The sequence below is a fragment of the Physeter macrocephalus genome, chromosome 15 (genome assembly GCF_002837175.3).
Source record: "Physeter macrocephalus isolate SW-GA chromosome 15, ASM283717v5, whole genome shotgun sequence".
NCBI lineage: Eukaryota > Metazoa > Chordata > Mammalia > Artiodactyla > Physeteridae > Physeter > Physeter macrocephalus.
The window spans coordinates 76381498-76453139 of NC_041228.1; the positions used below are offsets into that span (position 1 = coordinate 76381498).

General features: G+C 45.2%; 2 protein-coding genes and 1 long non-coding RNA gene across 10 annotated transcripts in view; 1 reads left to right on the forward strand and 2 right to left on the reverse strand.

The window, feature by feature from the left end:
* Positions 1-12968: 12968 nt before the first annotated feature.
* Positions 12969-29080, forward strand: LOC102974623 (short chain dehydrogenase/reductase family 16C member 5). 5 transcript variants are annotated; one of them, XM_028500418.2, is made up of 8 exons: positions 13027-13052; positions 15291-15338; positions 15760-16106; positions 19073-19204; positions 20271-20370; positions 22426-22570; positions 23425-23550; positions 24290-25158. In XM_028500418.2, the coding sequence occupies exons 3-8, from the start codon at positions 15774-15776 to the stop codon at positions 24474-24476; spliced, it is 1023 nt and encodes a 340-aa protein (XP_028356219.1). In that variant the 5' UTR covers positions 13027-13052; positions 15291-15338; positions 15760-15773; the 3' UTR covers positions 24477-25158. The 5 variants fall into 5 exon arrangements, with proteins under 5 accessions (XP_023982781.1, XP_023982780.1, XP_023982783.1 ...); XM_024127013.3 differs by lacking the exons at positions 15291-15338; positions 24290-25158 and adding an exon at positions 28533-29080 and having other exon boundaries at positions 12969-13052; XM_024127012.3 differs by lacking the exon at positions 15291-15338 and having other exon boundaries at positions 12969-13052.
* On the reverse strand, positions 25884-48958 carry LOC102975481 (uncharacterized). Its single transcript, XR_448421.2, has 4 exons — positions 48917-48958; positions 45731-45857; positions 38980-39117; positions 25884-26066 (listed from the first exon to the last, which is right to left on the reverse strand). It is a non-coding gene; the product is annotated as an uncharacterized lncRNA (long non-coding RNA).
* Positions 48959-66406: 17448 nt separating this feature from the next.
* Positions 66407-71642, reverse strand: part of CHCHD7 (coiled-coil-helix-coiled-coil-helix domain containing 7) — a 9213-nt gene continuing 3977 nt past the window's right edge. For 2 of the 4 annotated variants that reach the window (XM_024127053.3, XM_028500511.2), the window contains 2 exons: positions 70875-70973; positions 66407-70130 (listed from right to left, as the gene is read on the reverse strand). In XM_024127053.3, coding sequence (XP_023982821.1) covers positions 70026-70130; positions 70875-70973 — 204 coding nt within the window. In that variant the 3' untranslated portion in view covers positions 66407-70025. The remainder of the gene's footprint in view (positions 70131-70874; positions 70974-71642) is intronic. The other 2 variants (XR_008619493.1, XR_008619492.1) reach the window with 2 other exon arrangements.

Here is a 71642-nt window from a genome sequence, read left to right on the forward strand (position 1 = left end):
TTTGTGATGGCTCTGAAATTGATGACTAGAATCTTCCAAGGATTTGGAAATTGAGAGCACTTTCTTCTACGTAAGTTCATTTCTTAAAGTAACCTTTTCTTCTCCTTGATACTGGAAAGGAGGCAGATTTTTGGCTTAACATAAGAAAAGACTTTCTAATAATAACAGCTGCTTGAGATAAAAATGACTTTAGTCTGACTCTTGAAAAATGAAGTTTCCCATTTTTGAAAACCAAAGGAGGTTAACGATTAAATTATCTGGATCCCTTCCAATCCGGAAAATCTTTATTTAGGGCTCATTCTTGTAATAAATCTTTATTGAGAACCTCAGTGCAAAGCATAAATATCTGTGAGATTATTGAACGTACTTTTGACTCACTAGTCGGACTCAGTAAGAGAAAAGGAAAATAGGAGAATCCGAGGGTAACTTTGCAGAATTTGGAAGAAAAACGATGAAAGGTAAGTGGAGCAAACAAGAAAATGGAGAATATCTTTTCTTAGAAGGGAAGATCATCTTAAGATGAACCTTAAGAGTCAGCTGGGAAGAATTTCAGAAACGTCTTGGAATGATGAATATGCCCTCCCTGAAGCAAGAGGCAAGACAGGAGAGCAGGTTCTATTCTGGTGCTCAGGTGGGAGAGTTCAGATTTGTGTGGGTGCCTCAGGGACAGGCTCTGGGGACAAAGGACAAGCCAGCCTTCCACCCTGGGTCTTGGCACCGCCCCCCCCCGTGGAGCCCTCTATCCCCTGCGGCCACCACCAGGCCAGGTCCAGGCCCAGCCACCTGCTTGGGCCCTGTGCACCCCAAACTGCCCCACAGCAAAAGCACATGCCCTCAGAGTCACCTCTCTGTGCACCACCCACTGTGCACGAGGGCGGAGCTGGACCACAGCCCTGCGTGCGCACAGCTACTTACGGTATGGGCCCAAGCACACGCTCTGCTGGCCTATCAGACTCGACTCACAACGCACAAGCTCGAGGATAAATGATGAGGAAGTTGAAGAGAGCAAAGGCAGAGCATTACGCTAAGTCCATACAAAGCCCTCCGAGCACAGGACCCTGTGTATCCTCACACTCGAGGGTCCTTGAAGCTGGTCCTGCCGCTCTGTGTCACACGCTGTGCCGGATCTCCTGCAAGAGAGGCCACGTGATGGCTGGTTCAGGGTCAACTCCCAACTTACCAACTAGCTGACCTTCACCAAGGTCACTCGCTAAGCTGCGGTTTTCTTGCCTGTAAGATGAGAGTAGTAACACACCACAACTCCAAACACTGCTGGAGGAGGTGCCTGGCAATCCTCCATGGAAAGCTCTTAGCACAGTGCCTGGTACACAGTCCAGGCTCAATACATTACAGTTCTCCATAGTTTACGACCCATGGCGAGAGGCAGGAGAACGCTGTCGTCAAGACGGTAGCCCTGTTCGGAACCCGGTCCCGGTGTCGCCAATTGCAACTCTAACTCTGGACAAGTCATCCTCTCTGCGCTGCAGGTGTCCTGTCTACAACAGAACTCAGCGAGTGATTCACGGAAAGAACTTAGAAAAGCCCCTGGCACGTTGCAAGTATTCGGTAAGTGTTATAGCTTTGACTATTTTTCATCATCATCATTTACTTCTTACAACGACCAGAATAAACACGTGTCGTGACGCTAACTTTATAGAGAAGAAACTGGAGCCCCAGTAGGTCCGGCAGCAGGTCACCCAGCGTCACAGAGCCAAGGAGGGGTAGACTCGGGTCTCATCCGGGCCGCTGCACCCCCGTCCTGCCCCCGCTGACTTCAGGGCCCAAACTCAGAGCCACTTGCTGTTCCCGAATATAGAAGAGGCTCAAAGCGTACCTGATCGAGTTGACTGGGTGGGGAGGGTCCCACAGCACCTAAGTCACGACTGCAAAACCACAGGTAGAAAACTTCTGGATTTAACTGATTTCCAGAATCCTCCCCAGCTCTAAGATCCTGTAAACCCAAGCCAAAGCCGGACGACATCGCCTGTGGACTTCTCTGCACCCGAATTTCACCGCGGTTTCCACCGTATATGCTGACATTCCCAAACTGGCCCTGACGGATGGAACGGATCCACAGACACATGGGGATCTGTGCCGCCGTCACCTGATGGGACTGCCTGCCGTCAGCCTCCATCCACAAGCCAGCCAGTCGGTTTCCGCCTCCGTTTCTGCGGAGCCAGGGTCCAGGGTCACTTGTGCCCCACTGCCCTCTCTCCCTCTCCCTCCCAGGCACCCTGGAACCCCCCTCCTCAGGGACAGCCACATTTCAGCAGACGCCAGGCCGGGCTCCCGACCCACCAGGAGCGGCCAGTGGCTGGGGTCACAGAGAGGATGAAGGATGGCCCCCTAAGGGTGGGAGAGAGGTCAGGAAGGCCAGCTGCTGGCCCTCCCAGAGGCCGGCATTGCCCCCACTCTGGGAGAGAGGTGCTCCGCACCTAGTAAACCTAGAGGGGTGCTTCTCCAGGTTTTACTACTGTCATTTTTCAAACTGTAGAGATTAGACTGTGGCAGCGGATATGCAAAACCCATGATTACGAATTGGATAATATGGAAGCTGTCTGTGAATGAATCTCTTGAAGAATACGTGAGTCTACTGCTAAACTTTCCAGGGATCAGTTAAGCCTACAGGCAAAGAGATTGCCTGTCTTGGCCCCCGAGGCTCTGGTTGCACGTGAGCTGGCCCCCTGGTAGGTGGTGGGAGTGGCTGGAAGGACGTGGGTAGGGGTGGTGGAAGCCTGGGCATGCGGTGGGCATGTGTCCCAGCTGTGGGCACAGGAAGAGGCACCACGTGCTCGGCCCGGGCTCCCCAGCACCACCGCCTCGGGGTGCTGTTCGCTGCACCCAGCTGCACCCCTGGAAGCCAGCGGGTGGTCCCACAGGGTCCCCCCCAAGCACCGGCTTTTGCAATTCGACGAGAAAATCTTCCTGGGCACTTGGCGTTTCAGACCCCACCTCAGTCCTGCTGCAAATGAGAGGTGCTTCAGGAAACCAAGCTCAAGTGAAAGCTTGTTAAATATGATCAGACTCAAAATTATACCTGCTTCTCAGCGATTTCTTCAGCCAAAAAGGCTGCAGAAGGATACAAATCCTTAACAAGGTGGAACCTGGCATGCAAACATCACTAAGCTGTGTTTTCTCCACGGGCTAAGGCTAAAAGATACTCTAAGTGACAAAATATTCACCTGAAAATCATCATCATTATCAGCAACAGTAAAAAGATAGGTAAAACAAAGAGTATTTAATGTAAAAGAGTTGCCATGGTTTTAATTGGGTAAAAGAAGCACGATGTCTTTTTTTAAAGTAAACTTTTTATTGAAATAGAACATACATTCCGAGAAGTACACCCAGTGTATATAGCTTGATAGATTTTCTTTATAGTGAACTCATCTCTGTGACCTCCACCCGGATCATGATGTAGACGATAAAGGACACCCCAGGACACCCCCGCCTTTGACCCCCTCTCTCAGTCATTACTCCATCTAGGTAACCACTGTTCTGACTTTTAGCACCGGAGAGAAATCTTGCTGGTTTTGAACTTTATATAAGTGGTATCACACAGTATCTACTTGTGTGTATTATTCTTTTTGTTTGTTTGTTCTGTTTTGTTTTTGTTTTTTGGTTTTTGCGGTACGCGGGCCTCTCACTGTCGCGGCCTCTCCCGTTGCGGAGCGCAGGCTCCGGACGCGCAGGCTCAGCGGCCGTGGCTCACGGGCCCAGCCGCTCCGCGGCACGCGGGACCCTCCCGGACCGGGGCACGACCCCGCGTCCCCTGCATCGGCAGGTGGACTCGCAACCACTGCGCCCCCAGGGAAACCCGAGAGTATCATTCTTTTGCTCAACATTTTGTTTGTGAGATGTATCCACAGACTGTGTCCAGAGTAGTTCATTGCTTGTCATTACTGTATAGTATTCCCTTGTATGAATATGCCACAAGCTATCTGGATACCTGGTCCAGTTTGAAGCCATTAAGATAATGCTAAATGAGCACTCTGTCTATATCATTAAAGTGAGGTTGATCTAAATCAGTAGGAGCTCTTTCAACTCAAAACTAATTTCTAACCGTGGCTTTACTGTATTTGATAATTGAATAGTTCCTCTGTTTATTTTTTTCCATTGTTTCTTGCTAGATGAAGCGGATTTTTAAAGTTTTACAAATTAATCAATATTAATTACAAAATCTATTACTAAAGTGACTACAATGATAAAACTCTAAAATGGTAATAGCAAAAGCAATAAAAAAAAGATAATATAAAAACGCTAAAGAAAAATTGGTATCTGTCAATAGTCTTCAAACTTGTTAAAACTTTTAAAATTGTATATCCTGAGGAGTGGCCAAGATTGCAGAGTAGTGAGACCCTGGGCTCACGCCCTCCCATGGGCACACCAAAGTTACAACTATTTACAGAGCAACCATTATGAGAACAACCTGAAGGCTAGCAGAAAAGATCTACAGCAAAGATATAAAGAAGGAACCTCAAGGAGATGGGTAGGAGGGGCAGAGACGCAGTATAGTCAAGACAGACAAGCAGGAGGATAATTACAATTGCGCAGGTTCTCTCCAAGGAGCGAGGGGTCCGAGCCCTGCATCAAGCTCCCCAGTCCCGGGATCCCGCACCAAGAAGATGAGCCCCCAGAACACTTGGCTTTTAAGGCCAGCCGGGTTACTTCTGGAAGAGCCAAAGGGCTTGGGAAGTAGAGACTCCAGTCTTAAAGGGTGCACACAAAAACCTCACATGCTCTGGGACCCAGAACAGAAGCAGTAATTTGAAAGGAGCCTGGGTCAGACCGACCTGCTGATCTTGGAGAACCTCCTGGAGAGGCAGGGGCAACCGGGACTCACCCTGGGGACACGGACGCTGGCAGCAGCCATTCTGGGAGCTCGCTCTACCACGAGGGCACTGGTGCTGGGAAGCACAATGTTGGAATCCTCCCTCTAGTTTATCAGTGCCAGGACCGGTCCCACGTGCCAGCAGGTTGACACCAGCTCAGAGACCCCAGGACCCGGCCTCACCCATCAGTGGGTGGGCATCAGGCCAGGACCACAGTGGCCCTGCAGCCAGCCATGTCAGGACCCAGCCCACCCAGCAGGCCAACACTAGCTCCAGGACCCCCCACCCCACAGCCAGTCACTCCGGGACCTGGCTTCGCCCACCAATGGGCCAGCATTAGCCCCAGGACCCTCCCAGGGCTCCAAAGCCAGCCACCTTGTGACCCAGCCCCACGCACCAGGGGGCCAGCAGCCTCTGCACTAGTCAGGGCCTGGCAACTAACTAGTTGCCCACAGCAGTCAGCCTGCCACAACAGAAGGGCCCACGCAGCCCACGTAAAGGGCACCCCTAGAGCACGTAACTTTGGTGACCAGAGGGAAATGCACTGCTGGGCCCACGGGACGTCCCCTACATAAAGCCACTTCTCCAAGATCAGGAAATGCAAATCAAAACTACAATGAGCTATCACCTCACACCAGTCAGAATGGCCATCATCAAAACAATCTATAAACAGTAAATGCTGGAGAGGGTGTGGAGAAAAGGGAACCCTCCTACACTGTTGGTGGAAATGTAAATTGGTACAGCCTCTATGGAAAACAGTATGGAGGTTCCTTAAAAAACTAAAAATAGAGTTACCATATGATCCAGCAATCCCACTCCTGGGCAGATATCTGGAGAAAAACATGGTTCAAAAGGATACATGCACCCCAATGTTCATTGCAGCACTGTTTACAATAGCCAAGACACGGAAGCAACCTAAATGTCCATCGACAGAGGAATGGATACAGAATATGTGGTACATAGATACAATGGAATATTACTCGGCCAAATCAAAGAATGAAATGATGCCATTTGCAGCAACACGGATGGACCTGGAGATGATCATCCTAAGTGAAGTAAGTCAGCCAGAGAAAGATAAATATCATAAGATGTTGCTAATATGCAGAATCCAAAAAAATTTGGGATTGACATGTACCCACGGCTATATTTAAAATAGATAACCAACAAGGATCTACTGTAGAGCACAGGGACCTCTGCTCAATATTCTCTAATAACCTAAATGGGAAAAGAATTTGAAAAAGAATAGATACGTGTATATGTATAACGGAATCACTTTGCTGTACACCTGAAACTAACACAACATTGTTAATCAACTACACTCCAATATAAAATTAAAATTAAAAAAAAAATCCTCACTTCTAAATTCTAGCACTAAGGTAGAGAAAGCAGGAAGCATTGTCCTGAGTTGGCCACCTGAATGAAAGGGCACTGCCCCCTTCAGCTCTGTGCTAGCTTTCCTTTGCCCTCGTGCATCTCTTCCTCAGGAGCTATCCACTCTAGAATTATCTAATTGTCATCCAGGAGGGGTTTGCATCCAGGGCAAAACATGAGTAAAATTCAAAAAGGGTGAGAAGTACCCCCAGACTTTGTACAACAGGACCAGCTTGATTATGAGGGAAGGTGGAAAAGGAGAAGCAGCAGAGCATGGTCTAGTTTCGGGCAGATCACTTTAGGAAAGAGCACATGCAGGCTTTAAGACCTGGAAATTAATTCCCTTAAAATCAGCCCACTCTGCTTCGTACCTCCTTGAAGTTTTCACATAACACCCATTTTGAAGACTCCTGGAATATTCTAAATATTATTTCAAAACTCAGAAAAGTTTTTAAGGATGAGTACGGTGACTTCCATTTCTGGTTATATGAGGGACTAGATGTCCAGAGAAAGCCTTCCGATATGGATCTAAACATTCTGGATAAAAATTTTTTTAATATTTTAAAACAATTGGTAGAATTGTTTTGAAAAGGATAGATAAGGATAAGAAAGTGAAAATCGTCTGAGTTAAGCCTCTCTTGTGCTGGCATTGGTCAGGAGGTGGGGCAGGCGTGTGTACCTGGGTCTCCTAGAGTGGGGAGAAAAGACAAAAAACACAAGGCCTGTAAAAGTCAAGAGGATGGATTGGGAAACATCCACATGAACCCAGAATCCCAGAAAGGATACACTGTCAGAGGGTTGAGCTGGGGAGGGAGTTCTCACTAGAGAACTGCCCTAGAGAGATACAGTGCAGCTGGGGCCAGAATTTATATCATCCGTGTTATCCCCTACAATAAATCTCAGCCAGATGGTTGGTTTAAAACGCTTCCAACAACTTATTGGGGTGATGGAAGGCAGCCCAATAATGCACAACTATGTAAATATACTAAATTAACGAAACTCGCATATGTAAATTTGCTATGTAAATTACTAAAACCCGAAGTGTACACTTAAAATGGGTGATTCTATAGCATGTAAATTATACTTCAATAACGCTTTGGGGGTAGAGGTAGGAGGCAGATTGCCTGTCTTGTTCCCGATCGGATCGTATATCAATAGCCAATACAGGCAGCTAATGCCCTTCACCAGCAGTGTTTCCTGACCAAAGACAGAATCAAAAGGGAAAAGAAATCCAAGAACAGAAAGGCAGAATGAAGAGGAGAAAACTTATCCGTGTCGTGAGACACTGGCTGTGTCTGAATTGTCTTCCAACATGACTCAAGCAACCTTGGCAGAGCAAACCAGGTCAAATCTGCATTAATTCACCACCATGACACTCACGCTATGATTACTCAGGAAAAAAAGTGATCTTGGGATAAATAGAGGCGCAGGAACAAACTCATAACAACCCCACCTTTCGTCTTTTTCTGTGAGAGGTGGAATGAAGAGTGTTTGGCTGTGTGACCAGCCCTCCTGAGAGATGCAGCACACAGGAAATGCCAGTCATGTGCCCTGTCCTAGCACTGTCTTCCCGGAGTCTTAGGGGTACTTGTGAGTTTCTGTGGTATATGGTTACTCTCCCCAGCCATGAGTCAGCACAACTGTCCCTCGCCTCCTTCAACTCTTGGGTTACTTGTTTATATGTACTGTTCTTCCTACCCACTCACACGAGTCTCATGTACTTGTTTCCTACTTCTGTCCCAGCTAACGCTGCTTGCCTCTTGCCATGGAACAAACAAATCTATTTTCAAGCTAATTTTGTTTTTCTCTGAGAATTTTATAATTTCCTTCTAACCAAATCCAGACAGTGTCCCCATATAATACATTTTGGTAAAACTAATACAGTTTGAATGTGTCACCTGTTGACTAGACTTCTTCCACTATTTTACAAAGTAATCCCCAAAGGCAATCTGATCTTCTTCTTCTTTTTTTTTTTCTCTTTTTCCTGGAGATTTGGAATTAAAACTTTTATTTTTTTAGTTAAAGTATAGTTGATTTACAAGCTGTGTTGACAATCTGTTCTTAAAATGAGTCTTTTCTAAACAGACAGAATCTCCATTTTAAACGGTATTTTGGTTTTTAAGACTACAAAATAATGCACAACATTTGTAAAATGTCTAATAATAAGAAACATACAGATATAGAAAACAAACTTATGGTTCCCAAGGGGGAAAAGGGGGAGGGATAAACTGGGAGATTGGTATTGACACACACACACTACTCTATGTAAAATAGATAACTAATAAGAACCTACTGTATAGCACAGGGAACTCTACTCAGTACTCTGTAGTGACCTATATGGGAAAAGACTCTAAAAAAGAGTGGATATATGTATATGTATAACTGAGTCACTTTGCTGTACAGCAGAAACTAACACAATATTGTAAATCAACTATACTCTAGTAAAAATTAATTTAAAAAAAAAAGAAACCTGTATCCTAAAGTGGGAAGCCTCCCTTAATGGCCCTCACTGAATTTGGTCCCCTCCTAGGGGTAACCACTTGAACAGTTTGGTGTGTGTCCTCAAACCCACTGCTCTAAGTGTTTCTATCTGTATTCACACACGCGCGCACTCACACACACACAGTGCAATCTTAAATTTAACTTTCATGGAATAAGTCTGCACTTTTTTTTTTCACTTATACCCTGGAGATCTTTCCCTGTCAGTATATAGAGTTCTAACGTCATTCTCTTTGTTGCTTCATAGAATTCTATTATATGACTATACCATGATTAACGGAGTTTCTAATTTTTTGCTATTGTAAACAAGCTTCAGTGAGAATTCTTTATGCACAAGTGTCAATATTCCTACGTGATCAATCCCTAGATGTGAAAGAGCAGAGTCAAAGGCATGATAGCTACTGGCCGAATCACCTTCCATAAAGGATACATCAGAATCTGCTCTCACACTCAGTGCATGAGAATACCTGTGTTCCCACACCCGCATCATTCCTGGATTTTTATCTAACTTCTTAATATCTCGATATCAATGGATTAAAAAAGGATATGCTTTTTCAGTTTGCATTTTCCTGAATACTAGTGAAATCTAGCATCTTTTCAGATGTTTTCAGTCATTTGTATTTATTTGCCTGTTAATTCCTGTGCATTTCTTTACCCATTTTTCCTACTGCCCTACTCAGAGTGGTTTAGAGATATGCTCTAAATTATGCCTAATTATCAATTGTCGATTCTTTATGTGAAAATATTGCCTCCTTAGTCTGTTGCTTGTCATTTTATTTTGCTTATGATTTTTTTTTACTGTATGGTAGTTTACACTTTTTATGGAGTCAGATCAATAATTGATGGTTTCGGGGTGGGCGCTTGCCTAGCCCCAAATTACAAAATAATTTTTCTATATTTTATTTCAGTACTTTCAGTGTTTTGTTTTTTTATATCAAGACTCTTATTCCATCCGGATGCCCTGTGTCCTATTTCCACTCTTTCGTGTTTATTTACTGAATTGAAGTTACTCAGGGTTTTGCTGGGAAGAATGACTCTTTTCTGTAGTTCCTGCCCGGGTGTGTTTTAGGTTAAAGTACCTTTTGCTCTGGTTTCTGGAAATGGGATCCATCCACTTACCGACCTCTAGTCAGTCCTCACTGATAGATCCTTTCCTTCTTTCCAGCACTACTTTGTTTGTATTCACATTTTTACATCTTCCCTTTCATTTCAATGGAATTTTGGAAGAAAGTAGGATATAAATGCACATGCTTGTCTGCCATCTTGAATGGAAATGTCTGTGAATATATGTTCTGAGAAACACTTTTTATTATGAAATAAAAATATGCACATAATCGAAAATTTGGAAAATACAAAAAGACACAAAGAAAAAATAAAAATCAACCAAAATTCCACTATTCTATAATAAAAAACATCAAGATGTTGGCGAATTCACTACCAGCATTTCTAATGCATATAAATACAGTTTTCATAGAAATGTTGGATCGTATCATATATTTCATCTTATACTATGCTTTTTAAACTCATATTATGTGAAGAGTATTTTTCTATATCCTTGAAAACATGATTTTATTAAAAAATGACTGGAGAGTACTCCATCTGCACATGTTTCTTAGAAATTAATGATCAGTCTCTTTTTAATAATATATGTATTTCCAGAAAGAGTAATACATTTCCATGAATCAATACAATCAGAATTCTCCTTTCCAACCCCGACTCCAGGTAGCCAGTTTCCATTCCTGGAATCAACAAACGATATCTGATTATTTTGTAAAGATAAATCCCATATGTGGAACTGGGTGAGAGGTTACATACCTTTCTAGTTTCTGATACCTACTTGCTCTCCAGATTTATATAACTTACACCACCTCCATATGAAGACGTTCTCTCTCTCTCTCTCTCTCTCTCTCTCTCTTTTTTAAATATTTGTCAATTTGGAAGGCAAGGAATGATTTAATAGGCATTTCTCTAAGAATAAAGTTAGAGCATTTTCTTTCATATGTTCATTAGCCCATTCTGCTGTACGTCTGCCCTCATAAACTATCTGTCCCTAGCCTTTGCCGCAAAGGACCCTTTAAAAGTACTCTCTTAGTTTTCAGGATTATGGTCTTCCACTGAGCGTTCCCACACCAAGCCAGACTGAGGCCTTCTCCAAAGGCGGGGCCTCTAGGTCCCTGAACTGCAACATCAGTGGAGCCCCACTGCTTTACATCCCTGTTTTGTTTCAATGAGCTTTCTAATACTGCTGGAGACTTCTTTCTTGAGGTCTACTGTGAACTTCTGACCAGAGAGAAGAGGGACAGCCTAGGATTTTTTCCCGGAGAAACCGTGAAGATGACATAAGGCTGCCGTTTTCCGACATCCCCCGAGCTGAGCTCTTGCAGGTGGGCTGTGTGACCTGGAGTCCATCACCCAACTTCTCTGTGCCTTAGCCCACTCTCACTCCCTGCTGAGTGCCCCCAGCACCTCGACCCGTTCTGTCCCCGGGTGGGGAAGGCTCTTCCCAGCTACCTCTCCTCATCCAGGTTGCAGGTGCCCCCCTTCCATGCAGCCGGGGCACCTCCCTGCATGTCTATATCATCTGCAGGTGTGCACTTCCTGACTGTGTCTAATCCCCCCGCAAAAAGACTTTGCGGTTCCCCCAGCCACGCAGAGGCCCCCCCACGGCACATGTCCTCAGGTGATGTTCGCTGACTTGAAACCAATGAACACACCTGCCCCATTCTCCAGGCTTATACAGCCTACCTGGCTCTTCTCACAGCCGAATAAGGAACAAATGTGCAGTTCCTCACATACCCAGGTCTGCCCCAGATATAGGTTGGCTAACCAGCTCTCCTCTACGTGTTCAGCACCCCTGGGCCTCCTACTCAACCCTGGCTGAACTCCAAAGGCAATCTTGTCCGGACTCCCCGTTTTTCTTTCAGCACCCTGTAATTTGATGTTTTTTCTCCTCATCCCACCCATCAAACTCTATCCTCGGTCATTTCAGTGGTGACTCCTATTAAATGATTAGCTAAGGTTCTTAACTGATTTTTATCCTTTTTTTTTCTTTTTTTCCCCTGAGAGATGTAGCATTGCTATGTCTTCTGGATCTTTGTACTCAGTCACTTCGGTCATTTCAGTGGTGACTCCTATTAAATGATTAGCTAGGGTTCTTAACTGATTTTTATCTTTTTTTTTCTTTTCTTTTTTTTCGCCTGACAGATGTAGCATTGCCATGTCTTCTGGATCTTTGCACTCAGTCACTTCGGTCATTTCAGTGGTGACTCATATTAAATGATTAGCTAAGGTTCTTAACTGATTTTTTGTTTCTTTTTTTCCCCTGACAGATGTAGCATTGCTATGTCTTCTGGATCTTTGCGCACAGAGAAGACGTTCAATAGACACCGGTTGGATCAGAAGCACTGCTGACTTTCTTTTTCCCAGCCTGATATAGTTAGAACAAACTTCTTCCGCTTCTCCTCGGCCCCCAGCTAGCTCCGCCCCCACCCGCCTCCCCCGGGCTCTCCCAGGCCCACAAGCCAAAGTCCGGGCCAGCGAAGTTGTAGACCTTGATCCCAAGCGGAGGAGTCACACTCTGACCCGAACTGGTATCTGTGCCCCGCACTGCGGGCTGCAGAGGCTGGACCTGGCCCTCCCCTGCAGGGACCCCGCATCTGCCGCCCCCTGGTTCTCTTCTCCGGGGGTCCCAACCTCCGGCTGTGCTTTAAAAACACCTGGGGAGCTTTTTGTTTTCCTTTTAACTTTTTATTTTACGTGGGAGTAGAGCCGATTACCTGTTGTGAGAGTTTCAGTTGCACAGCAAGGCGACTCGGCCATACGTATACATGTATCCACTCTCCCCCAAACTCCCCTCCCATCCAGGCTGCCACATAACATTGAGCAGAGTTCCCTGTGCTCTACAGTAGGTCCTGGTTGGGTATCCATTTTAAATATAGCAGTGAGTACATGCCAACCCCCAACTTGGGGAGCTTTTTAATCGCTCGTACCAGGGCCCCCTGCCAAGCCGGCAATTCTGACTTAATAACCCCGGGTGCAGCTTTGGGCATCGCAATTTTCAAACGTCCCCTGGTGATTCTCCTGCTCGGAATCCAGGTGCGCGATGGGTGCCCGCGACAGAATCTCCAGCTCTTGCATCGCGCCGCCTGGGAAAAAAAAAAGAGCGCGCGCCCACACGGAGGGCGGGGCCCGCGGGCGCCCCACCCCCGCGCGGGCGTGGCCCTCCCGCCCTTGGACTTTGTCTCCGGCGGCGCGGGGATAAACCCGGAACCTCGCGAGGCTGAGGGCCAGTGACGCGGAGCCCGCGGCGGAGCAGGCAGGCTTCTCGGCCGCAGCGAGGGCAGCGCATCCCGGGTGAGTAGCCGAGGCCCGCCGGCGGCGTTAAGGTCAAGGCGGGGCTGGGGCGGGGGGCTCGAGACGGCGCAGCCCGGGAGCCTGGGCGGCGGGGACAAGCGCGGGGGAGCGCCGCGAGCCCCCGAGGAGTGAGCTGGTGGCCTCCCGCCCCATCCCGGAGCAGCGCGGGGTCGACCCCTGGTCCCCTCGTCTCCTTCGGGGCATTCTGACCAGGTGCCCTGCGCCCCGCAGCTCTGTGCCTCTGCCTGTCCCTCCCCCGCCATCCCCCCGCATTCACCCCATTCCGCCCCCCGGTACCAGGGCCGACTTGGCGGCCGCGCCCTGGCCGGGGAAGCGGAAGTCTCCTGTTTAGGCTGCACCAAGTTAGCTCAGCTTTTGGACTAGGGCGGTAAGCTATGGGATGGAGACACCAAAGAAGCCTTCAGCCTGATTCAATTTAATGCACATGCTCCCTGACTTCCTAAACTTTCTACTAAAACCGAACCAGCCATTTACCTGGGTTCGTATGCATGCTATAACCCTCTTTCTTTGGTGTAGCTGAGGATCCGAAGTTCATATGCTAGCAGGAACACCAGTCACGCTATTATTTACTTTGCTGTCATGTGCCTGGCACTGTTTTGGCAAAAGGCTTCCACGTTATGGGGGGCGGGGGGTGGAGGGGTGCGCAACCTGGCGGGGGCTGAGATCCAGCCCAGCGCGACCGCTCTTGCCCGGACCCCACGGCACGCCCTCCTCTACCCCCTGGAGAGGGCTGCCCGCAGCAAGGGGGACTTTTTTGTTTTTCCCCAGCCCGCTCAGAAGCTTCCTACGGGGTAGTAGTGACCATACTACCCTCCTTTCCTTAATACCTGTATTAACCTCATTGAACTTGCACACCTTCCCTGTTTCATAAATGTTGGCCTGTACCCGTAGAATCCCCCTATTTAGATGAGGAAACTGAGGCAGAAGAGATGCAGCGGTTTTTAGCAAGGACGCTGAGAAGTCAGTGGCAGATCCCAAATTCCAACCCAAACTTTAATCTCTAGACCTCACTACCTGTGCAGGTACCCAGCAGACACCCTAAACCCCAAATGAGGGAGACCTCAGGATGCTAGGCTCTGGAGAACCTAGGAAGAATCTGCCAGGACAGGGATTAACAAGGGGCTTGTTTTAGGGCTTACATCATGCGGCACTGAGACAGCGGAACACCGAAGTCTAGAACCCGGTAACTTTCATGTCAGCCAGCACAGTGGTGAGGCTTCTGGCCACCCTTGTGGTGCTGGAGACACTGAGGAGAGAGGTGTCCCACCAGGGCAGAGATTATGGGAGGCTGTCCCCCCGACTCTTCAGCCCCAGGGACCAGCATCGTACCTGCCCGGGGTCGGTGCTCAGTAAACATGATAATGAACTCACCTGGCCTGCATGAACTAGCACAGGGACGCTGGCTAAACCACACACATATTCTTCTGGTCCTCAGTCCCATCCGTAGAATGAGGCAAGAAACAACAATTTAGGTCACAGTTTCCTAAGGGTCTGACCATGCGTCAAGCCGTCCTGTAGATGAATCTGTGAGAATTAGTCTGTCCTCAGCCAAGCTACAAAGTAAGTGAAGAACCGCTTCACCTCACTAACGATGTCCACCTTCTGTCCTCATCCCCGCCTCTCAAATGACCACTCCATTCAGGGAAGCCTTCCACCCTCAGCACAGTTTGCCCCTTCTCTCCTTGTCCTGGAGGAAATAAGACCTTCCCTTCTTTCTCAGCTCGTTGTTAGTGAAGCATCTTACACACTCATTCTCACTAAAGTGTGAGTAACTGATAGGATGGAAGCACTGAGCCTTGTATGCGTTTGTCAAGGGGAGGCCTTTTATTCATTCAGCAAACCTACTGAGTGCCTTCCCGTGGGTCTGAGAAACAAGGTAACGTCATAAGCAACTTACTGCTGGCCAGTACTGTGGTCACACGCACCACAGACATTTTCATCCCATCTGCAAAACCACCCGAGGCCACAGGACCAGTAGAGGTGCGGAGACCGAGGCCCAGAGGGCCTTCGTGGGCCGCCCAAGCTTCCACAGCTAGGCAGGGGCAGGGCCTACCCATCTCCCACCGATATCCTACGATCACAGGGCCGAGTGGCAAGTGATCCGGGATGCGGGCCTCAGAGCGTGGGGAAGGGGTACCGTGTGGTCACAGCAAGTCCGGGGGAAAGGTTTCGAACGTCTGGTTACTCCCCTCCTTACATTTTCCTCTTGAATCTCAGATTTTAAAGAACGACAGTGCGAATAAGAGAACAGAAACCTGAACGGAGGTAAAAATAAAACCAGAAGGGAGCAGTTATGTCATAAACACCACATGGTCAAGACTTTGACCGTGGATAATCAGGACCTGTGCTTATTATGAAGAAAGGCTAACTATGAGAAATAGCGAACTTCTCCTCTGGGTTACATCTGGGCACGTGTACAGTTCCTGGCTACTGAACATTTCTGTCGTGTATAATGCTTAGCAGGCACGCAGATAGCGATGACCTTGCTGCTGTGAAGGCAAGTTGGCCGAGATGGTCCCTGCGGGTTCCCTCCCCTTTCTAAGTTCAGAGTCTGCTGCCAGGAGAGATGTTTACATCACGCTTCTTGGTTTCTTGCACTGTTGCAGAAAGTGTGAGCACCATGGAGTGAGCAAGCTCAGAGGGAACGGGTACCCAGGTCCTTACCTGAGTCTCTCTTGCTTTACAGGTGTCAGCCAGAACATGGCGCGCATCCTGAACTCAGCCAAGAGATTGTTCATTTTCTTAGGAAAATCACTGTTTGCCCTTCTGGAGGTTATGGTTTTTGCCTTAATCCCAAAGCCACAGAAGAATGTTGCTGGTGAAATCGTACTGATAACAGGCTCTGGGAGTGGACTTGGAAGGCTCTTAGCCCTCAAGTTTGCCCGCCTTGGATCGGTGCTCGTTCTCTGGGATGTCAGCCAGGAGGGAAATGAGGAGACCTGCAAGATGGCTTTGGAAGCTGGAGCCACAAGGGTTTACGCGTATACCTGTGATTGCAGCCGGAAGGAGGAAGTGTATAGAGTGGCCGATCAGGTAAACCTTGGGTGCTTGCTGTTTCCTACGGGTAGTGAGAACGCTACGTAAATTCTCTGACGTCCATCAGTTTCTTTGTCTGTTGGCCTTCCTCAGTGCCGATGTGCCTCTCTCCCACATCCCTTTACTTTAAAAAATATTGGAGGGTGGGGATTAGGATATTTGAGTTCTCACTGCATGCCATACGCCATGCTTAGCACCCTGTATGAGTTATATCACAATCCTGTAAAGTCAGGCCTCTTATTATCTCCACATCGCAAATAAGAAAATGGAAACTTAGGGCAGGTGAGTCGCTTACCTGAGAAACACAGCTAATAAGTAGCAGAGCTACATTGGGACTTGAGTCTTTTAACTCTGAAGAACGCCCTCTAACCAGCGCGTGTGCTGGCTGTGCTGGCCCCCATTACCGTGCCAGAGATGGGCCGTAGCACCCTTCTTTGAGGGTAAAGAAACTGAGAAACAGGGCTATTAAATAACCTGCTTGGGGTCACAGAGCTAGCACAGGACCAAGCCAGGATGTGAACCCACACGTAGCCGCATTGTAAGTCCAGCTCTCCCCCCTGCCCCCAACAGTGCTTTCCATTATTGTGTATTTCTCTTAAGTGGTCATGTGAAAATCAGAATATTCATCCTAAAGACTCAGCTGCAGCTGCTGCTTTGGCAGTGACACAGATGCACTTAGAAAGAACGCTTTCAGGAAACCAGAGCTCCAGTGGGCCAGCGGTAAGGGCGATCTTAGCTCGCGGAGGCACGTACCTGTTTGGTGGCTGCCTCTTTTCCCTGAGAAGGATTTCCCCGCCCGCTCACTGGCACGAGCGCTCCACACATCACTCTCTGCGGCTCTCAGAATTCCCCAGTTTAGCGAGAAGGAAGGAAGCAGACCGGCCTGTGGGAGGGGGGTTCCTGCACAGCTTGTCGGCTCTAACCGGTTAGCCCCTTGCGGCTTCTCACCTCACTCCCTAGCGCAGGTCCCTGGCCAGTGAGTTTCTTTGGTTTGAAGGTTGTCTTTTGTCTTTACGTTTTATACGTCCGTGACCGCCACCCGTCACCAATCGCAGGCTGCCCAGCAGAGTCTGGGGTTCCAAACCTAACAGACTGGCTTGGGCTTGTGCAGGGACCGCCCTTCAAAGCGCAGGGTGTTTGCTGGGGTCACCCTCACAGAGGAAGCTCTTCGCACTTGGAGCGCCAATCGCCCGGCACAGTGACTTCCTCTGGCTATGACTGACGTCTCCAGCCACTCTTAAGCAGTGACTGGTTCATATTTAAACACAAAAGACCTTAAGATATTGATACTATAAAGCAACCATTTCCTCTTCTTGTTCTTGATAGACGAGAGGTACCAGAGATTTTTTTTTTCCCATAAAAAGGAGTAAACAAGGGGCAAACTTTCAGAGCCAGGAACTTGCTCGACTGCATCCTAAATTTCCCCCAGGCTATGGATCTCATTGGCTAGTGGATACCCAGCATGTCAGCCTCCTTGCTGGGACCCGGACCTTCTGCAACAGCAGATGAGGAAGGTGGCAGCATCCGCCTGGCTTCAGCAGTACAGCCTGCCTGTGCCCAGCTGCACCATCCTCATAGGCAGGTGCACCCCCATACGTGCACACCCACACGTGTGCATACAACACACAGAGCTAGAGATGTAAGTGGCGCTGCAACCAGTGGTGCCCTCTGATTCGGGGGGGACAGGGCCCCTGCTGTGCGACACAGATTACAGGAATGAAATTCAAAACACAAAGGCAGAGGGACAGCCGCACCCCCTGCCGTCAAGCCTAGAATATCCTGTTGGTCATATCTGACAAAGGGCCCGGGTCACATGCCGAAGGTTTGCTCTAAGGGGAAGCCTCCAGCGGCGCTCCCAGAATTTTTATTCCTGAAGGTTATTGACACCAACTCTGGCCAGTGTGACAGCAGCAGACGGGACCCCCTCTGATCCTCCTTTCACAGATCTTACACCTGAAAGTCTGTGTTGGGGAGAAGAGAACCAGCCAGCTGGTGAAACCGGGACGGACGGGTTCTGAGCTCAACGGTGTGTTTGAAACACGCATGTGAATATCGTACACCCTCCGTTCCCTCCCCGCCCCCATCGCTGCGCGGGCCAGGTCGTGATTTATATGGCATGGCTGTCATGCCTGATGTGCCATCGCACTAATTAAAATGGTGTGCTGCTTATACATCATTTTAGCATAGGACCAAGTTACTAGTCACTGAGTATAAGAGTAGCTCTACCTGTAGAAGGAAAGTAGCATTGCAGTGTTGGAACCATCATAGGACGGGAGGAAAATGAGTCGAGAGGCATCAGACTTAGATCTCTGATGCGCCATAAACTCTGTCAAGGAGGTAAACATACTTTGTTTTTAGAGCGCATTAACTCGGTCTGAGTTAACAAGGACAGGAAGAATATAAAACTGTGGGGAAGCGAACCTGGATGATGCAAGGAATTACAGGCATACCTCGTTTCATTGCACTTCAAAGATACTGTGGGGTTTTTTTTTTTACCATTTGAAGGTTTTTAACAAATTGAAGGTTTGTGGCAGCCCTGCCTTGAGCAACAGTGTTGGCACCGTTTTTCCAACATTTGCTCACTTCATGTCTCGGGGTCACATTTTGGTAATTCTCACAGTATTTCACACTTTTTCATCATTATTATGTCTGTTCTGGTAACCTGCGATCAGTGATCTTTGTTACTACAATAATTCACTGAAGGCTCAGATGATGTTTAGTATTTTTAGCAAACAACCATTTTTAATTAAGGCAACTTGTCTCTTAGACATATTCTGTTGCACACTTAATAGACTACAGTGCAGTGTAAACATAACTCTATACGCACTGGGAAACCGAAAAATTCGCGTGACTCCGCTTTGTTGCGGTATTTGCGTTACTGCGGAGGTCTGGAACCGAACCCGAAGTATCTCCGAGGTCTGCCTGTGCTGCACTGGTGGTGCTGTTCTCCTTATTCAATTCAGGTTAAGAAAGAAGTCGGCGACGTTTCAATCCTCATCAACAATGCCGGAATCGTAACAGGCAAAAAGTTCCTCGACTGCCCGGATGAGCTTATGGAAAAGTCTTTCGATGTGAATTTCAAAGCACATTTATGGGTAATTATTTTTTCTTCTCATTATAAATATAAAGTTACTCTGTCATTTTAAAGCACCTTCCTCTTGTGCTCTTACAGTAGTATTGGTCTCTAAATAAAGCACAGACTTCTTTTTTTTTTTTTTTTTTGCGGTACGCGGGCCTCTCGCCGCTGTGGCCTCTCCCGTTGCGGGGCGCGGGCTCCGGACGCGCAGGCTCAGCGGGCGCGGCTCACGGGCCGGAGCGCGGGCTCCGGACGCGCAGGCTCAGCGGCCACGGCTCACGGGCCCAGCCGCTCCGCGGCACGTGGGATCCTCCCGGACCGGGGCGCGAACCCGCGTCCCCTGCGTCGGCAGGCGGACTCGCAACCGCTGCGCCACCAGGGAAGCCCGCAACTATCCATATTTGATTCATTATTCCTTTGCTGCAGAATACATGTCCCAAAATTTATTTCTCTTTTACCTTTTTTTCCCAGGTCCCACAGGAAAGGTGAAGGTATTCTATATAATACATACCGAGACACAGTGTGTGTCTCCTCTGTCTAACAGATATTCTCCTTTATGACATGGAATAAAAATAAGAAACCATTATTCAAAGAAGTATAGATGAGTTTAAAAATAAAGTGATATTTTTAAACTGAAGCCAGCAGTCGCATGTCCTGTGAACAATGTTCAGAAAAATTTGAAATTCAAATATAAGCCCAGGGAGGAAAAAAGGCTCCGTGAATCGAAATAATCATATCCTTGAGTGCTCTTATTGATTTGTGGATTGTGGCGGCCACAACTAAGAGTTTCCTATACTGCTTCAATTATTGTCTTAATATTGTGTTTTTAAAAGTCAAATATGAGCAAAATATAAGTCTGAATAAGTTATTTTTAATAATATTGGAATTGCCATCAGGAAAACATCGATACAGGTTAAACAAGTTAAGATGGTTCTTTCCCGGACGTTTAAGTCTGAATATCCCAGTGCCTTCAGGTATTTTTTTGAGCTTAAACATTTTTTTTCAATCACCGTGATCATATAAACATCTGAAAAAAATATAAAATGTGGCATAAAATGCTAAACATTTTACCTTGATCTTCTTAGACTTATAAAGCCTTTCTACCTGCTATGATCGCTAATGACCATGGACATTTGGTTTGCATTTCAAGTTCAGCTGGATTAATTGGAGTAAATGGACTGGCCGGTAAGAGAGATGTGATATTTCACAACTGCAAAGTTTCTTGTAACTGTAACTTGAGTAATAGCTCTAAGTAATCAGCACTGGCCTTATGCACTAATAATAAAGGATAATAGATGAAGAGGGATATTCAGTAAGGTAAGTGGTTGAGAACTTCATGGTCCAGCAAAATCACCCAGCAGTTTATACTTACACGAAGTTGAACTATGCACTTTGGAAGCATTAGGTCTTAGGCAATCCCTTGGGTTTAAAAAAAGAGAAAGAGAGAGACCCTACTGATAAATTTCTTACACAAGCGATCAGCACAGTCACCGTCCCCCAAGGCTCACCCGGCACTGTTAGCAGGATGATAAGGAGGACTCTTATCCCTCCTAAGTTTCCATTAAGTGAGCTCCCCTAGCCGTGAGTTCAGAGAAAACGTCTTCACCCCAGGAAAGCTAAAATTAACCTCTTTGCCTTTCCGTTGGTTGGAGACTTGCAGGAAATTGTTGTGACTTCGATTTCCCTGGCAAGTGACTTGACATTAGCAGTGGGGAGGGGACAGAGACGTACGCCAAGATCTTCGGGCAAGGCGGCCCACTGGGGAGCTGGTTCTAGGAGGAGCGGAAGTCCTGTCGCTCCTGGAGGCTCACCCACCAGAACCCTAACTGCAGCACTCAGTAGCGGACGGCCCAGCTGGCCGACTGGGCCCTGCCTAGTGCTTTTGAGCTGAGTAGTGTGGTTGAAGGTTCACAACACTAGTCTCAGCGAGTACATCTCGGCTACATGGATAGGTTTCCGGAACCACCCATCACCCCAAATATTAGCAGTCTGTACACATCTCCCTGTACCCTGGATTTCCCTTCCTCTGTCCTTAGAATTCATCAGGTGTAAGTATTACCTCTCTCTTGTACATCTGAGAAATCACGGGTCTTCGAAATAATACGAGTGTATTTACAGCTCCTCTTGACCCTTTTCTTGGACACAACGTCCCTGTCTTCAGGCGGACGTCTCTCCCACCCGTGCTCCCCTTAGGAACAAGTGTAAGCCTTCTGAGTTCCCACAGTGTGAGTGGTGGCTCCCCTGTGTCAGAACCTCAGGTATGCTACTTAGAATGCAGATTCCCTGGCCCTGGGCCGTACCCACACCTCTTCACCTTGGGGGTCGAGGAGCTCAGAGAGCTGCATTTCTACCAAACGACTCAGATGATCCCAGAAGCGGCTCAGGACCGCCCCCCTCCCCGCCCTTTCTTCTGTCGGCTTTCCCACCGTCCTGGGCAGCAAGCAGGCCCCGACCAGCCCACACCTGGCCTGTGTAGCCTGGGTCTTGCCAGCTGGAGGAGCTGCTTCCCACCGGAACCAGGACGTGTGCATCATGTGAGGCAAAGGAAGGGATAAGTCCACCTAAACTCCTCTTCTTCTCCCCACGGTTCCATTTAGCAAATTGAATATTCAGGTGTTTACTTGAAGTGAGCGTAACTGAGGACAGAGAGCTCAAAACTGACGCAAATACCAGTTTCCCCTCCCCCTGCATTTGAAGATACTTGAGCAGTTGAGGTGGAAGGGACAGAGTCCTTTGTTTTTCTTCTGGAAGTGGAAGAATTAGAGTCAGCAGAACATTTGATCTGAGTGTCATGGCCCACACCGATCTCCATTGCCTAGACTCCCACTTGACCTGTTATTTTATTTCTCCTTTTGTGTGTCTTCCTGCCCCGATGGGGCTGCAGTTCTTTGGGACGGGGACAGGACGCACGTCTTGTGCCCCGTGTCGCGGCTGGCAGAGTGTGTGACCATCACTAACACGGGAGTAAAGGCCAGCTGTGTGACCCGCCCCTCAGCAGGCGCCCCGCAGCCCTGCTTCTCCGCGAATCCACGTGGTCACTGTAATCTGACCTTGAGGTGACCGTGGTCCCCCCCCCACTCACTCCTCGCCCCTTCCAGGGGAGCAGACCAAGATCATACAGAATAAGAACTCTGAAATTGCTGTCCCATTCTCCGTTGGTATTCGTGTTACGAGGCAACCTTAATGTAATGACATTTTAAAACTTTACGCTATACATTAGCATCGTTTGTCTTTTTTCAGATTATTGTGCAAGTAAATTTGCAGCCTTTGGCTTTGCTGAATCGGTATTTATGGAAACATTTGCCAAGAAACAAAACGGGATCAAAACCACTATCGTGTGCCCATTTTTTATAAAAACGGGAATGTTTGACGGCTGTACCACTGGGTAAGCATGTCCTCTGATTTCAAAGAAACTGTGTTTTGAAAAATGATAGGCCGTCCATTTTATTTTGCTCTGTTTTCTAAAGTTGTTTAAAAAGATTTTTCCAGCATGCAGCCTGAGTTGTAAATAGTTTCAGAATTTCCCTCCTCAAACGCGGTTGTGTTTAAGATACTGGGTGTAATAGCAATGGGTTGTCAAGGCTGTATCCAGGTTGCAGCCGCCCTGTGGCCCAGACCTCCTCCCCCATCTCCTCGGCACTCCCACAGCACCCCCTTCCTGCCACCTGACCCCATCCCGCCTTCATCCCCGATTCCACACAAGGACCAGAAATTACGGAAGGGGCATAAATACCCAGTGTGCGCTCATGAGATGACAGGCAGGTCGTTTTCTTTCTTTTTTTGTTGTTTTTTGTTAAATATTTATTTATTTATGTATTTGGCTGCTCCAGGTCTTAGTTGCGGCGTGCATGTGGGATCTAGTTCCCTGACCAGGGATCAAACCCAGGCCCCCCGCATTGGGAGCACGGAGTCTTAACCACTGGACTCCCAGGGAGGTCCCGGCAGTGATTTCTCACAGACTCGCTTTACAACATGTAGACCATTCATTTAATATGGTTTCACATATGTGCATGTTGTAACATCGCTGTATTAATTAGAATCACTTTCCATTTCGAATCCTAGTTATGCTATTATTTGCCGGGTAGATAATAAGGAAGTAAGTATAGAAAAAGATCAAATCTGGCAGGGAATAAAGCAAATAAATGATAATGTCTTACAACTGTTTTATCCTATTTTTAAGAATTGCTTTTACTAATTTCTTAATATGTGGCGCTTTTTTTTTTTTTTGACCCCCCCTAGCTGTCCTTATCTGTTACCGATTCTGGAACCAGAATATGCAGTCAGGAAGACAGTAGAGGCTATCCTGCAAGAAAAACCGTACTTATATATGCCAAGGTTTATATACTTCATAGTGTTTTTAAAAAGGTAACAGTATCTGCTTCTATTACTTCTGTGATGTGTCAATCGTATCCACAAATCACTCCAGATCCCACAGAGGGGAGCCACTTAAAAAATATCTGTTAAATGAATGAATTTTGATCCCTTGATGGTTCCCGTTTGCTGACACAATCTCAAATTTGCATACTTGCAGTGCTTCCCGTGAGTCAGAAAATGGAGGTTACATTTACTCTTATAAGCTGTTAGTTCTGGGCCCAGTTGGGGAGATATCTGCATAGGTCCCGAGAAGGCTTTGGAAACCTGAAGAAGTTCAGTGACAGGGAACCACATCACACACTCCTTCAGATATCCATTCAGTCATCACTAGAGTGGCGAGTGTGTGCCATGCTCTGTTGGCCGTCCCAGGATCTGGGTTACAGCAAAGAACAAGAGAGACAAGAGTTCCTGCTCTCACTGGAGATTCTCTTCTCGGGGGGCTGGTGGAGGGAACAAACAAACAAAAAAGTAAAGTAAAAGAAAGATATGCTGGGTGGTCATAAGTGCTATGAAGGAAATACAAAGCGGGAGAAGATGATCCCAGAGCAGGAGGTGGAAGAGTGCACGTCCGGACTTAATTGTCAGTGTGGTCCATATACGGGCGTCTCATGGAGAAGGGTAACATTTGACCAGAGGCCTGAAGCCGGGGAGGGCAGGAACCACCTGGATATCTTGGGCTGCCCTCGGAGGGACAAAGAACACAGGGCCCTTTTCTTCACCCCACTCCTAGGACAAGTCTCCGGTTTGTTTACTGTGCCTCCTCACCGTGCAGTGTGAACGTCTGGATGGACGGGGTCAGAGTGTCAGGAGGGGCGAGCAGGGTGGAGAAGATGAACAGTCTTAGTTGGGTCATGTCAAAGCTCGGAGGATCTCTTGCATCTAATCCTCCCAGTGGTCCCAGAGAGAAAGAGCGATGACCTCTTTTGACAGTGGAAGGAACTGAGTCTCCAGAGGCCAGTAACACTGCAAGTGACAGAACTAGGATGCAAGCCAGGCTCACGACTCCACAGGACTTCACGGCTTCCTATCCATCGTTACAGAGTGTAGTGAGGCCTTGGAGACTGAATAATGTAAATAAAGCAAGGAGAGATACAGAGACCCTGGGCCAGTGTCCTCCCACGTGGTGGACAAGCCCCGAGTGACCGTGAGGCAGGGACGTTCAGGTGGGCGTGTGTGAGTGACTTCTTCTGCAACAAGTCAGTGGCCCTGCTTTTCAGCGGAGCCAGTAAAGATGCTTTCATGAATTATAACCAGGAAAGTTCACTCTTGTGTTCTCTTTAGTTTCTTGCCTTCCAAGCTTGGAATGCTTTTGGCTGAGTATATGGGTGTCTTTAATTCAATGGATGGCTTCTCTGGCCATAAGAAGAAAGACTAAAGACCACCTCTGGCTGATGTCACCTGATACGCAAAGCTACATAATGTCTGTTTCAATGACGAAGTGTCTTTGTCCGGAAGAATGTATCTGGAAACCACAAGTTCTTCGTCTGCCGTCCGGACTAGTATTTTCAACCAATGCCTTTGAAAATAATGTTGCGTACTGCTTTTCTGTTGAGTTTTTTAAATAAAAAACAAACAAACAAACAAACAACCAGCCCATTTTTGTCATCTGCTTGCAACAGATGTGAAAGCGAGATAATCCTCTCTCTCGTGAACTGCCTTTCGCTTTGGTCTTTGGGGAGGTGGCTCAAATGGGGCTGGCTGTGGCTGAGCCCGCTCTAGGCGGCGGAGATGAGGGCTGATGGGTGAGTGCTGAACTGGGTGCCCTCTCTCCAGAGGACACAGAGCTCTGGATTCCCCATTGCCCTGCTCTCAGCCCTGGCCTTGTTGAAACTGTGCCACCTGGTGTAGGAAGGCCAGCCTCCCATGTCCCCCTCTGCACAGTAGCCACACAAATGCTTGCTTCTACAGCCCTGGGTATCCTGCTGAGGGTACACCAGGGCCACTGTGTCAGGGAGCCTTCCTGCACATTCCCTGGGTGACCCAGGGGCCGTGATTCTAGACCACACTCTAAATAGGGTCACATTTCTTTCCTAGAAGAGATTCAAGAATGGTTGCTTCTTACCCTGAAGAAATGATATTCTACTGAGTTAGATGACCTGTTTCCTATTAAGCCAGAAATCATATTCATGTGGGTAATTTCAAGGGCTTCATTTAGTATTTCAAGTTGGGGTCCCTGTGAGGTGTTTTTATCACAGAATGAAAAATTTTATCCATTTGCATTCCTCAGGGCTGCCTTCATTTCACATCTATTGTATGCTTACAGTTTAATCAACTGGCCAACTCTTTTCACGCTTTGGAGATTAACTATAAAAGCAAGATTAAGAGAAACACGTTAATTACTGTATCCCTGGAGCTCCTTCCCAGGCTGGTAGGAGCACCTGCCTTGCAAGAGAAAGAGCAGCCTTTGTCTCTTCCCATCCTTTGGTGGAGCGCGGGAAGGGATGAGAAGTATCCTGGAAGACCCTGTGAGGGAGCGAGGGAAGGGATGAGAAGTATCCTGGAAGACCCTGTGAGAGTCAAAAAGAAATGAGAGTTTGAATATCTTGGGGGTAAGATTCTCTTAGAGGAGCAACCATCTCAGGGAATGCGGCGTCTGGGATTCATTGTGGACTGATTTCTCTTGAGCTTCCTGCATGGCTCGGACAGCTCCGCCCCTGTATTTCCTTTCCCTTCAGAAAGCCTTTCAAAAGAACTCCTTTTGTGATCCTAAAAACCATAGCTCATATTTATCGCGCCTGGCACGAAGCTAAGCGCTTTACGCACGTTATTTCATTAAACCAGAGTCATAAAGGTATTTGGCGTATGCCGAAGAAGAAAAGGCGTTTTATTTCACGAGGGTGACATCCTCCTCAACCGGAGACGTGCATTCGGAGGATCAAAGGCCCGCTTACACCAACCAACTCATGTTCCAAATCCTTGGTTAACACGGTTAATTAAGAGGCACAATATTGCTCCTATATTACAGTTCTAAAAGCGTGTATTCTAGGGGCCTATCTATTTAGCTGAAGAATAAAGAAGAGACCCTCAGGGGATTTTGTAGAACTAAGGTCTGGGGCAGAGTGGGCGCCACCACATCATAACAGCGTTAACAGCAATTATTTCTAATTGGAGTGCATCTTGGCTGGACGACTACAAAGGCCTGAAATTTAATTGTGGTCTCACAGTACCCGTACAATTGTCTAAGTGAATTCAGATTTATTTGAAGCGTTCACAGGAGAAGAGACCACATGTAAATTAGAGGATTCTAGAGGGTAACAGATAACAAGCTGATTTAATACCACTGAGCAGCAAGTGTCCTCAGTGTGTGTTTCCGAGCAGCTTCCACCTGCAATTTAATCCTAATGAAGCCACGATCAAGAGCCCAACACCTAGGGAGGCCTTAAGGCTGGAAAGGCTGGAAAACAAGGGCTGCCCCCAGAAGTGGGCACCCTGCCCTCCAGATGGCATCATCCTGTAGTTGGCACACTGCTCAAGAATGAGGAAGAACACTTGGTATTAGAAGGAGTTTGGCTGGGAAAAACGTGTGACCGTGGTTTTGGGGGGTTTGGGGGGCTTGGTTTTTACACTGTGATGTTGTATGAGTTAGCTCAGGCTGCCGTGACAAAATACCACAGACTGGGGGGCTTAAACAACAAAGGTTTTTTTTCTCACAGTTCTGAAGGCTGGGAAAGGCAAGATCAAAGTGCCAGCTGGTTCAGTTTCTGGTGAGGGCTCTTCCTGGCTTGTGGTCAGCCCTTTCCTCACTGTGTTCTCACATGGCCTTTCTTCCATATGTGGCCATGGAGAGGGAGATCATGCTCTTCCTCTTCCTATAAGGGCACTAACCCTATCACGAGGGCTCAACCCTCATGACCTAATTGACCCTAGTCACCTCCCCAAGGCTCCATCTCCAAATATCACACTAGGAGCCAGGGCTTCAAACGCCACATCCTATGAGCCAGAATTAGTCACATGACTAAACCAGCCTGCCATAGAGGCTAAGTGTGGTCCCCGTTTTGCCCTGAATGAACCAGCTAAAGATCAGGGGTTATATCACTGCAGAAAAGGATAAAAACAGGTGTTGGTGTCAACTTACAGTTCTGTCACAGTCTGCTTCCCTAAATATCTATGTATCCTCTTATCAGATGGAACCCACAGACCCACTCCACCTCAAAGCCCTTCCCACTCACTGCATGTCTTGCAAAGTCCAGAACTTTGCTCTGTCCTGGCTCTGCTCTGTTACTGGCACCTATGCCCTGCCTCTCTCTCTGCCCCCGTCCCTCCTCATCTAGTAAAGACTCTCTTGGGGCCATCTGAAGCATAGCTTTAGGGGAAAAACCTATCATTCGATGATTGCTACTGTGCTGGATACCATGTCTGGCAAACAACCTTTAATGGAAGGTGCTGGAAAAAGGCTTAGGACCACAGTCTTAACTCTGCTAAGGCCATTGTCTGGAATCCACACTTCCAAGGGCTTCTCATCAGACACAGAGGGTGTTGGCTCTTTCAACCATCCGAGGCTCTAGATTGTAGGTAGAGAGGGCCTCCTGGAACAGACTTTTATTCCCTCACACCTCCGCTTACACACGGTGCTCTCCAGCCTGGGGTCAGCTCTGGGAGACTCCACTTAAAGCAGCCGAAACATCCAAGTCATAGCAAAATTCTGAATTTGTCTTACCTTTTCCCCTCATGCTACAATCTCCCTCAGCAGGTGACAGAGCTTTCAAGGTAGAGTAAGGTCAATGTGAACTAAATGTTTCCACTTCCAAACACGATCACCAGATTTCTAGTCTGTATGATTCTGAGCCCTTGCCACCTCCCACCTGAGAACTTGAGCTTACACCACATATTTTCATTTCTGCCATATGCAGCGCTGCTCGACAAGGTACTGAGTTCTATGTTAATTTTAAAATGATGTTCAGCTATAATAATGATCGTAAATAACAGTGAGGTAGGAACTTTGAGTGTGTTCTTTCTGTTGTGTGGGAGTCCAGAGGTGAGTGGACGATGCCCTCTCTGCCGGTTCTGCTCTATGAAGTTCCAGGGACCTGGGCTACGGACAGCTCCTCACTCGACCATCCCTGCAGTGTGGCCACTACCATCACCGCCAAGATGGCAGCCATCATAGGACCTTCTAGGCAGCAAATGTAGGAAGGGTAAGGATGAAAATGACATAGGCACCAATTTGCCTTTTAAGGATATTTCTAGAAACAGCCACATAACACTCTCTTCAAACATTATTAGATGCAAGTGAGACTGGGGATTGTAGCTTTTATTACAGCAGCCATGACTCTGTCTAATAACGGTGGAGATTTCTGAACGTGGGAAAATGGGCATTAGTAATCTTGGCCATAGGCGCTCCCAAGTCATAGAAGAGGTTTCGAATCAGTTTAGCTATGCAACTTAGGTCAAGTGATTTGACTTTCTGAAACCCTTTTCCAATTCTGCAAATGACTGTAATTCCTCTTTTGACTGTTACAAGGATTAAATGAGTTGACAGTGCTAAAATGCCTAATGTAGGGTCTGGTACATACCAACACTCAATAAACATCAGTTTCTACTATGTCCCCTATGTAAACTCTGACCTTAAACTTCTAGTTTGTAGCAATGAGTCTGGTACCACTTGAAAATCTCTTTATAACACATTTCCATTGACATTTTTTAATCTGTTTGTTAAGGGTATTTTAGTATTAATTTAGAGCTATGGATTTTTTATATATATAAATTTATTTATTTATTTATTTATTTTGCGGTACGCGGGCCTCTCACTGTTGTGGCCTCTCCCGTTGCCGAGCACAGGCTCCGGACGCACAGGCTCAGCGGCCATGGCTCACGGGCCCAGCCGCTCTGCGGCATGTGGGATCTTCCCGGACCGGGGCACGAACCCGTGTCCCCTGCATCGGCAGGCGGACTCTCAACCACTGCGCCACCAGGGAAGCCCGTGGCGAGAGGGGGCTACTCTTCATTGTGGTGCACGGGCTTCTCATCGCGGTGGCTTCTCTTGTTGCAGAGCTCGGGCTCTAGGCACATGGGCTTCAGTAGTTGCGGCACGCGGGCTCAGTAGTTGTGGCTCGCGGGCTCTAGAGCTCAGGCTCAGTAGTTGTGGTGCACGGGCTTAGTTGCTCCACAGCATGTGGGATCTTCCTGGACCAGGGCTCAAACCTGTGTCCCCTGCATTGGCAGACGGATTCTTAAACACTGTGCCACCAGGGAAGTCCTGGAGCTATGGATTTTTATAGAATAATATTATTTTAATTCTTTGTTATCTAAAAGAATTTGCCTACCTTTGGGAGTATACCAAAAAAAAGAAAATATAATGTTCTGCTTTGATTTTTATTCATGTTACTATTCAGTATACTCTACGTAGGCCACTTATGTTGATATAATTTTGGATAAACTTTGGATCTTAATTCTCTTTCTCCTTATGGTTCCTATCTGTTCTCTCTTTCCTTCTGACTTCCTCCTTTCTAACTTCTCTGTCTCTCTAGCTCTTCCTTTCAAAAAAATTACGTTTCAGTCACTTTGCAAAGTACTATGTACTAGGTGTGCAAATATTTAACATATGTTACAGGCTATTGAATGGAACATTTTCTTGACATCTTGAAATTTTGGCTGAAGCCACAAAGCTGTAAACATGGAGGGTAAGGACCTTTATCTTCTAAAAAAACAGTGCTAAACATAAGCACGCAGGACTAGCTGATAGATGCCAACTTCTGGTTTCAGGTTTCATCTTCCGAACGTTGGGTTTCATCTTCTAAACGTCAGGTTTCATCTCTGACATGAAGTCATCATTCCCATCTTAAACAACAAAATCTGGATAACCTGAAAATAAATTACTTTTCTTTGACCCATTAGAAAACTGAGGGCAAAACCTACTGTACAGCACAGGGAACTATACTCAATATTTTGTAATAACCTATAAGGGAAAATAATCTGGAAAAGAATATATATATATTTAATTTATATATATATATATATTACATATATATGTAAAACTGAACCACTTTGCTGTACACCTGAAACTAATACAACATTGTAAATCAACTATACTTCAATTAAAATTTTTAAGAAAAAAATAATAAAATATATAATGGAATCTTTTATACCAAAGTCTGTGTAGTTTCGGGGTTAAATGCGATTATAGCGGCATGTGGTTTATTATCTTGCTGCAAAATATGGATGAGATCATTAGTTTAATGATTTAAACCTCCCAATAAAAAGAAATTAACATAAAAAAAGAAGAAGAAGAAAACTGAGGGCAAACCACCACTGCAAACTCTGGAGAAGTTGGTTCAGAGAGACGGAGCCAAGAGCTACTTACCTGGAGCAGAAACCACTGGAGCTATAAAGTGGTCGGAACCCTTAAATGTCAATTCTGACAAATTGCTAGAGGCTGAGGATGAACTCATATGACAGTGAGACACTCTTGGGAATCAAAGTCTTAAGGGCCCTCACACTTACGTGGGCTTTACCTCTGGGAATCCTAGCAGGTTCTCACAGTGAAGGTGTGAGAAAGATCCCTTCCTGGCTCTGGGTAAGAGGGATGATTGTGAAAGAAGCCCAGGGCCTTCCCCACACAAAGCACTCTCCAGGGGAAAGAACTTTGCCAAAGCCTTATCTCAGCAGGACGAAGGTCATTCTACCTGCTTCCAGCTCTACTGTCTCACCTGAGAGGAGAAAATAGTCAACTCAGGCCAGGGCTTCCAGGAAGTGGATTGGGAACACTGCAGCCAGGGAAAGAAGACAGACAGGGAAAAAGCTACACTCCTGGAAAACATTTATGAAGATTACAGCTCTGAGAAACAGGTCCCCTAGAAGGTGAGGTTCAGTCAGAAGTTTGTAGACTGCTACCCTTCTCCCCACACCTTACTGCACACCAACAGAGCTCCAGTGTAATAACAGTGGATTATAGCTGAAAACATTGCAACATACAAGCTCTCTCTCTAAAAAGAAATACTTAGGGAAACCCAAAGACCAGAGGGGAGACAGAAACAAAGGCCATAGAGGGATTTGAAGCCCCTGGCACTTAGAGCTACAGTAAACATTAAATATAACCCAGCCCCTAAATAGATTAACATCAACCCTCACACCAAAAGCCTATTTACCCCAGTTCCCATAACCCAATAAAACATGCTTGGCTTTCAACCAAAAATTACAAAGCATGCCAAAAAGCAGGAAAAAACAGTCTAAAGAGACAAAGTATTATCGAAACCAGACTCAGATATGACACAGATGTTCAAATTATTGGGCAAGGAATTTAAAATAACTATGATTAATATATTACGGACTCTAATGGAAAAAGTAGATAACATGCACAAACATGCACATAATTGTGATACTGTGATTTATATTAAGATATATATATTCCTCTTCCCCATTTCTGGCACAGAGCTCCTAAAACCCTCGTGATTCCTAAGTGATAAGAGTGATAAAGATGAAATGGGTGCCCTATTATTCATCTGACAAGTTCCTTTCACCCACACCTGAGTTTATATTTACCAGGAGACTTTTGGAAAGCCCCTAAGGGTGTAAGCTGGTTGCCTGGGAAACCTTTGGGGAGGGAGGAGGGACCAGAGGTTGAATCAGTCACCAATGGCCAGTGATGTAATCAATCATGCCTGTGTAATGAAGCCTCCATAAAACCCAAAGGACAGCCTTCAGAAAGCTTCCATGTTGGTGAATGCATCCCCATGGCTGGAGGATGGGCACCCCCAGTTCCATGGGCACAGAAGCTCCTGCACTCGAGGCCCTTCCCAGCTCTACCCTATGGACCTCTTCTCCTGGCTATTCATCTGTATCCTTTATAATAAACTTATAAATGTAAGTAAATGTTTCTCTGATTTCTGTGAGCCATTCTAGCAAATTAATCAAACTGGAAAAAGGAGTCATGGGAACCTGCAGTGTCAAGCCAGTTGGTCAGAAACACAGGTGACAACCTGTGCTTACAATTGGCATCTGCAGCGGGGGCAGTCTTATGGGACTGAGTCCATAACCTGTAGGATCAGATGCTATCTCCAGGTAGATAGTGTCAGCACTGTGTTAATTTATAAGACACCTGGTCAGTGTCCACTGAGAACTGGAAAATTGCTTTGTGTGGGGAAAAAAACCCCACACATCTGGTGTCAGAAGTGTTGTGAGTGTGGTAGTCTTCCCAACTCAGTTGGTGGTGTTGGAAAACACCCATCAGAGTAATGTAAACAGAGAGATGGAAACTCTTAAGAAAGAATCAAAAAAAAGTTAGAACTCAAAAGCACCATAACAGAAATGAATGCCTTTAATGGGCTCATTAGTAGACTAGACACAGCCAAGGAAAGAATCAATGAAATTAAAGATGAGTCAATGGTAAGTTCCCAAATTGAAATGGAAAGAGGAAAAGATGGGGGAAAAAAACATCCAAGAACTGTGGGGCAATTTCAGATGTGTATCATAGGCATAACTGGAATACCAGAACATAAAGAGAGTAGAAAGCAGAAGAAATATTCCAAGTAATAATGGCTGAGAACTTTCCAAAATTAATGACAAACACCAAACCACAGATTCAGAAAGCTCAGAGAACAACAGCAGGATAAATACCAAACACACACGTACACACACACATATATCATATTCTAACTACAGAAAAATCAAAGACAAAAAAAAAGAGAAAAATTTTAAAGAAAAATCTTTAAAGAAGCCAAAGAATAAAAACACCTTACAGCTAAAGGAACAAGGATAAGAATTTCAGGGTGCTTTCTCACATTAGAAACTATGTGAGAAAGAAGAATGTGGAATTTAAATATGTAAAGTGTTCAAGGAAAAAAACTACCAACCTAGAACTCTATATCCAGCAAAATTATCCCTCAAAAGTAAAGGAGAAAGAAAGACTTTCTCACACAAACAAAAACTGAAGGAATTCATCACCAGTAAACCTATCTTATAAGCAAGAAATGTTAAAAGGAGTTCTTCAGAGAGAAGAAAAATGCTATATAGGTCTGAATTTGGATCTGTATAAAGAAAGGAATAATGTTAGGAATAAATGAAGGTACAACAAAACTTTTTATTTTTATTATTTAATTGACCTAAAAGATAATTATGTGTTTAAAGGAATAATAGCATCAATGTATTATATGGTTATAGCATGTAGATAAGTGGAATGAATAACAGCAATGTCACAAAGAATAGGAGGAAAGAATTGGTAATACTCTGTTATAAGGTACCTGCAGGCCACACAACACTATACGGTTTACTTCAGAGTGGACTTAGATTAGTTAAAACTACATATTGTAAACTCGAGAGCAACCGTTAAAAAAATTTTTGATGTATAATCAATTTGATAAGTGGGGAGACAAAATAGAATCATATAAAATGTTCAGTTAAAACCAGAGAAGGCAGAAAAGGGGAAAAAAAAGAAACAAAGAACAAATGCAACAGTAGAAATCCTTAATTCATCTACATAAATAATCACTTTAAATGTAATGATTAAATACACCAATTAAAAGACAGAGATTGTCATAGTGGATTAAAAAAACAGGACTCAACTATATATTACATATATAATTTATATATTAAACATAAAGACTCAGGTTAAAAGTAAAGGGATGAAGAAAGATATACCATAACAATACTAATCAAAAGAAAGCTGGAGTAGTTATATTAACTTCAGACAAAGCAGACTTCAGAACAAGGGAGTTTATCAGGGATAGAGAGAAGCATTACTTAATGATAAAGGGGTCAGTTCTCTCTGAACATATAACAATTTTAAATATGTATGCATCTAACAACAGAGAGTCAAAATATATAAGGCAAAAACTGATAGAACTGAAAGGAGAATTTTAAATCTACTATTATAGTTAGAGGCTTCAATATCCCTCAATCAGTAATGCATAGATAAAGCAAGTAGAAAATCAATAAGGATACAGATAATCTGGACAGCACTATCAGTGGACCTAATTGACATGTATAAGATATGCCATCCAACAACAGCAGGATATACATTCTTCTCAAGGTCATCTGGAACATCCACCAAGAGAGACCACATACCAAGCCATAAAAGATTCCACAGCAAATTTACAAAAATGGAAATCATATAAAATACGTACTCTGACCGAAGTGGAATTAAACTCGAAACCAGTAACAGAAAAATATCTGGAAAGCCCACAAATATGTGGAAACTAAACAACATATTTCTAAATAACCTGTCTCAAGAGAAACTTAAACATAAAACATATTTTGAACTAAGTGAAAATGAAAATACAACTTACCAAAATGTATGGAGGGAAATTTATATCATTAAAAGTATCAATTAGAAAAGAAGAAAGCTCTCAAGACAACAACCTAAGCTTCCCCCATAAGAAACCAGAAACAAGAAGAGCAATTTAAGCCTAAAGTAAGCACAAGTAAAGAAACAGTAAAAATTAGAATCGAAATCAATAAAACTGAAAAGAGGAAAACAGTAGAAAAAGTCAATATAATGCTAACAGAGGAGATAAAATGGAATCATAAAACATGCTCAAAACCAGAGGAAGCAGCAAAGGAGATGAACAAAATTGATAAGCCTCTAGTTTTCTCAATGTCTGGTGGAAAAGTCATCAATGCATTCTTTCTAAGGTTGACTTAAATTATCATGGACCTTAGATCTTAACTCCTGCATAAAATTTTTAGAGCAAGTGTATGAAAGTTCATTTATAAATCTAACTGGGTTTTATTTCAGTATTAATCAACCAACCTATTTGTAGAGTGGGTGGAAGGCTGGGAGTTTTCAGTGGCCCAGAGTAAGAAAGGGCTCTGCAGCAAAGTGGTAGAAAGATGGGATTTTTAATTAATGGAATTGGGACAATAGGAAAACAAACTAGATACCTTACACAACAGTAAAACAAACTTCAAATAAATAGAAGATTTAAATGGACCAGAAGATAAACATGAGACTATTCAATTTTTAAATTCAATTCATAAAGAAAAACATGAGAAATTTTAATTCAAAATACATGAAAGTATTGGAAGAAAAACATAAGAAAATTCAAATAGAGCCTTGGAGTAGGGGAAGCCTGTCTAGTTAAACCTCAAAGGAAGGGCTAACAAGTCCAAATACATAAATATAAAAGCCTTCCTTACAGCTAAGAAAAAAAGCTTTATATTGCTTTTAAGAGGAATGTGTATAAAGCTTCTTCATTAAGTATAAAGTTTATACAGTTAAACACTTATAGTTCAACAAGTATAAAATCTTTTAGTATATAACTTTATCAAGTGAAGAAAATTCTCTATTATCCCTAATTTTCCAAGAGTTTCTTTTACTAAGATCACACACACACACACACACACACACACACACACACACACACACACACACTCCCCCCCTCTTCCTCTCTCCCTTTCTCTCTCTCTCTCTCTCTCTCTCTCTCTTTTGGATTCCAGCTAAAGCAATCAGAAGATGTTCCATGACAGTGTGCTTTGGTAATTCCCCCTTTGGGCATGCACCCTTTCCCTTCACCTGATATTCATCTGTTCATGTTACCTGCCTTCCCACGTAGACATTCAGATTTTGGATGCTGGTGTCATATTGCCTGTGAATATAGTCCCTTTGCTGTCTTGATGTGGATGCATTACCAGGAAATGTAAGCCTCTCTGCACAAACCCTCCATGTCCTGCAGGTCTGGGCCTACCAACCCAGCACCCTTGCTATCTGCTCATACCTGCCCAGTGACAGTTGTCAACCTGGATGCTCATACAAGCCCTGTCCAGATCTTTATTTTTTTAAATAGCACATGAAATCAGAGATTTGCTACTCACTCTTAAACTTGTCATTGAGAAGTGTTATATGTTTGCATTACATTAAAAATTGTGTTTCTAAAAACTCCTATGATGATTCAGAAGTGCTTCTGACAATTGATACAGGGCTTTTAAAAATAGGAAAACAAATTGTGCATAATCATAACTATATAAAATAAAATTTAAAACAACTTAACATCATTTGGAGAAAAGCTTATGGACATGCACCCCAAATCGCTCTGGTGTTGCCTCCACGGGGAATGTGACTAAGGGTGCTTTTTTTCACTTCTCCTTCCTGTATCTCTCAAATTGTAATGAGGATCTCTGCCAGGGGGGCCCTCCCCAGATCCCTTTTACCCCGTGATACACCCACCCCAGCTGATGCAAGGGATTCCTAGCAGCTGATGCTTGTGACCTTCTCCCCAGACTCCTTCCTGCCTGACTGAGCCAATGCCCCTTCAGGGCCTGTGTTTGTTTGACTCGGGGTACAAGGAGTGGACTCAGTGATACAGTTTAAGCTCCAGAGTGCCCCCTCCACCCCAACGGAGCCGGGCTCAAGGTAAGACTTTACCTGCCCACGCCTGGCTTTGCTCTTTCCCTTTCCTTATAAAGCTTCCCTCACTGCCGTCCAGGGTTTTAGCAACCAACCCATACTAAGTGCTGGGGCAGGCTAGGGGTTTTCAGTGGCCTAGAATAAGAAAGGGCTCTGCAGCAGAGCTGTATAAGCTGTGGGATAAGCATCCCCGCTACCTGAGCCATACGACCCAGAAGATCCCATCATACTGGAAATCCAATAGGAGAGATGCAGGCACACTTCCCGGTTTCTGGAGCAAGATCGCCCCATCCATAGTAGGAAATTGGCTCCTGGGTCCAGCTGGGCCCTGGTAGAGATGAAGCATCTGGCTGTAGAGCATCAAGTAACTATGCAGCAAGAACTCCCCACGTTAAATGAGGACCGTCCCACTCACCAGGACATAGGATCAGGCAAAGCCAGCTTCGGTCTATCACAGGATGGAAGTGGTATATCCAGGACCGAGCTTGACAGGCCCAGAAGGCACAAGTAAGGGGCACAGACAGGCCACTCAGGCTCCCTGTCACCTTCCACTGCTGCACGAGTTCCATTCTGTCAGCTCACACATACGGGAAGTCCCCTGTGGCCAGATGACAGAGGAAAACCCCAAGCTTTGTTCACACGGGGATGTTCAGTGTTGGTACAAGTCAACAAAGGAGCGATGCGTCACCTCAACCCCCCGGGGGGGAAGGGGAGGGTGTCAGGAGATCGGGTGGGATGGAAACCATCCCAATTGCGCAGGGGTCCAGGCGGTGTACCCAGCCATCTCCTCTGTAAGAGAGAGGGGTTCATGGCCAGGATACACACAGACTCGTGCAGTGGAAATGGCTTGGTGGGTGATCAGGACCTAGAAGGAGCAAATCTGGGATATCAGAGACAAGAAGGTCTGGGGAAGGGGCATGGAGATAAACATATGGGAGTGGCCGTAGCATGTGAGGGTCTTTTATCACATGTTAATGTCCACCACAGAGCATCCCTTTAGCAGAGACGTTAAACTGAATAGACAGGATGGCTTGGCTAGGAGACATCAGCCAGCCTCTGTCCTCAGCTACCCCAGTCTTTGTACAATGGCCATAGACTGGAACAGCCATGGTAGCAGAGAAGGAAGCCAGGCATGTCCCAGCACGGCTGCCTTTCACCACAGGCTCCCTTCCACTGAGGCTGATCTAGCAGCTGCTATGGAGACGGATGCTGAGCCCTCCATTACAACACTGTCCCTCAAGCAGACTAACCAGGCCCTTCATGGCAAGTGATTACATTGGATCCCTTCCATCCTGGCAGGGTCAGCGGTGCCTCCTGACCGGTCTAGAAGGTTAGATAACAATACCATATATCATAAAATATGCAAATTGAAAAAATGATTTTTTTGTATTGTTACAGATTCACAATACCTGTATCACTGCAGTTATGTGTCAGTAGAATTTTGATGAATTAGATTGTTTGTAATCGTTTTTTCCCCCTTCTCCGTTTACTCATTTTATTAAGAATATGTGAAAAGCAAGGAATACTGTATTTATTTTTTTTAAGGTAATGATTTGAGATTTCTCAGGGGATTTCATTAGAGTTGGAACAAGGTTTTTAACGTCTTTTAAAAGTCTTTAAAAGACGACTTTTCTGGGGCTTCCCTGGTGGCGCAGTGGTTGAGAATCCACCTGCCAATGCAGGGGACACGGGTTGGAGCCCCAGTCCGGGAACATCCCACATGCCGCGGAACAACTAAGCCCGTGCACCACAACTACTGAGCCCATGCTCTAGAGCCCGTAAGCCACAACTACTGAGCTTGCATGCTGCAACTACTGAAGACCGCGCACCTAGAGCCCATGCTCTGCAACGAGAGAAGCCACTGCAATGAGAAGCCCACGTACTGCAACGAAGAGTAGCCCCCGCCTCACAGCAACTAGAGAAAAGCCCACGCGCAGCAACAAAGACCCAACACAGAAAAAAAAAAAAAAAAAAAAGACGACTTCTCTGAATTTCATTTGTTGAAAACATTCTCCGATCTGAGCACCAGCACCACGAAGGATTAGATTCCTGTTCAGTCGGAATTTAATTCAGAAGGATGAATTTACTATTCACTCCCCTCCCCTTTCCCCTTGGGGCAGAGCACACTTCCACGCTCCACTGACCTTGGGCTTGGCCATGTGTCTTGATTTGGACAGAAGAGGTGATGTGATCGGTGGAAGTGATCTAATCAGATGTCTTAAGAGGCGTGGCCTTGGGCTGACTCATAGCCTGAAGCAAAGCCTCCCGATGACTTGGCAGACCTATAATCAAACAGTGTGAATACATAAATAAATGCCTACTTTTATGAACCCTGAGCTTTGGGATGACTTGTTCTGCAGCACTGTTGAGCAATACCTGGCAATTACAAACATCACCAACATTGTCTAATCATTATTACAGATAAAAGGCACGCACCTGAGTGTCTGAGCTGTCAAACCAGAGGATGTAGAATCGCACTTTAAAGGGATTTGGACAAGATTGTTCACCTAGAGAACAATCTGTTTTGTAAGCCTAGAATTTTATAGTTACGTGGAGTTTATCATTTGCTTAGCTTGATTTTTTTCCGTATACCACGTACAGCACACCTGTGCCTTGGAGGGAACCTACAGCCACGTTCCAGACCAGCGCTGACAAATCTCATCTTCCAAGTTTCCACCGTCACGCACGGACTCACGTGCATTGGGAAACGGCTCATCGGTGATTGGGGGCCAGCACAACCCAAATAATGAGCACGGTGTCAATCTTCATGTGACACTAGCTGTGAGACAATCAGGAAAGAACATTTTGTCCCAAATTAGGCAAATTCAAAATAAAATCAACCCCAGGCAGATGCAGGAAGTTGCCAATCACTCCCCAAAGGAGAAAGGTGAGCTAAGGCTGTTGCTGCCGACAGCAGGGGTGAGACTTGAAAGAGAAGAAATTGGGCAACATTCTGTGTGTACCTCATGGCTCAGAATCACACTTCCCAACCATCCAGGATACATTAAGACGGGTTCAGTCTCTGGTTGGGAAACTAAGATCCCACAAGCTGCACGGCATGGCCAAAACAACAACAACAACAAACATTATTCATGATACATTAAGAGAGGACACTAGTCAAGGGGTACAGAAATCTGAGGGATGTGGAAATGCAGAGTGATCCTTCCCCCAAACACACACACACACACACACACACAGTAGATTCATGGGTCATGTAGAAATGTAATCAGGAAGCTTAACAGAGTCTAAAACACTTTTTTGAGAGTGTAGTTTGTGTTCTGATTGTTCCCATGTTCCTTCTTTACCCTAAGATTCTCCTCTGCTGGGTGTAGATGCTTCTTCTGCATCCTGCACAAGTACCGAATTCTCGACTGCTGATGCATTTCTTCTTGATATCCCTCTAGCACATCACTCTTTCCTGACTCAAGTCTCATCTTTCTGATAGCCCCTCCTCCATCTTCCATGCCAGTTCACTTGTGCACCCTGTTTCTTAGTTCAGGATGCAATAATAAAAAATACCACTGACTGGGTGGCTTAAAAAATAAACTCATTTATCCCGGTTCTGGGAGCGGAGAAGTCCAAGATGAAGGTGCCAGTAGATTGGCAGATCAGGTGTCTGGTGGGGACCAGCTTCCTGGCTTGCAGACAGCCACCTCTCAAGGGAGAGGGAGAGAAAAAGAGAGGGTGGGGTAGAGGGGCCCTCTTGTGTCTGTTCTTATAAGGGCACTAATCCCATTCATGAGGGCTCCACCCCCATGACCTAAGCACCTCCCAAAGGCCCCACCTCCAAACACCATCACATTGGGGATTAGAATTTCAACATACAAATTGGGGCCAGGGAGAGACACAAATATTCAGTCCATAAAATGCTGTCTGTTGCATGTCGCTGTTCTCAGTGTCCCATCTTTAATTCCTTTCTCATCTCACTATAACATATTCTCCCCAGGTGGTCTCCTGAGGCAAAAGAAACAAAAGAAAAATAAACAAATGGGACCTAATTAACCTAAAAACATTGCACAGCAAAGGAAACCATTGACAAAATGAAAAGACAACCTACTGAATGGGAGAAAATATTTGCAAATGATATGATCAATAGGGGTTAATATCCATAATGTATAAACAGCTCACACAACTCAATATCAAAAAAAAACAAATAACCTGATGAAAAAATGGGCAGAAGACCTGAATAGACACCTTGCCAAAGAAGATACACAGATGGCCAACAGGCACATGAAAAGCTGTTCAACATCACGAATCAGAGAAATGCAAATCAGAACCACAGTGAGATATCACCTTATACCTGTCAGAATGGCTATCATCAAAAAGTCTCTCTGGATTTGGGCAAAATGCAATTTTTCTTTGGTGACAGAATGTCCCTTTAAGGCTAAAAGTGTTAGCAAGTAGATGCTGTCTTCCTGTGAAAAGGCTTGAGAAAGAGAGCAAAGAAGTAAATCATCCATATATTGCAACAAAGTAGAACCTCTAAGGAGCTTTATATTATCCAGATCAACCTCCAGGTTTTGTGAGAAATAAGAAGATTCTCAGTAAAACTCTGAGGCATTACTGTCCAGGTGAATTGTTTTTCTTCCCAAGTGAAGGCAAAAAGGTATTGCGTAACTTTGTCAACTGGAATACTAAAGAAGGCACTGCATAAAGTCAATTACAGTAAAGAATTTACTTCTGCAGGGAATGGATGGTAGTAAAGTCTGAGGGTTAGAACCACAGGGTGTTGAGGGATAAGAAGGTGTTTACTGCTCAGAGGTCCTGGACAAACCTCCACCCTCAGCCCTTCGGTCTCCTCACTGGCAATATGGGAGTGTTACAGGGGCTAGCACTGGGATAATGGGGCCTTGAGAGACTTTCAATCTTCTGTTATGGTTGTATGCCTTGAAAGCCTTCTTTACTTATCGAGTATTCATTAATTCTGGGAAGAGATTTTGATGCCTCTGTTTGAATCTTGATGGAAGTTGCACTGCGAATTTTGCCAAAATCAGTTGCAGTTTTTGCCCATAAGGAGGGTGGTAGCTGATTCAACAGGGCCAAATGATCAGTGTTTCCAGAATCAGTTCTAGTACCATAAGAGATGGAACAAATTAAATCAAAGGGTGATTTAATTCACCTGGTTGGCTGCTTGGATGACTACTGTCAAATTCTAGGATTATTTCTCCTTTTGGGAGAAAGAAATCCCAGCATGATTCTTCTCTAATAAGTCTTGGCCTAACAGATGGCTAGGGGCAGAGTAACTAAGGAGAAAGTGGCGTGTATCTCTCAAAGGACCTAAACAAAAGGGAATAGGTTCAGAGACAGGAACCTCTTGAGGTTTGTTAGAGATACCCACAATTTGAACTGTTTTAGTCCTCCGAGGCAGGGGCTACTTTATATAGTGGGACTGAGCACAGAGAGTGTGGCTCCAGTGCCAGTTAGGACTGGACGAGATTCATCCCTGATCTGGGGAAATGCTTCTCCAAGCCAGTTAAAAGGGAGAATTGGAAAAAGCGCCTGTAGTTCCTCAGAGCCTTACCGCTGTGAATGGGAGGACACTGGAAAGGCTGGTTAGAAGGCTGAAGGTGTCTAAAGCCCTAAAATTTCTAACAATCTCTTTTCCAGTGTCCTGGATCTTTGCAACAATAGCAGAAACTAGGAGGGTTTGGTTTTGTTTAGAAGACTTCATTTGCTGGAGTTGAAGATTAAGAATTTTGGCGGTCTTCCTTTTGGTGATTCATCTAGAGAGCAAGAGAGCTGGTTTACCAAATTAACTAAGTCTGGAGTGGACATAATTTCCCATTCTTTTTACTAGAATTTTTACTAATTTCCCATTAACATAGAGTTCAAGCTACCCAGGGGAAATCAACATCTGAAGGAAGACCAGAATTTTCTTTAAAAGCAATCTGGGGGCTTCCCCGGTGGCGCAGTGGTTGAGAATCCACCTGCCGATGCAGGGGACACGGGTTTGTGCCCCGGTCCAGTAGATCCCACATGCCGCGGAGTGGCTGGGCCCGTGAGCCATGGCCACTGAGCCTGTGCGTCCGGAGCCTGTGCTCCGCAACGGGAGAGGCCCCAGCAGTGAGAGGGCCCTGCACCCCAAAAAAAAAAAAAAAAAAAAAAAAGCAATCTGAAGTCGATTGTAATATGCATAAACAGATTCATCAGATTTTTGTGCGCAAACCTGAATTTTGTTCCAATCAACAGACTTTGGAAAAGCCCTAGGAATTGCCCAATGAAGTCACCTAGCGATTGCCTGAGCCTGATCACATAATAAGCTAGCCGGCTGGTCACCCAGGTGTAATTCTGGAGAGTCCAGGATTTTCCCAATTGACAATTTTCATCCAATATTAGGCCTGACCTTCACTGACAAGCATATGCTGTTAAGTCAGAGAAACCAGGTTGATTCGTTTGAATGGCTAATTAAATTCCTCAGCAAATCTATGAGGCTCTTCGGTTACTTTGGGAGAATCTTTGACTGTGGTTTGCAGTTCAGCTTTAGCCCAGGAATATAAAAAATCAAGGGTTTAGCCTCTGGCTGCTCAGAAGTCTTAATTTCAAAAGGGACAGGTTCTGATTAGTTAAGAGGAAAAGGATGTAGGGAGAGTTTCAGAGAGAAAGGGAAGTTTGGAGAGAGATTAGTACGGAGGAACTGAGGGTCTAGAGGAGGTGTAAGTGGCAAGAAAGGAAAGAGAAAGATAGTACGAGAGGCAGAGTGTGACCACGAGGAGACAAGGGAGAGAGCTGAGATGGAGGAGGAGGTGGGGTCTGAGGAAAAGAAGCCAAGGAAGAAGAGCCTGACACTTCGGGAGCCATTTTATCTTTCTTTAATCATTAGTTTGCCTCAGTTAATCTTAAAATCTCATTTTACAGAGAGGCAAACCCCTGATAACATTTAGAAGCCTCAAAATACCATTCGAAATAGGCATTCCATTCACTTCCAGAAATTCTAGAGTTCTAGATGTCCAATTTGGTTTTAAGAAGATTAGGTTTGGGGATTTCCAAGGTTCCCCATCATAGCCATTGATGTGCTAATCTGCCTTTGGTCAGGTGGGTCCCTTTAGTTAGAAATGGGCATGAGGTAGGACCAGGGTTTTTAAACATAAAATCAGCTAGAATCCCTGTAGGGGGGCACATGCTCAAAATCTTTAGATAACCAGGATCCCCTTTCTCTATCTTTTTTTTTTTCCCCCTAGAGTAAAAGAATAATTTTCAAACAACCTAAATAGCTCATTACAGCTCAAATGACTCAATTCAAGCAGCTTAAAGAGTTCAGACATCTCAAACCACCTGCAGGCCTAATGCCAGCCAGTTCTAAGGCAACAGCTTGGTCCCAGAGGAGCAGGGTCAAGGGCTTTTCACCAGGGCCTATAGATCAGCTCCTCTTCCAAAGGCATGGGCTGACAGTGGAACTGGGACAGTTTCAGTAAAACAAATAGTACAAAAATCAGACCAAAGTACCAAACAAGTACGCTCATACAGAACAAGGCCTTCACCAGAAGAAAACAAAACCGTAAGATAGATCCCCATTAAAGCCCAGAGAGCTTCAAATGCAAAGAGGGTGGAGGTTCAGACTGAGGAGAAAGACTCCAGGGTCTGGGAGAAAAACCATGACCTCAGTGGGGTCCACTGTGGGTCCCACACCTGTTTGCTCACTGGCCCTGGAGCTGGCAGCAGTCTTCTCTGGTGCCCCCATCAGGCCCCCTAAATGTTGATCCGAAATAGGCAGACCGCCAGATACTTCTCCAGCAAAGAGGGGCTTCCCTGGGATAGCAGAGCATTGCAACTTGGGGTTGGCAAACACGGCAGCCACAGCAAGTCCCTGCAGGGCAAGGGAAGCTTTTATGGAGGGGAAAAGAAGTGGAGAGGGATGCATTAAACAGAGCCCATGGCTTGTCATTGGCCGAGTCCTTCCAGGAAAAAAGAGGAGTCTGGCTTCTTGTTCTGCTCCGCTAGAGTCACAGGGCGTGAGAGTTCCCCCTGCTGGTCTCCTGGCGCTATTTAACTGAGGTTTCTGTTTATTAATGTTTTACAACTTCATCAGTAATATGTAGATAATGACAATATTTACCCTATAAAGTTGCTGTGACCACTAAACAAGGTGATATAGGTTAAAAAAAAAAAAAGCTTAAAATAGTGCCGAGCATATAGGAAGCACTCAACAAATATTAGTTTACAAGATTCTAGGATATTACTCCTCCAGCTTTGAGCGGAAACAATGTTTTCCCGTAAGTTACATCTTCAATTTAAACCACCTTCTGTCACTCTGATATCTAACAATTCCCCCAAGTTTTCCCTCATTCATAGAATTTGCACCTGGTTCCCCAGCTCATGGATCCATTCCCCGCCCCCCGCACTTTACCACCCTTTGGGGTAGCTCAGACCATGCTGTCCCCATGACTGATCCAGTACTCAAGCACCAATAGTACTTGAGGAACCCCCTTGTTTGTGGGCTGCCCTAGAGCTCACTGTTACGTGCTGAATGTGTCCCTTCAAAATTCACATGTTGAAATCCTAGGCCCCCAGTGTAATGGTATTCAGAGGTAGGGCTTTGGGTGGTAATTAGGCCTTGAGGGCAGAGCCCACAAGGTAGGATTAGTGTCCCTATAAGAAGAAGAAGAGAGCTAGCTTATTTTTTATAGCAGCCCAAGCTAAGACATTTGCCTGCCAGATTGCCTCGTCCCTGATGTCCTGTTTCAGTTTCCCATTCTGATCACAGGGTCTGTCCCTCTACTTCCCTCAAAAGATTTATGCCTTGTTTCCCCAAATCAACAGGTTCCTTGCATTCTATCAGCATCATCCTATATTCCTTTACAATACTATCACCAATGAACATTTTTTAGTCTTTTACTTAATAAAATTGTCCTCTTTATCACCTGAACTGACACCTGGCCTTCCTTCCACTTCACTGACCTTTTTCTTTGCTCTTCTTCACGTCTCTCTTCACCAGCTCTGAAGTGCACGTGATTCCCAGGGTTTCTTCCTGTGTCAGAGCAGTTGTCACTCTAGACACCTCCCATGGTTAGAAAGACAGTCAAGTCTATTTCACAAAACAAAAAGAATCATCCCTCTTATTTTTTTAGCAACTACAAATAGGTCCATGGCTCCCATATCAGCATCTGAGGCCCAGCTGTTGCCCCTAAACCTGGATTTCTAAAAGCCTGAAGGCCGTCTGCACAAATCCCTTCCTGCAAAAGAAAACCAAAACAACAACAACAACAAAAAACAGGACCCCCCTCCCCTTGTATTCTCTGTGTCAGTGGATAGAACCACCACCCACCCAGGCACCCTGGAATTGATCCTTTATTCTCCCTCTTGGTATTCAATTTCCCAATAGTCAGATCTAGTATGTGTTTAAGGTACCAGTAATGGAGAGACACCAGAAAAAAATATTTGGAAAGCATTCAATATTTGAAATTGAAAAAAAAAAAAAAATGAAATTGTACACACACACACACACACACACACACACACACAAACTTACTTACTACAGGAAAACAAAACTAAAACAGAACTTTGCTGAATTTTCTCATACTCGTTATATAGACCATTATAGCTTGTTTTAAAAATACGTACAATGAGGCAACAGATTGATTTTTAATACTTAGGGTCCCTAAAGATCTTAATCTAGCCCTGCCCTTCTCTTTTAGCTGCTACTAGTCACCAGGTCCTGGCAATTTGGCATCCCAAATACCTCTGGCATCCCCACCATCGCACACCCCGACCTCATCCTTAACGGCCACCATCCTTGGTCAGGCTCTTATCCTCCCACTGGAGTTTTATAAGCGCTTTCTCAACTATCTCCCGGTCTCCCTCCCATCATAGCGTCCTTCCCTCAGGTCCACTGTAGTGGCTCCTCTCAAAAGCAATTCCAAAACCATCTCAGTCAGTCCCTTGCAAAAAAAAAAAAAAAAGAAAAGAAAAAGAAAGAAAGAAAAAAACAAACAGAACAAAATAAAACCTCTTTAACAGTACCACACAACAACAGGGAAAGTCCATGCACCTTAGCCAGACTCTCAAGGTTTCTCTGATGTATTCTGGTGTTTCTCAAATGTTACTTTCTGACCACTTTTAGCACATTCATTTGGAAACTGTTAAACTTCCTGGGAGGGGATCCAGGATCTATGTATTTAACAAGCTTCCCGCATGTAAAATGTGAAGACTCCTGTCTACCTTCCCGGGTCATTTGCCATCACTCTCTCCCCAGCAAAAACAGTGTTTCCCAACCCTGGATACTTGTTAAAATCACCTAGCGAATTTATTTTTTTTAAACACCAGCACCTAGGCATCTCCAGATGAATTAAAGACTACCTGGGAATGAAGTCCAGAAATTGGTATTTTTTAGAAAGTCCCCAAGTGAATCTAATATGCAGCCAAGATTGAGAACCACTGGTAGCGTTTAAGATTGAGCTGCTTGGAAAAGTACCCACACACTTATGACATATTTCACCTCCATTCCTTCGCCCATAACCTTCCCCACCTGGAATGTATCTCTGCCCTGATATCTGCTGAACTAACTCCGCTTTATCCCTTAAGACTAGGCATAGGTACTGTTAATTCCAGGGAGCTCTCCCACACTCCCTCCCACGGACTGGGTTTGATCCATTTTCTCTGGGCTCCCATAACGACAAGTGCATATCTCTACTATTGTAATAAGTATAATTGTGTACATAGTGTGATTATGTTTCTCTCTGTCTCCTCCAAATAAGTTTTGAGCTAAAGGCAAGGAGCAAAACTCATGCATCTTTGCATTCTTTGAGCTTAGCAGTATCTGGCATATAGAAGGTACTGAATGAATGATTGTAGATTGAATAAATAAAAGAGTGAAAAAAATGAATGGCTTGATCTTTTTGATAAAATAGTAGTTGAGTCACCTGTATAGACTAAGAGGCCTAGGGTGATGTTAGAATATTGGAAAGAGGAGGATAATTGGGATTACGGTTGTGAATCACCAAGAGAGGAACGGAAGAATTGAATTTTGCAAATATATTCATATAAAATACAGAAGTAGATTTCTTTACTTGAGTTAAAATATTGGCTTAGCCATGCAATGCATTCTATGTGCAAGTATTGTAAGTGTCATAGGGCCGTATGTATGTATTTAGCTAAGACCCAAAGAGGGTTTTGTAACTGTTCTAATGGATGGTCAGCCCTTTACACCTTAGTGTAAAGAAAAGCTTTGAAGGTAGGAGAAGGGTGCCATCTACTGAGAAAATGGAGCATAACAGAGACGTGAAAGCTTCAGAGGTTTCTTATTTTTTAATTGCTCCTAGGAATTGTCTTACCAAATTTCTTACTCTGTCCGCTGCATATTTTATCAAGTATTTTTCTAGATTATTTGAAACATGTTACTTAGGAAAACTTTATATTGCCTCAATAAATATCCTGTGCCCATTTTTAAATACGTCAAACTTTGTTCATATTTTCCTTAAAATTTGCAGTGTTTTTTCCTTAGATGTCCTTAATTAAAATTTAAAAAATAGAAATTAGTGGATAGCACAGCTGCAAAGTCCAGACTGTTATTTATTAACAAACAAACAAAAAATACTACTTGTTTTGTTCATAAATTCAGGGATTTTTGGTAAAAGGTAAAAGGATTTTTGACACAAGGCAATGGCCAGATGTGTTCCCCTTATTTAACACAAATGCAAAGAACATGCAGTTCAATGCATCATCGGAGCCTTTGCAAGAAGGCATCCCTGGCCTGGTATTGCAGGCCACACGGTGGAGCAGATGAGAGCACCCGGACGGTGAAGACAGGGCCACCCGAAACCCACTCCTTAGGTCCTGCGGCCGGAGGATGGATAATACTTTGTACACTGCATTTTCTCAAGAGCCTTCCTCGTGCACAAGAGACTGAGTTAACATTCAGAGAGGAGGCTGAACCAAATAAAGCGTCTGTCCATGACCCTCCTGCTGAGATCCCCTGAAAGTTCAAACAAGCAGAAACAGCATTTATTGAGCAATGTCTATATGCCAGGCACTAAACTTTTCACCTTGTAGATGGTGTATCGTTTAATCAAAACATTCCTAGGAGGTAGGTTTTATACAGAGTTTAATGATGAAGAAAGGAGACTTGAAGAAACGGAAGAAGCTTACCAGAGCTCGTTCGTTTAGTTAAGTTGTTAAAATTCCAAGGCCAGTCTCTTCGCTGCTCAGATCTGTTTCGTCCCCTCTTGCCCAGGCTGTGTCATAAGGGAAAAGTAGACAATGTAGCCAAGAAAAATGGTTGTAGGCAGCATCAAAAGAGAAACTAATTCTTAGATGCGGGAGGCAGAGTTGAGTGAATCCCCATTAGTTTGAAAGCAAAATCTATAGGAAGTGTTTCTCAAAACGTTTACATTGCAATACTAATCACTGTGGTGCTTCCCTGGAGAAAGGGCACCGCACATCCAGTTGGATTTGGGAAAGGCTGTATCTCACATCCCCTCTCAAAGGGTCAAAATGTTCAGTTAGTATGTTAAGAGCTCTGAGAGGTAAAGAACTCTGTTTAAACTGGTTTATACAAGGCTTTGTGCCGAATTTTTCTTGCAGCACTTCTAACGCCCCAGAGAAAACCAATCTGAAAGTGCCAGTGAGGAGTGGATGGGTTGTCAGCAGGGCGAGATATGGTGACATTTCCATTCTCCCACAGGCTTCTGGCAGGTGGCGCTGGGGGCTGGGAGAGACATTAGAAGTGGCAGCCAGAACCGGAAATAGGATATTTGGGGAAATAGGGATTGAGAGAGAGAGAGAGAGACAAAGACAAAAATGGAGAAATATGTAGGAAGTAAAATTAATAGGACTTGAAGATGGATTAGGCGCAGAAGGGAAATAAGTAATAATATTATTTTATTATATATTATTTATAACATAAATAATATGTAATATATACTATAAATAATATGTAATAAACAACCCACGGATTTCTCGCTTGGGTGACTGGATAGATGTTGCACCGGATGAGACAGAGTTAGTTTACCTTTTTAAATTCAGTGCTCTCCAAATTTATTTATCCCTAACACATTTTTTTTTTTCTTTTGAGATCGTCAATGGAACTGATAACCTGCAGAACACATTTTCAGAAACACCAGGATAGGGGTCTTCTGCGTTAGAAAGGAACTGGCCCAGAGAATCTGCTCAACATCATTCAGCTTCTGTGGGGAAAATCCTAAGGAACACTTTAGGGAGACAAATGAGTTTCACTGCACAAACGCATGGTGTGCCACTCACTACAAGACCTAGAGCAAAGGGATCTGGAAAGGGGAGCGGTGAGCCTTCCAGCCCACCGTAGAGGAAGGGAGAGGACACTGGGCATGGTTCTGGGGGCAGTGGAGCCGCAGTGTCTGACTCAGAGCCTTGGCTCCCACCATTGTCTGGCTGGGAGAAGACAATGCCGCCATGTTGTCGGTGCCCCACGTGGACGGTCCCAATGGCCTCGCTCAGTGTGTGAGCCACAGCCTCCTTTCCTCAGAACTCTGGGCCTGGCGGATAACACGCTGTGGAACAATCAGCAACACTGCCCCACTCGACTGACTCCACCATGGTCCCCTCCGTTCTTATTCTGAAGCTTGAAAGAAACAGGCTGCTTCAAGAAACTCTTGCCCATGTCCTCTCTAGCATCTCATGTTAGTTAATCTCTGGGGGCGGGGGGTCCTTCCAGATACCTCCAGACATGGCAGAACCTACAGGCTGTTACAGCTCAGTATCCCACTCTGGGATCCTCCCAAATCAAAAAGGTAGAGCCGGACAAAGTGGATAGAAATAGGGTTTCAGTGCGAAGGTGGAGCCTACAGAATGGAGTATTTATGGAACACCTACCACTTGCCACAAACTTAAAGTCTATGTTTTAATTATAAAGTATTAAACACAGTCAATAGAATATAAAATATAAATTCTATATTATAATTATAAAATATTACATTCAATAGAATATTAAAGTCTATATTTTAATTCTAAATATTTTATCTATCTAAATACCAGACCAGGACTTCCCTGATGGTCCAGTGGTTAGGATTCCTTGCTTCCACTGCAGGGGGCACGGGTTTGATCCCTGGTCAGGGAACTAAGATCCGCAAACCACGCGGCTCGGCCGAAATAAAAAACAAAAGAAGGCCACAAAGACGTTCTTGGAAATATGGTGACTAGTAAGGAATCATGTTCATAAGTTTGATAAGAATCTGTACTTTGATGACTGGATGAATGGTTTGGTTGGTTGACTATTATTTTGGGTTAAAGTCTATGATAAAAAAATAATACAAAATATAATATTTATTGAGTATCCTAAAAAATAGTCGCATTAAAATCAATCAGAGTTTTTATTCTTCAAATTAAAGAAGTTATATTCAACTCAAGTGCATCACAAAATCGATATTTACCCGTTTACCAAATATATTGCTTTGGTCATGTGTGAACATTAACTCGGAATCTAGCCAATATTATGACATAACAATAATTAATTTTGGTGTAGAATATCCAGATCCAATTCATGTGCCTTATCTCATTTGACTTTCACAATTATTAAATCACTCCATTTTCTTCAGATCGGATTTGCTACCCCAGAAACACGACTGCCTTTATCATAGGCAAATTTAAGGGGCCTTAGTTAAGGGCTCCCTATATCGCCTAAATATTTTTGCAACCTGCTCACTAATGCTTGACATCTTTTCATAAGAGGTAAATCTTATGAAGAAAGACCAAACAAAATTTCCATGGGATAGGTGATATTTTATTCAATTTCACACATAAGTGTGAAGGCAACATAGTAAATAAGAGTTCAGGCTCTAGATAGACAGGCCAATGATGAAACATGGGCTCAGCCATCATTAAACATGCTTCCTTATCTGTAAAAGGGAATCATGATCATGTATTATCTCTACCCCATGTGTTTTTCCCCAGGTTTCTTTTTTTTTTATAGGATTTATTTGAAGAAATATTGCAACATACAAAAACTACATAAAGTCTTAATTTCCACTCACACAGCGGTAAATTCGATACAAGGCATAATGAAAAGAAAACTTTTTTATGCTTAAAGTACTGCACACTTTGATCACTAAGTCCAATTAGTTGATAAGCAAACCTCACAGAACAGCTTCATGTCAGCCAAGGCCACGAACACAGTAAATGTTAGCTGTTCTTGCTCTCCTTCTTGCACTGATGGAAAAGGAGAGACAGTACGAAGGGAATCAAGCTTTCTAAGGGGATGAGAGACATAATGCACAGAGGAGAAAAGAACGCCAAAAGAATGCAGAAGTTCTTGCTGGGCATAGGGGACCAACAGGCCAAATCCCCAACTTTGCATGATAGCCGGGGGACCAGCCCAGGGCCAGTGAGTCTGACTCACCAGCGAGGCAGAGCAGCAGTTCACCACCAGATGGCAGCACAGACCAGCTGCCATTTTCACCCTTGGGCAGCATTGCAGCGTCATGATGCAGAACTGTATACAATGTTCCAAAGAAGAACCGAGTTCACAGCTATGGAAACAGGTATTATCTCAGTCAGACTCCCTCTATGGCACCATCTAAGACTGGAGCGCTGAAGTTCCTGAATTCCATTTCCATCCACTTTCCCTCACTCCCCCTTTTCTTCTTGCCGTCCTTGGGAAGGCAGAATAACTAGTAAATCTGATTTACTACAGAAAAGAATCCTTCCACTCCCAAACGGAAGAATTGCAGGGTCCACTCTGAGGCAAGCATCTTAGCCGTTCTTTCTAAACCCGTAGTGGTTCAGCTACAGCTAAAACTTTTATTAAAACAAAACACCATTTGCTACGCTTAACAGTACCACCAGTAAGAGGTAAATCACATTCTGACAAAAGTAGTTCAAAACAGAAGACGCCACAGAAATCCACTTGCTTTTTTGCAGAAAAGTCAAGCATTATGCCATCAATATCCTTTAAGATTAATTTTCAGATACTGAATAGCTTCTAAATGGATTCATACAAATCAAGTCTATTGCATCCAAAAACCCAAAGTCTTTAGGAGCTTTCATTGTTGATCTAGGCAAACAGATCATTTTTCTTTACAGCCACCAACGGGAATGACATTGCAATGATCTACCATAGATCAAAGTACTATAGGACCATCAGTCTGAATCCATTCATTTTTCATTCGCACCAAGTAAGTCATTCAAGGAGAATTTCACAAATATCCATAATGTCCCCCCAAATGCTATAATTTACATTTGCTGCTTAGAGTTTGTCAACAGATATGAAAACATAAGTATCCAAATGATTCCCTAGAAATTATACATTAGGCAGAAGTTGAAAACAACGTGTTATTCTTGCTTATGTCACTGTTTACCTGTACCTGAAGTTTTCCCTCTTCATCTCTGCCTTTTTTGTTGCGATTGAACCTGGGCTGGTATTGCAGTTAATGCTCACATCCCTTGTTCTGTAGGTACACCTAGCTTTGATGTGGATTAAATGTGAGCCCATGTTAATTTTTAAAATATTTCCCAAACTATCTGTTAATAATGACACTACATTGAGCTGAAGACAACAAAAACATCTACTATTTGAAATATACAGCCTTACCCTTAAGTTATAACATCACCAGTAATTAACCTCATCAGCAATACTAACTAATCACATCATGGGTTTCTAGTAAGATGCACCGGAAAGGCCACAATAGCTCTCAGATAGGACTCTTTCCAAAAAAAGCACAACCTGAATCCAGTCGTGAGGAAATCACAGATAAGCCCAAGCTGGAGAACATTCTACAAATAAATGGGTTGTACTCTTGGAAAATGACAGTCATGAAAGAAAAAAAGTAGAAACTGATCCAGATTAAAGAAAACTGAAGAGATGTGGAAAAAACTCTGTGCAACGTGTGATCCTGGATTGGATCTAGAACCAGGGGAAAAAATTGCTATATAGAACATTACTGGGACAATTGGTGGAATTTGCATAAGGTGTACAGATTAGATAATAATAATGTATCAATGTAACGTTCCCTGATTTTGATGATTGTACATGGTTGTGTAAGTGGATGTCCTTGTTCTTAGGAAATATACACCTAAAGTATTTAGGGGTAAAGGGCAATGTACTCTCAAGTGATTCAGAAAGAATACATAATTTTCATGTGTAGGGGGAGAGAGAATGTGCAAACATAGCAGATGTTAACAATTGGTGGATCTGACTAAAGAGTCTGTCAAAGTCCTTTGGATCATTCTTACAACTTTTCTATCAGTTTGAAATTGTTTCAAAATAAAGGGTAATCCATTAAAAAAATGGTAGCCAGAAAGTCGTTCCAGGCTAAGATCCAGTAAAGTAATTTTTACTTATTCTTTTCTTAATGAAACAACATGTACCAAGACAAAAAAAAAAAAAAGAATATTTACAAAGAAAGTAAAATCACCCACAATCCGCCTCCCTACTCTGCAGGCATTCCCATGATGACAGTTTTCCTCCCCTGTCCTCGCTGTCATGCATCTGTTGTCCCCTCTGTGTGGTTACCATCACCTGTTCCAAGACTCCATCATCTGTTGGCCAAAGATTGGGCTCCCCGCCTCTACCCGTCACCTCCCCATCTATTCTCACCAGAGCAGCTGAGGTGTGCCTTCTGTGTTTGGCAATTTCAACAAAGTGGTGCACTTTCGCCAAAAAACCTCCCAGGAGGAGAGATCTGGGCGGAATACATCATGAAGTGTCTGGCTGAATATTCTTGCATTTGAAGACATCCAAGCTCTGTTTAATCCTAGTAAAATCCGTTCTCCTGTCACCCATCCCTAGAGCTCACCTTCTACCCAGTTGAAAAGGAGACCAAATGTCCCCAACTCCACTTTGGTTCTCCCCCCCTCCACCCCTGCATTTATCTCACACTATGGCCCTCTACCTGGGCATTTCCCAGGCCAGGTGGCGGTGTCCAAATCTCTCAAATTAGATCAGACCGGGCTCTGCACTCCGAGTGAACCAGAACCTCCTGGGTCTCGCCGAAATCAGCGGGGCAAGGGTTAGGCGTCTGATCCTGAGCGGAACTCTGCCACTAGCCAGCTGTAGGCCTGTGGCAAATTGTATAATCTTTCCTGTTCCCAATTTTCAATTAAGTAAAACAAAGGCAGGATTAAATAACTTCTCAAGTCACGTTTAATTCTGAAAGAGTATGATCTATGATTCTATAGCCGGGAAAAGTAGAAATAATCAGATAGAAAATCAGGAGTAGAAAGATTTTGAAATGCAGCAGAATGAAAGATGATCATGAACCACATAGGTTTACTTTAGGACCTAGATGCAGAGAATGGAAGAATAAGACTCTCCTTACACGTACTGGTGGAATAGAATTGGAGACTGGGAGTTGTACAATGAGATGGTTCATGACTCAATGAAACAGTTGACCGTGACTCCTACCAGCTATGGATGAAGGACACGCATCTCCAAATGCTGTAATTAAATATCTCTGAACCCAAATTCTCGCGATGAGTAAGCTTTTCTTCCTTCATACTTTCAGTAGCTGAGGAAGGAAATACAGTCAGTTTTTTTAGGTTATTAGATCAATGGTCCTCCAAGCATGGTCTATGAGTTTAGACCAGAGATCAGAGCATTTCAGAGGGCGAAGGGTTGATGACCACCAGTTACTGCACAAGGAGAGTAAAGACCAGGCTGGCTGAGTGACTTGCCCAAGGCCACACAGAACGGTGGTTCACTCCCCAGATGTCTGATGGGCAGGGTGTCCTACCGCCACACAACCTCGTCCGGGAAACACTTCTCACTAGTCAGTATCAGACTGGTCTCTGGTGCTCTTACTGAAACCATGGCCAGGCTTACACCTCTAGCACTGACTCACACGCTTCACCCCTGTATACCCTTCACCCCTGGGACTGTCAGGTCAGGCAGGTCATGTACAAGGAGACCTTCTGCAGTACACGAGTCATTCTACCGCTCCGGGGTGGCATCCAAGATGCACACCTTCTGCCTGCCTCCCTGATGTGGGTCCCGCTGGCAACCGTCCAGGCGTTTTCAGTTTTTGCAACGGCAGTAGGTGAAGGGCTCCACACTGCTCCAGGGGCATGTATCTCCAACAATGTGTCCTCTAGAAATCTGGAAAGTTTGACAGCCAGTACATGTTCTGAGCTCAAACGCACATGTTCAAGAAAAAAGCCAAGTCCACTTATAGGAACACCCAACGGTATGTCTCTTCTCTGGTTTTGCCCAAAAAGTAAAGATAGAGTTAAGGGGGACTCCATGATAGAAGCGAATTCCTTGCATTATCGCTATTGGCAATAGTAAAGATAGTTTTCGTTACTTGACATGGTGACGGTGGTTTCCATTGTGGGATAGGATGGAACAAAACAAGCAAGCGTCGTGCCTTTTGCTGGCCTTGCAGTGAGCTTTCCACAGCACCTCTTGTGTTCATCCCTAGACCCTGGCAAGGCTAGATGAGAGCGATGCTTTTGCAGTTCACCTTCCTCTGGGCGGGGACCACTCTCTGCAAAGCCCTGGGATCCAGAGAGATGGTGCACCTGCCATCACACATCGCCTTGCAACGTCTTCTCGTGAAAACAGACATAACGTTTTTTATCTGATAGAAAGCATCTTCAGTACAGAAAAGAATGTCATTCCTTGAATCTGTCAATAAAACCTCCCTAATCACCTGGAAGGTGTTTTTCTACACCTTTCCAGGTCTCTCAAGTTCTTTTGTAATCTATAATATTGCAGAGGAATGAAAGTGATTCCTCACCAATTCAAAAGTTTGAGAATTCCTAGCCCAGAAACTTGGATTTCAAAGGACATGGATCCGAGGTCCTCATATGAGAGAATCTACACCTACAATTTAATTGGTGAGAGCATTCCCAGGAAGGGGAAGTGGTAGAACTATGGGATTCAATTTCCCTGTTTTTGTAAATCAGACTGCCTGAATCGGCATCTCTATTCATTAACTTACTGGCCGTGGGAACTTGGGCAGATCACTTCACCTCTTCAGATCTCATTTAGGTCATTTGTAAAAACAAGTTTGATGATAAACAACCAACGCATTTCGGATATTACGGTTGTTATTATCATTCCTATTAATTATTAGTTGTTCGGAAGGGAATGTCACATAAAATTTCGGGCTGTGGGTTCTGAAATTACATTGCCTAAGTAACAATCCTGGCTCCATCCCGTGTTAATTATGTGACGATGAGCGAATTATTTAACCTCTCAAGTCACAGGTTTTTCTTCTCTGAGGATGAAGGTTGTTATGAGGAATCAACGAGGAAAAAATGCAACATATCCACAAAAGTACACAGCACAGCACTTGGTGTGTAGTAAGCATTTAAAAACTATTAGTTACTGTTATTATTAGTGGAACTGCAGCAGCAGCAATGGCAGCAGGAGTGGGAGCAATACTGCTTTATTTGGGAGACAACTTGTAATTATTAACAGTGGAATATCTCTGAAAAATGTTCTTGGCAGAATTAATACTTCCATCTTTGACTGGAGCTCATTACAAATACCCATCTTCTCTGAACGGCGCAAGAAGCTTTGAAAGAATGTTCCAGATGAATTGGGAGTGCACGGCATCCAGTAATGTGTAGACAGGGAAACATTTTTTTCCCCTCCTGAACTGTTCCATGGACTTACTAAAAACCTTTCATGGTTACTTTAATAGTTGGGATACTAATAAAAACAATAACAATTCCTGCCGATATTTACAATATAAAATTTTTCACTGGTCTGACACTCTGAGTGTTTTAAGTATCTACCTGAAGTCCAATTTATTCTCGAGAGGCACTATTACATGAGACGTGCACTGGATTTTAAGTTGAAATAAAACCAAACATACTGTATGTGAAATGCTCCTCCAGCTACTGTCTTGGGTAGAATATTATGGGCCTGGACCATCGTCGAATATTTTTTCATCTGTTTCCTCCTCTTTAGTAGCTGCCCCTCCTGTCTTCCAAGGTGGTTATTGCAGATGGAATGAGGAAAACCTTGGATCCAATTGTAATTGAAGTTGTACAAATTTAAGTTGTTCTTATTTCAAGATGTGAGCTCACCGCCCCCACCCCCCGCCCCCACGCACTGGTTCTTGGATTCTGTTCGCACCCACTGAAAAACAACTCATTTGGTTGGTACATTTCCTCCACCGTCGGGGCCTGAATTTGGCTCCCAGAAAGGAGGACAGGCCGTCTCAGAACTTGCTGGAAGGTATTCGGATGCACACCTATCTGCACTGGAAACAGGGAGGCCATGCTTCTGCAGCAGGAGCCTCTCCGAGACTCCTTTAAGGAATGTTACCAGGCCTTCTCAGAGCCGTGCGCAAGCCAAAATATATATTGACATGATAGACCACAATGGATTTAAGTGTTTAAAGTCAAAAATACACTTTTAAAAATAAGTACTTAAGTTGGCTGCTTGAGCAATACCTGGGTGCCAAAGTGAATTTGTTTAGAATAAACCACCAAGTATACTTTTTTTTTTTTTTTAACATCTTTGCACGGAAGCAAGGAAAACCAAAGGGGAAAAACACAATTCCGTGGAACACTTCCTTGTTTCTACATTATGGAACAACTGCAACTTGTAGCAGAGTTCTATCGTGAGGCCAGCAAATTCTGACAGTCTCTATAAAAATGTTTAGCTTCAAGTGAAAATTAAAGATGCTTCTATGCCCCCGGCTCTGTGCCCTTCTCTCTGTCTCACATGTGTCCCTTACACTTCCTGTAATCCCCTTCCTGACGGCCAGAAAATCTGCTGCAAAAGAATCTCCCAAACTTGGGAAAAAATTGCAAAAATGTCGCCTGCCTATTTTTCACTGATGTGTCCGTGGGCGCACAGACTCTGCTCTCTCTTCCTCTGGTTACAGCACACGGTTCCTATTACTCTCCCTGGTTGTCTCCATTGTTTTAATTTGGGTGGAATATTGTGAAATATTTTGACTTGGGCAACGTCTTGTGTGGGTGGGCTACGTAGGGTGTTCTGAATGTAGAGGTGAATTTGTCTCATTCATTCGGTTCCTTTTGGGAGACACCAGTGCCTCCAGCATACTCTAAGAAGTGCTACTTCATTCTTTTGTGAGGTTTCAAGCACCAGCTTGAAGCATCAGAGGGGAGAAACCGTGTTGACCTGGGTAGGTGGTCAGAGCATTCTTGGTCGTATCATGTCCTCGGATACGCAGACACTCGGGCCATCACGCTCAGGGGCGGGCTGCAGGGTGGCCCTGGGAAGGTCTTGGAATTTGCCACAGGGTTTCTCGCTCCTCCACTTCTCCGGACCCGGTTCTTCAGTCCAAGGCTGGGAACTGGGGAGCAGGGCCCGACTCTGGCGTAAATGTATAGCAGTAGGTCAGAGGCGGTCAAATTCTCCCTCTGGCTTAGAGGGGCCTCCGCGATTGAGACTCAGATTCATCACGTTTGCTTACCCCTGTCAGAGGTGAAGGCCCAATAAATAGCGCTTAGCAAGGTCCCCGGCCGCTAGGACAGGACACAGCATGTTTCCTCAAAGGGAAAGAAGTTTTTCTTCCCTCTACCTGAGATGACATTCCTCCAACCTCAAATGACAATCCTGATCGTTTTCCACCAGCCCCCTGACCACAGCTCCGAGCCTGACCACGGGTACGCAGCGCCCTGTCCCGGAGGAAAGAGAGAAACTGAGGCAGCCACGTAGGTGCTGGGAGTCACGTCAGCAGGCAGGTAACTGAGTTTCTCACTTAGGATCTTAGAATCCACTGTGGGAAGAGATTTTCTTCGAAGGCGTTTAGCACTCTATAGATCCAAAATCGAAAGCGTTTTTGAATCCAAAACCTTCCTGCAGAGCCTTTGTTTGTTTTATGTATGACAACAGCCCTCGCTCTTGGCTGCGTGTGGTTTGTGAGCTCGTGGCACACACTCACTGTCCTGCCTTCCCTGTTGTCCTTGGTTGCCTGGACCCTGGGAAGCTTCAACACTACTTTTCACTGTGCATTTCCACTGCCTCAATAAATGTGACTTCCAGGTTCTTTAAATGCCTATTCCTGCTCTCCTGCTCTCCCAGGGACACTCGCATGACCTCTTTTACCTCCATATCCTAAAACCCAGGAGACGTTCATTAGAAAAGCAAAGTCAGAACAGCAAGAAGCAAAGTCACCCGTTGTGTGGTGGCCCCAACTGCTGCCGGAGGAATAAGCATACTCAGCACATCCACATCCTCTCCCCCTCCGACATCCATTACTCCTCACCCCTCTTCTCCTGCCTTAATAATCCCTTTGTTCACAGCCCTTATAACTTTCTAATACACGAGTTCATTAATTGTGTCTATTGCTAATTCATCGTCTCTCTGTCTCTCTCTCTCCATGTCTCTCTCTGCAGTCATTTAAGTCCCATGAGGGCACAAGTCTTTGCCTATCTTGTTTGGTAATGAACCTTAAGTTCCAAGGACAGTGTAGCACATAGTAAGTACTCGATAAGTATTTGCTGAAAAACAAACAAAAAGGTTTTTGCTGTACAAATGAATGAATGCCAAAAGATAGATACTTCTCTAATGTTCAGATCATAAAGCATGCCCTATAGACTGCTAAATCTTTTCCTTGCTTACTTTCCTTATCTCTATGTACAAAGCTTTGGCAAAATTTTAAACTTTGTCCATGTTTTTCTTCTGCACTCTCTACATCCTTCCATAATCCCTGTGGTCTAGAACTTTTATTTAACCTAAACAAAACCATTTCTTTCATCCAGTCTGACCCATATTCTTCAAAGAGCCCCATGTTCCAATATATAATGTGTTCTCTCTCGGTTGTTCACCCCTTCTAAGTAAATCCATCCCATCATTTGTTTTATTGTTTAGAGAAGTACTCAAAACTTCAGAGCCATAAACATCTCAGGAGGAAAGTCTCTTCCAATTAGAAGATAGTCAGACTATCTTTGTAAATGTACTACTGCCTTCTTGAAGATTATTAGTGCCAAATCATACAACCTTATGCAGCTGGCCCTCTCCCTTAAAGATACCCAGGTAGTAAAATTACGACAATTAGTTTTGCAATCACTCAGCACTAAGGAACTCTTAGTCAGGACTAGGGTGCTATTTTGAGGGTACAAGGAGTTCAACAACACGGAAACAAGTGGTATTGATCTACTCTTCCCGCGAAGAAAAAAACAAAGGTCTCCAACTTTCAAAATTTAATCTCCTTGAATGGAGATTTCATGAGGATATTTACTTTTCCTTCTCCTCAAAAGGGAGGGATACAGAATAAAAATAGCTGATATTTATTGGTGCTTCCTATGGTCCAGTTACTGTGCTAAGCTTTTTACAGACAGCATCTGACTCGATGCTCACAGGAACTATAAAATGTTGGCATTTTACGGTGGCAGACCTTGAGGTTTCTGCATCTAAGTAATTATCCAAAGCCCACAGCTTAGGACAGCTAGAAAGAAGTGGGGTTACAAATCGAGCCAGAACAAAGCAGAGCCCTCACCTTCAACCACCAACCGCACCCCTCCCACCCTGTCCCTGATTTCCTCTGCTTTCCACATCTTCACCCCAGCCCCATCCCCAAATGATAAATAAAGGGGTTTCTAGAGACATACAGGTAACTGACCCAAACACTGCTCTAAGCCCTCTTGTGCTGGATCTCGGGGGCCACGCGGCCATGAGGGGCTGGAGCCACGCCCACCCGGGAACAGGACTCAGGAGTTAACCAGGCGGGGTTTGCTGCTATCCTTGGAGCTGTTTGGTCTTGTTTTCCCAAGACGTAGAGAAATATAGTCTATTGAGGTTGTGAAAGACATTCTTCAAGAGTGGGAATTACATACAGAGGCTGTCAAGGCTCTGGAATGCTGCTCTACAAGATGACATCTACGTTGAAAGGGAGAAGCAAGCAGGGAGACAGATGACAGCTCCAGCAGCCGAGCCCGTGAACCACGAATTGAAAACGCCCCAACCCCTGGCCACAAGTCCCCCGTCTCTAAGGGGCCTAGGTATGTGTCAGGAAGCACTTGGGCACAACAAAATGACAAAACCCACCTTTACAACCAGGAAAAAAGTCTGCTTTGCAGGTGACCCAGACCTTGGCCTTCCTCCTTGTTCTTCACGACAAAGAGCACGGTCATCTAAGCAACGTCACCTCCCACTGTCACCTCGAGAGCCGAAGGAGCAGGTAGGGTTGACAGGGCACCCGGCACCAAACGTTTGAAGGACCTCTTAGGAGTTTAGTAAAGGATCAGTCACACAGGCACAGACGCTGATTAGTTTGTAAATTTCTTCCGCGAGCATAAATCCTCATTCACGTTTACATCCCGTGCGGAAGCCTTCTATGTGCGTCCAAGACTCACTAAGTACTAGATGGTGAAATGAACAGTAATTGGCATACTAGGCAGAGTCCCGAGCTGCAAAGGAAATGAAAGCCGCCGCGGAGGCCGGGTCCACGCGGGAGAAATGCGGGGGTCGGGAGGAAACTGCACCAAACCGCAGCGTATAAGCTGCGAGTCTCACTGCTGCATCTGCGAGCCGGGAAGACCACCGGCTTCCCAGGGCTGGGCTGCGAGTTAAATACGGCCGTGTTTGTGACACCTTGCAAACTGCAAGGTGCTGCGCAAGGTTATCATGGTGGTCCCTGCTTTTGCAGTTTAGTGCAGGACGTGACGGGGACAGCCTAGGTCTACGATCAGGGACGTGATGGAAACCAGCATCTAATTACGGACAGAGCGGACTAGAGCCGCACTTAGCGCTCAGGCACCAGGAGGTGCAGAGGGTGAAGAGCGGCTTCTGGAGTGGGACTAGGACTAGTGTGAGGCAGAGCTGACCCACCGAGAGGCCGGGCCGATTCCTGAAGGCAGCAGAGGACAGCTTTGGAAGAGAAGAGGAAGGAGAGGGCTCTTGTGCGCCGGCAGAGGGGCCATCCAGCCCGCGGTCAATTCTATTCACGCAAGTCGGGCCCTCAACACCGATGCCTGGTAAGTTTCTTGGGAGCGACTTGGTAAATATTTCCTGTTCTTCTAACCTGACCCCCACCCCCAAGATGAATTTTTTTGTACTTGTTCTTGCTTATTAGAGATTTCAGGTATACATGAAGTGACTAGGATAGCGGTAGAGTGTGAGAAGAAAATTAGAGAACATTCTGGGCCAAACTACATAATAAAACTGTAAAAGTGAGGGCGTGAAATAAAACAATGATCAGTTTGGCTTCTTGCAACCTCTTCTAGCAGAGGTGGAGTTTGGGGGTATTTTTTAGGGAGGGATTGAGGGAGGGGGTCAAGTAAGAAGATTGTAGTAGTTGATATTACGGTTTTCAGAGGAGACCAAAATCAGCCAGACTTTTGCTGATTACATATAAATCCACTATCTATCTTTATCAGTGCATTTCAAATATTAATAATATTAATATTAACAATACCTACTTGCACAACACACGTGAAATCTGCTTTGGGTTTCACAACAACCTACAGGACAGTTAGGGCATATTCACAGTACGAAAGGCTCTAGAAGGGTAAGCGATTTGCTCAGGACTGCGCGGGCAGTGAGGGGCAGAGCCCCAACTCACACCTGGGTACTGTGACTGCAAATGCAATGCCGTTAACACATCATGTTGTGTCTCGCTTCTGGGTATTAAGTGAGGTTTTTGGTGGAGGCCCTGGCGTTGGAAGCTTTATTTGCGGTGTGAACGATCCTCACCCTCAGTGCCCGCTTCACTGAGCAGCTCACTCTCTCCTCCCCCATCTCAACGCCCTACACCGGCCCCTTCCTCATCCTGCCCACCCTGAAGACGGGCCGGGAGACAGGCCCAACTCCCTTCCTTCTCCGGGAGGACGGTCGGAACTGGTGGAGGAATCCGAGTCGGTACCAAGCCGACCTATCTGTGGTCTCTAAACGCAGTGATGAGATAAAGAGAGAACCTGAGCACACAACCCCGCCGTCTCGAGCTTCGAGTGTGGACACAACCAACGACAGAGGCAGCTCCTGATGCGGACGCCTGTCCACGAAAGCTGTCCCTGTGTTCATAACTCAAAGCACAACCGGCTCACCTCTTTCAGTCTCCTTTTCAGAATAAAGCATTTCACACTTAGGAGACATTTCTCTTACTCTGCTTCTGCAAAATAAAAACGAAAGGTGAAAAATTAAAAGCCCATCCGGGTGACTTTATTTGCCTGGTTCTGCCTCGTCTGATCATATGAACTCACGAAGTGAGAACCACCGCAGTGGGGGGGGGGGGGTGAGGGGGGCCCGATGGGCCCCGACCAGGGAGGCAGGGAGGCTGGAGAGGGGTACTCTGCTTCTGCAAAATAAAAACGAAAGGTGAAAAATTAAAAGCCCATCCGGGTGACTTTATTTGCCTGGTTCTGCCTCGTCTGATCATATGAACTCACGAAGTGAGAACCACCGCAGTGGGGGGGGGGGGGGGTGAGGGGGGCCCGATGGGCCCCGACCAGGGAGGCAGGGAGGCTGCAGAGGGGGCCGAGGGCTGAAGGCCCTTTGAGACCTGACTGCGGCCCCGGGAGGCCCGGGCGCTCGGCGGGGAGGACCGGGCCGCCCAGGGGCAGCGATGGTGCAGGGAAGGCACTGTGCCTGAAGGAGTGGCAGGTACACTCCCGTCTGCCTCCCTCTCTGAAGTCTGAGGTCCTTGAGGACAGAGCCTGGGCCTCGTGTGTCCAAAATCACACCCTCCGCAGCTTGCTCAAGGCTGCACCCTTTCCAAATGTCGCCAGATCTAAAGGACCTTGGAAACCAGGGGAAGGAGTGTGGATGTCTATCCTGAGGTAATGGCAGGTCTTGGGAAGTTTAAGCAGGGGGCTTGCTGGGGTTGCACTTCGGGAGGTTCTCCGGGCTGCGGTCCCGGGAAGGACCTGGTGCCGGGCGAGGATTCCCGAGGGAAACAGTGTAGACGGTCGCAGGAGTCCAGGGTCATCGCGATAACCTCTGTCTCAGCGCCTCCAGAACCGTCCTCCTAAACACACACGGGACTTGACCTTCTCCATCTCAGAACGCTGCAGAGCTTTTCTTTCTGTACAGAGGGAAGTTTAAGTCCCGGGAACAGCATTCAGGGCCACACACAACGTGAGCCCAGCCCACCTGTCCAGAGCCCCTGCCGCATCCCCTTCCCCTACTCTGCTCTAGTCAGTGAAGAGGACGTGCCCCTTCGTGTCTGTCGAGGCCACTCACCCTCTGGGAAGCTTGCTCTGGCCACTCCCGGGAGCATCTTGACGTCCCCTGCGGCCGGCGGTGCCTTGCTCCTCCCGCACCGTTACCCCCGCGCTTTGCACGTTGCGGGCACCTGGCGAATGTTCGTGGAGCAGAAGTGAACTGCAAGTGCAGTGCTCGTACTTGGATTCATTTAATATTTATTGACCCCCAGAAACCACAAAAAGATTGATCTACTTAATTACCTTAAAATGTAAAACACTGCTCAGAAATGAAAACACAAAGTTAAAAGACAAACTGGGAGAAATATACAGAATACATTTGACAAAGAGGTAATTCCCTTACAATACCAAGAGTTCCCCAAATTGCTGACACCAACAATCTAAAAAAAAATGAGCAAATAAATACGCCCATTCCATTTTCCACTCATCAACTTACAAGGATGAAAGTTTTAAAGTGCCCAGTGGGACTGAGGAACGAAGACTCTCAGGCTTTGCTTCTGGGAGTGGGAGTGCGCTTCCCGTGGGAGGGGGTTTAGCAACATCTACACGATGCAAACTACTGAAACCTTCCACTCCTACACACGTAGCGTACAGACAAAAACGGAACAAGCAAAGACCCGCAGCTGTCACCTCGGCACTAAGAGGGGACCCCCCAGTGGGAGACGGGTTCCAGGACGGTGTACCTGCACAATGAAAGAACTAGAGTAAGTCTGGAACCGCGCATGGGGAATTGTTCCAAGCTATATCGCTAAGTGAGAAAAGCAGAGGGCCTCCACTCGTGTACTACGATGTGCCTTTTGCGCAAAACAACTAAACAAATATACAGATACGCTTGTACATACATATAAAACTGTGAAAACCCTTGACGTTGGCTGCTCCTGGGCAGATTTATTTACATTGTAAACCCGTTGGCATTGTTTGAACCTGCGTGTTTCTTTTTTTTTATTAAATAAATTTATTTATTTATTTATTTATGGCTGCGTTGGGTCTTTGTTGCTGCACGCGGGCTTTCTCCAGTTGTGGCGAGCAGGGGCTACTCTTGGTTGCGGTGCGCCGGCTTCTCATCGCAGTGGCTTCTCTTGTTGCCTAAACAAATATACAGATACGCTTGTACATACATATAAAACTGTGAAAACCCTTGACGTTGGCTGCTCCTGGGCAGATTTATTTACATTGTAAACCCGTTGGCATTGTTTGAACCTGCGTGTTTCTTTTTTTTTATTAAATAAATTTATTTATTTATTTATTTATGGCTGCGTTGGGTCTTTGTTGCTGCACGCGGGCTTTCTCCAGTTGTGGCGAGCAGGGGCTACTCTTGGTTGCGGTGCGCCGGCTTCTCATCGCAGTGGCTTCTCTTGTTGCAGAGAACGGGCTCTAGGCGTGCAGGCTCAGTAGTTGTGGCACGTGGGCTCAGCAGTTGTGGCACGTGGGCTCAGTAGTTGTGGCACGTGGGCTCAGTAGTTGTGGCACGTGGGCTCAGTAGTTGAGGCTCAGTAGTTGTGACACACGGGCTTAGTTGCTCCACGGCACGTGGGACCTTCCCGGACCAGGGCTCGAAACTGTGTCCCCTGCACTGGCGCTCAGTAGTTGTGACACACGGGCTTAGTTGCTCCACGGCACGTGGGACCTTCCCGGACCAGGGCTCGAAACTGTGTCCCCTGCACTGGCAGGAGGACTCCTAACCACTGCTCCCCCAAGGAAGCCCTGAACCTGCAAGTTTTTCAATGTGTTCAATTTTAAAAGCCTTCCCTCCCCAAACACATACACAGGTGTTTATCCTTTATTACGTACTAGACGCTTGCCAGGCGTTACGGGCAGAACCACAGATGACATTGCTGCATCCTCCAGGAGCTTTCAGATAGATACAGTGATTCTCAGAAAGACTGCTTGTGCATACCACACACACATGGAACCTGCAATGAGACGCTTCCTACCAGCGTGAGATGCACGGGAACACAGTAAAATACCTTCTATGCATCTTGTCAGTCGATAGTTGCTTCCAAAGGCCTGCCTGACTCCCAAATTTCTCAAGGCACCTACTCACGTCCTGACACAATTAATTTATTAGCTTCACCTCTCCCAAAGTAGAATCGTAGAAAGAGAAATAAAAGAGTGGCAAATTTAACAGTGATGACGAGGGAAACCCCTGGGACTCTGTCCCTTCAAGTGGTGCAACAAGATCTCTAACAACCAGGTTACAAGGATAGTGTCCTGAAGTCAGGAGGGTGTGTGCAAAGGTGTGAGCAAGAAATTTCTAACTCTTTCTACTGAAGACAGAGTTAGAAATGAACAGTGTTGCCTGGGTAGAGCCACATTATGCTCACATATGTTAAGAGTTTGCTGATCAGAAATCCCCAGTTAGTCTGTCTTCAAAAGTACTTCATAGCAAACACACCTATAGATACCAATCATCAAGGAGCTGCACCATCACTACAAAACTACAGTGATCAGGACAGTGCGCTAGTGGCCTAAGTATCAACACAGAGATCAGTGGGACAGAACTGAGGTCCAGAAACACTTTCACAAATACAATCAGCTGCTGTGCCACAAAGGTGCCAAGACAATTCAGGAGAAACCACAGGCTTTTCAACAGAAGAGGAAGGGACGACAGGCAGGACAGCCATGTGTGCAACAGAAGGAAGTTGGACCCCTACCTCACACCACATTCAAAAATTAACTCAAAATGGATCAAAAACCTAAATGTAAAAGCTAAAACCATAAAACTCTTAGAAAAAACAGAGATGTAAACCTTTGGACCTTTTCTTAGATATGTCGCTGACAGCTACAACAAAAAGTGAACTGGACTTCATCAAAATTAAAAGCTTTTGTGTTTCAAAGGACACCACGAGGTGAAAATATAACCCACACAGAATGGGAGATAAAATTCACAAACCATGTATCTTCTAAGGGACTTGTACCTAGTATGTAAGGGGCTGTGACAACTCAGTAATAAAGATACACAACCTAATTTAAAAATGAGCAAAGGGCCCGAAAGAACATTTCTCCAAAGAAGATATACAAGTGGCCAATACGCAAGTGAAGATGCTCGGCACCGTCAGGCATCAGGGAAATGCAAATCAAAACCACAGTGACCTACCAGCTCACGCCCACCAGAATGGCTGTAGTCAAAGGCAGATAATAAGGGTTAATGAGGATGTGGAGAAACTGGAACTCTGACACATTGCAAAATGGTGCTGCCACTTGGGAAAACAGTTTGCTGGTTCCTCAAAAGGCTAAACACAGTTACCATATGACCCAGCAATTCAACTGTTAGGTATACATCCAGAAAGAAATTAATGTCCACGCAAAACCTCATACACAGAAGTTCAAGAAGCAACATGACTCATAAAATAGCCAATAGTGCAAACAACCCAAGTACCAATCAACTGATGCGTGTAAAAATAAAATGTGGTACATCCATACAATCGAAGGTTACGCAGCAGTGAAAGGGAATGAAGTACTGATACACGCAACAGGAATGAACCTTGAAAACATGAGGCTAAGTGAAAGAAGCCAGCCACCAAAGACCACATGTTGTATGATTCCATTTCTGGAAATGTCCAGAATAGGCAATTCTAGAGACAGAAGGTACACTGATAGTCGCCTAAGTGTTGAGGAAGCGGAGGAAGGGTGATGTTGGGAGGAAAGGAACAGCGTGTGCTAACAGGTACAGGCTCGCTTTCTGGGTTGATGCCTCTTAAAATCCATTGTGGGGACAGCTGCACAACTTTGTCACTACACTAAAAACCATCGCATTGTACACTTTAAATAGATGGCTTATATGGTTTACAAACTGCATCTCAATGAACCTGCTGTTTAAAAAAAAAAAAAAAAAAAAAAAGAGCTAGGCCAGGACAAATAGCTATCGGATGAATGCTGCTGTTGGTATGTACCTTTAAAAGGGTGACATTAAAATTCCAAACCCTTGAACAAGCTTAAAAGTACTGAAATGCTTCTTACACAGGATGTATTAGTTTCCTGTCAGCTCCTATTTTAATCCATCATTTTAGAGCAATCAGTACAAATCAAAGACTCTCTGAAAGAATCCATCTTTTATTCAAATGGAATCACATTTGGAAATCAAGATCATATGATTTAGAAACATCCGACCTGGGTTTTGGATTCAGACCAACGAGATGGATAGTCTGTTGTCAGCATCCGTTAAAATAATACTCTTGCTCCAGGGCCAGATGAAAAGAGGGACACAAACTATTTGTTTTCACTGACTTTATAAGTACATTACATTTTATCAAATAATGTATCTTTCACAATTCTGTAAATGAAACCAACTGGATTTTAAAAGGCGGTGAGTTTGAGAGCTGCTACACAACCCACCCTGGTCACTATACTGAACGTTCCTACTTTCGTATCATAAAATGAAGCTGAGCTCCAGCCTCATCCTGTGTTGCAATCACCTGATGAGCCCCAAACCCTCCTTGTCCACCTCATCCTGCAAGTAGAAATCCTACTTCTGAAAGTATCACTTTTTCTTCCCATTATTGTGGTTCAAGGATACGACGCCTTCACAAGGTTGTCCAGTATTCACAGATCTGAGTTATAGAATCCTTTGACTAAGCCTTTCCTTAAAGAAAGAAAATGAAGAAAGCCAGTTCTTTGCCATGCCACTTAAGCCAACCTTGCCTTTCCCCTGCTCCCCTAACCTTTTTAAACCGAGGCACGTGAGTGAATTCAGGCCAGGGATCTTACTAACGCACTGGGATTAGACACCCCGCCACGCACCCAGCCTGGATTTACCTTCCCGTCTTCTCCCCGCCACTCAGTCCCCCACCTCACCCTCCAGGGGAACCGCCTACACAGTGCTCTCCAGATGTGGCTCCAGCTTTCCCTCCATCATGCTGTCACTCACATCACAAGCACTGCTTCCCTTTCACCCCCGTTAAGTCCTTCCTCGTTCACGACTTACTTCTCTTTCGAAACCCAGCAGCAAAGCTCAACTCTTCATGGAGTCTTTCCTGACGCTCCCTTGCCTTCAGGAAGTCTTGTAAACTTGGTGACACAGCGCAGCCAGAGTAGCCTGCTCTCGTTACGGCACTCAGAGCAAACACAGAGGACACAGGCCGTCCCCTGGTGGAATCTGAGATCTGTCTGGGTAAGGCCTGGAAGGTCTTAAGAAGTTACCGTAACCACTTATTAAACATATTCATCTGCTTCTGAGTTAAACAAACCACTTTAATGCAAACACTCAATAGGGCATCTTGCCCATTGCTCCCAAGATTATGTCTCTCTCTGCTGCTGTAGGCATAGACGGCTTCACTCCATTCCGTCTTCTCTGGATCATGACAGAATTCTGTGTGTATGTACAAAAAAGAAGAAACCAAAATCAGTCAAGTACTAAATGCTAATCAATTGCCAGTAATCTGCTATTGTGGTCTTCAGAAAGGAAACATAAAAAACCGAGTTTAAAAAAAACAACAGAGAACGAATTCTAGGACTCCAGATACTGTTTTCAAACTATTATCAATTAAACAGAAGTGATTATTCCCACAGGAATATGTTAACTGTAACTGGGGTGGGGACACACTTTGTAACTTCAGGCCCATCGAGAGGAGCTACGGAATAACTGCCAAATGAAACCAACAGGTAATCTAGCAGAGGGACAGGAAGTAGCTGGACCCAGTGCTCAGAGAAGCAGAAATTATACGGCAACGTCCGCCAAAAATGGGACCACGGGTGATGGCGGGAGAGGAGGAAGAGAAAAGGAAGCCTGAGGCGTGTCGTGACGGGGCGAGCCACCCATTCCGCTCACCTCCAGAAAACTCCAACCGTAACAAGGCTATCACTTTAGGGCCGCAGACACTTATGCACGTAGGAAGACCCACCTCTATTAGAGCTGCGTCCTTACACGTGGGCGGAGGGTGAGGCAGATAACGAGAGCGCCCAAGGATCCCTTAGAGCACACGGAGGAAAAGTCAAAAAGGTAAGTTTCCGACAGCCATCACTAAGGAAGGATTGTGGGTGCTGACAAACTTCAGGCTTCAGTTTCAAGCCGAACAGATGAGTTTTAACATAAAGGTAACCAAGCCAGGCTTACCCAGAACTTCCGGCAGTTTCTGTACTTCAAGAAGTGAGTGGAACACCTTTCTCTGTCATAGTTATTTTCATCCATACATCTGGTAGAAGCATCAGATTCCTTAAATACGTAAGATAGGTATCATTTAAGAGGTGGAATGGCATCTAAAGAAAAACAAACTTCTGAAGCTGTTTCCCCCCCCCAGAGCAGGTAACGTGAAATAGCTCCTTTTTGTTCATTTGAACGAGCAGATAATGAACAGGAACAGAATTATCTTTCCAACTATCCCAGCATTCATCCTGCTCAAAGCAGACATCTTCCTTTTCACAGTGGCGTCAGTTTTCTGAACATCTGATCACAGGAATTTGCGTCGAAGCACTGGCTGAGATCACTTAACCCAGTAACCGTTCAACGAAGAGGCCGAGGCAAGGTGCAACGTGCTCAAGATCACGATGCAAGGAGTCCCCTGGCGGCCCAGTGGTTAGGACTCAGCACTTTCGCTGCCGGGGCCTGGGTTCAATCCCTGCTCTCGAAACTAAGATCCCGCAAGCCATGCGAGGCGGGCTGGAGCGGGGAGGGAATCACTGCTGTATGTGGAAGCAAAATTCAGTCTCCCGACTCGGAGGGCAGCTCTCCGCCCCTCCAAGTTCTCGCCTGGACTTGAATGCTTGAGTTAAGGTGGTTTCGAGAACCTAGGTGAGTTGCTAATGACCGGTCTGCATCAGGGTAACTTAAATTAACGACGTTCATCTCAACGTATGTTCGGCTATCATTTGCTCCATTATGCAA

Coding starts and splice junctions, on each gene's coding strand:
- LOC102974623 (XM_024127012.3), top strand. CDS start 15,774: ATGGCGCGCATCCTGAACTCAGCCAAGAGATTGTTCATTTTCTTAGGA. Junction 16,107..19,072: donor TGTATAGAGTGGCCGATCAG/GTAAACCTTGGG, acceptor TATTCAATTCAG/GTTAAGAAAGAAGTCGGCGA. Junction 23,551..24,289: donor TTCATAGTGTTTTTAAAAAG/GTAACAGTATCT, acceptor CCCCACTCCTAG/GACAAGTCTCCGGTTTGTTT.